A 54,099-nucleotide genomic window follows, 5' to 3' on the forward strand; every position below is an offset into this window, starting at 1 on the left:
GTACAGGACTGGTAAAACATGGCCACTTACTTCATGAAACACTGCCACACCTGTTCAGAGGTCGTGTCTGGTATTACAGATCTGCTCCAGTCATGTTCACCAATGGACAGGAAGAAAGGCCAAAGGCATCAGTGTAAGGATAAGGCTTAAGCGGCTGATTGGTGATGGCCTGACCCTAGAGACCCTCACTGATAATGACTGTGCGCCCCCTATCTCTTTTCATAGGAACCCCAGCCATACACTGTACTTTGGTTACTTGGCACTCTCATTGACTTGAGGGCAGTAAAGGTGTGTACTCACCTGGACTGGGAGTAAAGCAGCCCTAGTTCTTGGGATCTGTGTCCCATAAACAGTGGTCAGTGGTCCGGGGGCTCCTTGTGACTGGTGAGCACATAGACCCCGTACTAGCGACAGGTCACCGCACTTGTAACGCACTGCAGCGTGGACTCAGTAATGGAGGACGCAATCGTCTCCACCTCCTTCTCACCCAATATTACTTATGGACTTACCAAACAGGGGACACATTCTCCAGGTGAACGAGTCTCAAAGATGAAGGAAATGAAGAGGCAGTGATGGCGTCAGGCCAGGCTGGGTGTGCTGCCATATGGTGCAGCTTCATATTCATTGACTCGTTATCCAATTCAGGGTCCTATATTAGGGCACACCATAATAGGAGAACATGGAGCAGCGGTCACAATGGAGATGGCTGGGAAGACCGCTGGGCTCTCCGTGAGTCGCATTCAGATTGTGCAAACCTCTCCAGAATGAGCAATGTGCGGACAAGGTGATAACGGGTTTTCGTGGGATAACCCCTTTGTTAACCCTCCAACTTTCTTAGGGTATAGTCACTTGATGGAATTTGGAGAAGTTTTATTTTTCCTCTCCAAAAACCAACCCTGTGGAACACACAACGAAAACTGAAGTCTGGCCTTGTGTCTGCAGCCCCATTAGTCTCATATACAGCGGGGCTGCTCACGTGCGACATGACGCTTGCACTGGGGTGACTAGTAGAGATGAGCGAACACTGTTTGGATCAGCCGTTCCAAACAGCACGCTCCCATAAAAATGAATGGAAGCAGCTGGCACGTACACTTTACCGGCGGCCGGTCGCTTAACCCCCAACGTGCTGGCTACGTCCATTCATTTCTATGGGAGCGTGCTGTTTGGAACGGCTGTTCGCTCATCTTTAGTGACTAGTGATCCAGCCGCAGGAACCGGCGTCAGCATGCTGAAAAACAAAGTGTCCATCGCTGGCGCAACAGGAGGAATTTGGAGTGGAATCTGCCTCAAAATCAGCTGCAAAATTCTCTGTGTGAGCATCGGCTTAGGCTGAAGACTCACGTTGTGGAAACGCCTTGTTCGTTGCATTTTTGCAGAGGAACCGCTGTAGACTTTGTGTAAAGCTGTGATGCGTTGCTGCCGCAGTTTTTCCCGCGGCCTTAGCCTATGAATAGAGAACTGACTATGAGATCAGACTAAGTCTAGGGAACTACTGGGCCGCTGCACAAGATGGTCGTTCTCCATGAAGGACCCCATAGGCCGGCGCTCACTTGTGACAATAGCCGCATTACACTGCGCCTAGTGATGTAATACTACGGCCACCATTACTGCGTTGCGGTAAGCTTTCCCTTGTACGGACCCCTCCCCCAATAAACAGACAGATTTTTCTTTTTTTGTACATTTGTTTTTATTCCCTTCTAAAATGGCCACCGTTTCCAACAGTCACAAACCGTTATTAGTCACAGACGGGTCGCGATCTTATTGGCCGCGCCTGTGACCGACCCTCGCTCGCCGTCCTTAGAACATGCCGTATAGAATCTTCAATAAATATAGAACTACGTAGCCCAAGTTATGTACAAATATCTTAGGCAAAAAAATATTATGTTTACAAATCTATATACAATAAAAACGAACAAAAAAAAAAAAATGTAAACAGTCATATCACAACGTCAACAATAAGAACACCGGGGGAGGGGCGGGAGGGGACAGAAAAGTCTCATCGAGTTTGGGGCGAGGCTAAAATTAAGTGTGCTTTAAAATAATAAGTGGGGGGGCGATCCGGGAAAAGCAGTGGTCATATGAGAAAAGTACCCGTGTATCAAACAGACTCACGCCCATTAGGTGGGGGAAGGGGTTGGGCCTGAAAGTGCTCCATTTTATTAACCATTACCCTGGTAACAAAACCAGCAATGCATCCCTTTTGACCCTTGTAGGCTGCGGTATAGAGGGGGTTGTACAGTATTACAAAAACAGCTGCTTTCGTCCAAAAACAGCGCCACGCCTCTTCACAGGTTGTGTGCGGTATTGCAGCTCAGCCCCATTTACTTCAATGGAGCCAAGAGATAATACCGGACACAACCCAGGCACAGGGCGACGCTGTTTCAGGAGGTCAGCGGCCATTGGGGCCATAGTCTAAGTTAAACTCCTTGATTGGTCTTCAGACATGTCATACAGAGCTATAGGTCTGGCAAATCATCCATAACCCGGCACCATATTGCGTCTCTACATGTAACATGGCTGAAAACCGTATCGGATGAATGTAAAACCGTACGTGACTGTGCCGTACCGATCTGCTGCGTGTACGGGTTCCCTTAGTCGTCTGACCAACAAGCGTACAATGTAGTCAATGAAATCTGAGGTTGGTCTGAAAGTGCTTTGTAGGGGTCCGTGAGAAATGGAACGGGCCGCACGTGGATGGATCGCACCCGTGTGCCGCCCATGTTCTCCAGGGACCCGGGCTGCAATGCGGACAAGAGGAGGAGCCGTCCAGACTCACGGCGCCCCACACGGACCTGTAAAAAGCGTGGTTGTGAATATGGGACCATAGGAAAAAAAAATGGGTCAGTCCGCTGTACATAAAAGAGAGATCAAGGGGGACAACTGCAGTGTGCATGGAGCCCAAGGGGGACAACTGCAGTGTGCATGGAGCCCAAGGGGGACAACTGCAGTGTGCATGGAGCCCAAGGGGGACAACTGCAGTGTGCATGGAGCCCAAGGGGGACAACTGCAGTGTGCATGGAGCCCAAGGAGGACAACTGCAGTGTGCATGGAGCCCAAGGAGGAGGACAACACATCATGCTTTCCTTATATCACGTCTTATACTCCACTCACACCCAGAGCTGCAGCTTACTCGCTGACACTTGGAACAAGCAAACGTCCTAGACTACGGTACGGTGTCTGATGTAGAAACTACATTTCCCACAATGAACCACGGCAGCGATGCAAATGCCGCTTTGGATGTGACCGGAGCATAATCTGCAATGTGACTCAAGATCAAAGAATTAAAGCAAAATCGGTCACCATTATACGTCAGCCTCAGTGATGAGCAATGACGAGAGAATCCAAGTGATGGCGCTCCGTGATAGCAGCGTTCTGACCCGCAAGATGGCTGCCTGCGCTCTTTACGTGGGGTTAAGTGGGCACAAGTCCGTGTAACATCTATGTACATATCAGGGCATCCACAGGAATAGAGGCACAGGACAGGGGGTTCGGGGGTACACACATAAAGCATCACAGCCCTGTTGGTGACCTGATAGAGATTTCACGGTTTAAAAACGAAGTGCGGAGGAAACCGGGGAAAAAAAACGAAGAAAATAGACATTCTGATTGACACAAGCCGAGCTGCAACCCTGTAATATAGATCTGAGGTGGGGGAGGGGTGAGAATCTGGGGCTCTGGATTGGAGAACCCAAAACCTGGTGCATCCTTAGCAGGTACGAGACGCCAACAACCGTCCGCCGTCTTGGCCCGCTGCGTCGTCAAGCCTCGGAGGGCCAATGTGTGAGCAGAGTACATAGGAGTGGTTGTGTCGAGTCTCCAGGAAGGTTCACAGCAGTGCAGCAAACCGAGACACGAGAAGGAAGAAGTCGCAGAAGCCGTGTCCCAGGGGTTACGAAGCATCCAAAATGGCGGCGGCAGAGAGAGTATATTTGCGCAAATCCAGCTCAAGTAAATATAGTTGAACCCCTTTCCTGTCCCCGGGGGGAGCAGCGCCGCGTCCCTCCAAAAGGCAGTGAACAGGTTAAAGTGAAGCAAAGTTTTGTTCTTTTTTCGGAAACCGTGAAGACTGAAGGTTAAGAGTCCGTCCTCGCGGTCCAGGGCTCATACACTGAGGGGGAGCATTCCGGGGGGAGAGGCGGGCCGTGAGCCGAGTATCCCCGGGGGGTCGTAGCCGTTCATTGCCCTGCGGACAGAAAGCGAGAGACATTAATGCACAGATACAGGCGGGGGGTGACAAGATGGCGGAGAAGCAAATCCATTCCGTTACTGTCCCTAAACCACCATTCACACCTGTCCTGACGGCGGCGGCAGAAGATGTGTCTAGTGATGGTCAATGGGGAGAAGATCTGTCATCTTAAAGGGGTTGTCCAGGACCCCGAGAGAATGGATATGTCATCAGTATCAGATCAGTTGGGGTCCAACACCCAGACCTCAGCCCGATCAGCTGATCAGATGCCAGAGGCCATGTACTAGGCTACAGTGTACAGAGTCAGATACCGTATACAGTGTACACTGTATACAGTGTTCAGAGTCAGATACCGTATACAGTGTATAGAATCAGATAGTGTACACAGTGTAGAGTCAGATACCGTATACAGTGTACAGAGTCAGATAGTGTACACAGTGTACAGAGTCCGATACCATATACAGTGTGCAGAGTCAGATACTGTATACAGTGTATAGAGTCAGATAGTGTACACAGTGTACAGAGTCAGATACCGTATACAGTGTACAGAGTCAGATAGTGTACACAGTGTACAGAGTCCGATACCGTATACAGTGTGCAGAGTCAGATACCGTATACAGTGTACAGAGTCAGATACCGTATACAGTGTACAGAGTCAGATAGTGTACACAGTGTACAGAGTCCGATACCATATACAGTGTGCAGAGTCAGATACTGTATACAGTGTATAGAGTCAGATAGTGTACACAGTGTACAGAGTCAGATACCGTATACAGTGTACAGAGTCAGATACTGTATACAGTGTATAGAGTCAGATAGTGTACACAGTGTACAGAGTCAGATACCGTATACAGTGTACAGAGTCAGATAGTGTACACAGTGTACAGAGTCCGATACCATATACAGTGTGCAGAGTCAGATACCGTATACAGTGTACAGAGTCAGATAGTGTACACAGTGTACAGAGTCCGATACCATATACAGTGTGCAGAGTCAGATACTGTATACAGTGTATAGAGTCAGATAGTGTACACAGTGTACAGAGTCAGATACCGTATACAGTGTACAGAGTCAGATAGTGTACACAGTGTACAGAGTCCGATACCATATACAGTGTGCAGAGTCAGATACCGTATACAGTGTACAGAGTCAGATAGTGTACACAGTGTACAGAGTCTGATACCATATACAGTGTGCAGAGTCAGATACTGTATACAGTGTATAGAGTCAGATAGTGTACACAGTGTACAGAGTCAGATACAGTATACAGTGTATAGAGTCAGACATTGTATACAGTGTACAGAGTCAGATACCGTATACAGTGTACAGAGTCAGATAGTGTACACAGTGTACAGAGTCCGATACCATATACAGTGTGCAGAGTCAGATACCGTATACAGTGTACAGAGTCAGATAGTGTACACAGTGTACAGAGTCCGATACCATATACAGTGTGCAGAGTCAGATACTGTATACAGTGTATAGAGTCAGATAGTGTACACAGTGTACAGAGTCAGATACCGTATACAGTGTACAGAGTCAGATAGTGTACACAGTGTACAGAGTCCGATACCATATACAGTGTGCAGAGTCAGATACCGTATACAGTGTACAGAGTCAGATAGTGTACACAGTGTACAGAGTCTGATACCATATACAGTGTGCAGAGTCAGATACTGTATACAGTGTATAGAGTCAGATAGTGTACACAGTGTACAGAGTCAGATAGTGTACACAGTGTACAGAGTCCGATACCGTATACAGTGTGCAGAGTCCGATACCATATACAGTGTGCAGAGTCAGATACTGTATAGGGTCATTCCGTGTCAAGTGAACCAATGATTTTTCCCTCTATATTTTTAATTCTTTTGAGATTTTGTCATTTGGTAATAGTGTGTCAGAGAATGCAAAATGTGAAGAAAAAAAAAATTCTAGAAATTTTTTTGGATTTTTAATTGATTTTCAAAGTTCAGAAAAAGTGCGAATTTTGGTGTTTCCTGCCTTTACATTTCTCCTCATAACTTAGGCTAGAAAAAAGATAGAGAAACAAAATAAACGCCATTCTACTCAGAACTATACAGGCTTTCACCAAATATGTCACAAGAGTATCTTTGTTAATATTTTACCCATGTGAATGCAAACGCAAAATTTTAAAACGCGTTTCCGAAAAAAATGTTTTATTTAAAAATTTCAAAAAAATGCACATGGGCCTGCTATGCCCTTAGCCACATCTGTACCAAAATTCAAGTTGGGATCGCGATGGGATAATATTTTAAAATATAACCATTACAGTGTCATTCCGAAAATCTTGAATTCAGATCTGTTCAGCCTGTGGACAGTGAAGTCCATGAAGTGGTAGAAGGCGGCACAAGTTTGGCAATGGATGACATAACTGGTTATGTGACCTGTGAATATGATCGGTGCTGGTGGCTGGCTACTGTACTCTCCAAAGATTGTGAAAATGAAGACAATAAAATTGACTTTTTTGCATCCTTCTGGTCCAGCACCATCCTTTGTGTATCCAAGAAAACCAGACATTTTACAAGTCAACAAAAATCAGATATTAACTCAGGTGGAGCCGAATACCATGACAGGCCGTACATACCGTATTTTTCGGACTATAAGACGCACCTAGGTTTTAGAGGAGGAAAATAGGGAAAAAAAATTTTGAAGCAAAAACTGGTAAAATATTTAATATATGGGAGTTGTAGTTTTGCAACAGCTGCAAGGCCACATTGACAGGTGACCCTGCAGCTGTACGGGGATGCATAGAGTGGGTTTTTTGCGGGGCCAGCTGTAATTTGTAGTTATACCATTTTGGGGGATATCTATTGCTTAGATCATCTTGTATTGAAAAAAAAACAGGAGGTGATTTAGAACTTTTATTTATTTCATATTTTTAAAGGTTTTTTTTTTTTTTTTTTTACTATTTTATTCCCCCCCGGGGGCTTGAACCTGCGGTCACTTGATCGCAAGTCCCATAGACGGCAATACAACTGTATTGCCGTCTATGGGACATTCTGTCTATTAGTATTACGGCTGGTCATAGAGACCAGCCGCAATTCTAATATATAGCAGTGACAGGCCGGGGAGCCTCATTAGTCTCCCGGCTGTCACCCGAACAGGTCGGCTCCTGCGATATCGCCACGCAGGAGCCGGCCTGCAACTTCAGAGGTACGGGGCCGGTGGGGACCGGCCCCGGGGGAGAAGGGGCCGCTGATACTGACCCGGCATCCGCTGTACTAGAGAGGCGATAGCCGGGGAGGGATAGACGCCGGGGCCTGAGACATCGCTACGATCCTCTGCCCTGGATGAAGCCAGCGGCGGGGGCACGGAGGAGCGGAATAGCATCACTCCTCCCGCTGCTGGCTTCATGCGGGGCAGAGGAGCGTAGCGATGTCTCAGGCCCCGGCACCTGTAATGGCGTCTATCACTTGCCGGCTTCCGCCTCTCTATTACAGCGGATGCCAGGCGCCACATTCAGACTATAAGACGCACCCTTCTTTTCCCCAAAAATTTTGGGGGAAAAAAGTGCGTCTTATAGTCCGAAAAATACGGTACTCTTTGACACAAAAGGAAATGGCCATTGCTAGTAAGCGCTTATGGACAAGATTACATTTTACTCACTAGAAAGGACAAATTGATGATAAAAGGCCAGTAGTTTAAAAATGTCCTATTAATTGTTTGATTGGTTCATATTTTATAGAATGAGGATTTATCTACTGGACTATTTTTCTTAATAAATTACATGTTTAGTGATATAATAAAAAACAATTGTTACATGTAGAAATAGGTGTTATAAATATTGGTTCTTGTACTCTTGTTAACATATAATTAGGATGAGACTATTTAGAAAATCGCACTTGAGGATATGAGCAGCTCTTTTCTTTCGGTTTGTTCAATGCATTCAGGTTGAAAATGCTGGACAAGTTGTGTTATGATGATAAGATGTATTTGTTCTGGCACTTACAGTATTTGTTTTTTGTGTCTCTTTATTGTTGCATATAAGTGTTGAATTCAGAAAGTTGTAATTTGAAAAGAAAAAAGGAAGAAGCCCACACAAACCTAAAATCAGATGATTCAAGGCTTAAAAAAAAATTTAAAAAAATTGATCCCAATTTGGTCCCAAGTTGAAAACCTGTACAAATATAACCAAGAACACAAGTAACACAAATGCATTTTTTCACAATTTTAGAACATACATTTTTTTCACAATTGCGCATCAAAATTTTGAATTTGATTTCTCCAAAACAAAATATAAAGAAACCTCGTCTTGTGACATATCAAATGAAAGCCGGTACCGCTCTGAGAAAAATGATGCCTCTCCCACCTATTTATCTTAATTCTAGCCCAAGATATGTTAAAAAATGTAAAGCCATACCAGGCCAAAATTCACACTTTTTCAAAACTTTAGAAGTCTATAAAAAATTAACTGATGACGAAAAAAATTCAAAACTTTTTATTTGTAATTAACTTAAGTTGTACTTCATAAAAAATAAAAATAGAAAAAATCTAAAGACGTCAGGTAAAAAAAAAATTCCTATTTGGATCACTTGATATGGAATGACCCTATACAGTGTAGAGTCAGATAGTGTATACAGTGCACAGAGTCAGATACTGTATACAGTGTATAGAGTCAGACATTGTTTACAGTATACAGAGTCAGATACCATATACAGTGTACAGAGTCAGATAATGTATACAGTGTACAGAGTCAGACATTGTATACAGTGAACAGTCAGATACCGTATACAGTGTAGAGTCAGATACTGTATACAGTGTACAGAGTCAGACATTGTATACAGTGAACAGTCAGATACCGTATACAGTGTACAGAGTCAGATACTGTATACAGTGTATAGAGTCAGACATTGTTTACAGTATACAGAGTCAGATACCATATACAGTGTACAGAGTCAGATAGTGTATACAGTGTACAGAGTCAGACATTGTATACAGTGAACAGTCAGATACCGTATACAGTGTAGAGTCAGATACTGTATACAGTGTACAGAGTCAGACATTGTATACAGTGAACAGTCAGATACCGTATACAGTGTATAGAGTCAGATACAGTATACAGTGTACAGAGTCAGATAGTGTATACAGTGTATAGAGTCAGACATTGTATACAGTGTACAGAGTCAGATACTGTATACAGTGTAGAGTCAGATACTGTATACAGTGTACAGAGTCAGATACCGTATACAGTGTACAGAGTAAGATACAATATACAGTGTACAGAGTCAGATAGTGTATACAGTGTATAGAGTCAGACATTGTATACAGTGTACAGAGTCAGATACTGTATACAGTGTACAGAGTCAGATACAGTATACAGAGTCAGATACAGTATACAGTGTACAGAGTCAGATACCGTATACAGTGTACAGAGTAAGATACAATATACAGTGTACAGAGTCAGATAGTGTATACAGTGTATAGAGTCAGACATTGTATACAGTGTACAGAGTCAGATACAGTATACAGTGTATAGAGTCAGACATTATTTACAGTATAGAGTCAGATACCATATACAGTGTACAGAGTCAGATAGTGTATACAGTGTACAGAGTCAGATACTGTATACAGTGTATAGAGTCAGACATTGTTTACAGTATACAGAGTCAGATACCATATACAGTGTACAGAGTCAGATAGTGTATACAGTGTACAGAGTCAGACATTGTATACAGTGAACAGTCAGATACCGTATACAGTGTAGAGTCAGATACTGTATACAGTGTACAGAGTCAGACATTGTATACAGTGAACAGTCAGATACCGTATACAGTGTACAGAGTCAGATACCGTATACAGGGTATAGAGTCAGACATTGTATACAGTGAACAGAGTCAGATACTGTATACAGTGTATAGAGTCAGATACCGTGTACAGAGTCAGATACCATATACAGTGTACAGAGTCAGATACTGTATACAGTGTACAGAGTCAGATACAGTATACAGTGTACAGAGTCAGATACAGTATACAGTGTACAGAGTCAGATACAGTATACAGTGTACAGAGTAAGATACAATATACAGTGTACAGAGTCAGATAGTGTATACAGTGTATAGAGTCAGACATTGTATACAGTGTACAGAGTCAGATACTGTATACAGTGTAGAGTCAGATACTGTATACAGTGTACAGAGTCAGAGTCAGATACAGTATACAGTGTACAGAGTCAGATACCGTATACAGTGTACAGAGTAAGATACAATATACAGTGTACAGAGTCAGATAGTGTATACAGTGTATAGAGTCAGACATTGTATACATTGTACAGAGTCAGATACTGTATACAGTGCAGAGTCAGATACCGTGTACAGAGTCAGATCCCATGTACAGAGTCAGATACTGTATACAGTGCACAGAGTCAGATACTGTATACAGCGCTCTGAACACTGTCATATGGCACTTGGACCTGCAGCCCTGCTCAGAGACCTGGCACCCCACCGATCAGCTGATTGACGTTGTGCCACTTCCAGGACATGGGCCAATAACATCACATTCATCGTTTACCAGGCCTGTTTGCCTTTCAGTTCCAGAGCGGAGGTTTCAGTGAACTGCAGCACCGCTACAACTAGAACAGATGATCCGCGCAGGGTCTGGGTGTTGGACCCCTACAGATCAGTAGTTGACAGCCTATTCTATGGAGCCGAACAACCCCTTTGAGTGTCTGCTCAGGGTCAGTCAGCCTCCATAAAGCACTTACAATGTAATCGCTGTAGGTCACTGTTATGGGACAAACTAACACTGGATCCACGAGGCAAATGAGGTGGGAAATACGTCCCAGTAATCCTGGACTGAGGAGGCGCCGTCATGGTGGATGACAATCATCTGGTAGAACAGATTTGCTTCCACCAATACAATGTAGAATGACGGGACGGCAGCAAACACCCAATATAACCCAGCCGGAGCATCGCTGCCATGTTCTGCACCTTCATCATAACAGAGCAGACTGTACACAACATACAAGGCGGACGGGGACACACAGAGGCGCGACATAAATGGCTCCAACTACTCAGCCATTTATAGCTGGCGCAGGATTGGGGGAGGGGAGGGCTGTGCTCTGTTAGGACAAGGTTACAGAAGTGTCTGCGAGAATTTAGGGATTATTTGTATCAGCCTCTTGGAAATTGCAAAGAACTTGCAGGAGATATCAAAACTGTCACCATAGAGTAAGAAGACATAGCCATGAGGAGGCGCTGTTGCACTGTTACCTATGGGAAGACACCTTGTTGTAGTCAGTGGTGAGAAGTGGTACTGCAAGCAAAAGGAGTCACCAAGAACTAAACGGAGGTTCTCCAGTGGTCTATATATATATATAGGTGCACACATGCGGACACACGCCAGGCCGCACATGCCTGGCCACACACACACACGCCTGGCCACACACGCACATGCCTGGCCGCACACGCCTGGCCACACACGCACATGCCAGGCCGCACACACCAAGCCTTTAAGACTCCTGACTTTAGCCCTGTCCTGTAGTTATGTAATGCGTCTACCTAACACACTGATGACATCTTAAAGGAGATAAAGCAGCGAGCCCGACCCCCCCGCCCACTCTCTTGGCATTGCAGACACCTCGGCCACGGTCACGTTGTAAGTACAAAGCTCAATTCTCAGGCTGATAATCCCATTACTGTCAAGTCGTAGAGAAACGCGGCGGCCATGATGGGATTTCTAGGCAAGAAAGTGAGCTGGATAGGAAAGAAGAATCTGCGATGTCTGTAGGGGGCCCCGCCATCACATCCAATGTCAGGTGACTAGCCTGAGCCCTCCGGACCTTCCCCCACCATCACATCCAATGTCAGGTGACTAGCCTGAGCCCTCCGGACCTTCCCCCACCATCACATCCAATGTCAGGTGACTAGCCTGAGCCCCCCGGACCTTCCCCCGCCATCACATCCAATGACAGGTGACTAGCCTGAGCCCCCGGACCTTCCCCCGCCATCACATCCAATGTCAGGTGACTAGCCTGAGCCCCCGGACCTTCCCCCACCATCACATCCAATGACAGGTGACTAGCCTGAGCCCCCGGACCTTCCCCCGCCATCACATCCAATGACAGGTGACTAGCCTGAGCCCCCCTGACCTTCCCCCGCCATCACATCCAATGTCAGGTGACTAGCCTGAGCCCCCCTGACCTTCCCCCGCCATCACATCCAATGACAGGTGACTAGCCTGAGCCCCCCTGACCTTCCCCCGCCATCACATCCAATGACAGGTGACTAGCCTGAGCCCTCCGGACCTTCCCCCGCCATCACATCCAATGTCAGGTGACTAGCCTGAGCCCCCCTGACCTTCCCCCGCCATCACATCCAATGACAGGTGACTAGCCTGAGCCCCCCTGACCTTCCCCCGCCATCACATCCAATGTCAGGTGACTAGCCTGAGCCCCCCTGACCTTCCCCCGCCATCACATCCAATGACAGGTGACTAGCCTGAGCCCCCCTGACCTTCCCCCGCCATCACATCCAATGACAGGTGACTAGCCTGAGCCCTCCGGACCTTCCCCCGCCATCACATCCAATGTCAGGTGACTAGCCTGAGCCCCCCTGACCTTCCCCCGCCATCACATCCAATGACAGGTGACTAGCCTGAGCCCCCCTGACCTTCCCCCGCCATCACATCCAATGACAGGTGACTAGCCTGAGCCCCCCTGACCTTCCCCCGCCATCACATCCAATGACAAGTGACTAGCCAGAGCCCCCCCCGGACCTTCCCCCGCCATCACATCCAATGACAGGTGACTAGCCTGAGCCCCCCGGACCTTCCCCCGCCATCACATCCAATGACAAGTGACTAGCCTGAGCCCCCCGGACCTTCCCCCGCCATCACATCCAATGACAGGTGACTAGCCTGAGCCCCCCGGACCTTCCCCCGCCATCACATCCAATGACAAGTGACTAGCCTGAGCCCTCCGGACCTTCCCCCGCCATCACATCCAATGACAAGTGACTAGCCTGAGCCCCCGGACCTTCCCCCGCCATCACATCCAATGACAAGTGACTAGCCTGAGCCCCCCTGACCTTCCCCCGCCATCACATCCAATGACAAGTGACTAGCCTGAGCCCCCTGACCTTCCCCCGCCATCACATCCAATGATAAGTGACTAGCCTGAGCCCCCTCCGGACCTTCCCCCGCCATCACATCCAATGAAAGGTGACTAGCCTGAGCCCTCCGGACCTTCCCCCGCCATCACATCCAATGACAGGTGACTAGCCTGAGCCCCCCTGACCTTCCCCCGCCATCACATCCAATGACAGGTGACTAGCCTGAGCCCCCCTGTCCTTCCCCCGTCATCACATCCAATGACAAGTGACTAGCCTGAGCCCCCCGGACCTTCCCCCGCCATCACATCCAATGACAAGTGACTAGCCTGAGCCCCCCGGACCTTCCCCCGCCATCACATCCAATGACAAGTGACTAGCCTGAGCCCTCCGGACCTTCCCCCGCCATCACATCCAATGACAGGTGACTAGCCTGAGCCCCCCTGTCCTTCCCCCGTCATCACATCCAATGACAAGTGACTAGCCTGAGCCCTCCGGACCTTCCCCCGCCATCACATCCAATGACAAGTGACTAGCCTGAGCCCCCGGACCTTCCCCCGCCATCACATCCAATGACAAGTGACTAGCCTGAGCCCCCCTGACCTTCCCCCGCCATCACATCCAATGACAAGTGACTAGCCTGAGCCCCCTGACCTTCCCCCGCCATCACATCCAATGATAAGTGACTAGCCTGAGCCCCCTCCGGACCTTCCCCCGCCATCACATCCAATGAAAGGTGACTAGCCTGAGCCCTCCGGACCTTCCCCCGCCATCACATCCAATGACAGGTGACTAGCCTGAGCCCCCCTGACCTTCCCCCGCCATCACATCCAATGACAGGTGACTAGCCTGAGCCCCCCGGACCTTCCCCCGCCATCACATCCAATGACAAGTGACTAGCCTGAGCCCCCCGGACCTTCCCCCGCCATCACATCCAATGACAAGTGACTAGCCTGAGCCCTCCGGACCTTCCCCCGCCATCACATCCAATGACAGGTGACTAGCCTGAGCCCCCCTGTCCTTCCCCCGTCATCACATCCAATGACAAGTGACTAGCCTGAGCCCTCCGGACCTTCCCCCGCCATCACATCCAATGACAGGTGACTAGCCTGAGCCCCCCTGTCCTTCCCCCGTCATCACATCCAATGACAAGTGACTAGCCTGAGCCCCCCGGACCTTCCCCCGCCATCACATCCAATGACAAGTGACTAGCCTGAGCCCTCCGGACCTTCCCCCGCCATCACATCCAATGACAAGTGACTAGCCTGAGCCCCCCGGACCTCCCCCCGCCATCACATCCAATGATAAGTGACTAGCCTGAGCCCCCTCTGGACCTTCCCCCGCCATCACATCCAATGAAAGGTGACTAGCCTGAGCCCCCTCCGGACCTTCCCCCGCCATCACATCCAATGACAAGTGACTAGCCTGAGCCCCCCGGACCTTCCCCCGCCATCACATCCAATGACAAGTGACTAGCCTGAGCCCCCTGACCTTCCCCCGTCATCACATCCAATGATAAGTGACTAGCCTGAGCCCCCTCCGGACCTTCCCCCGCCATCACATCCAATGAAAGGTGACTAGCCTGAGCCCCCTCCGGACCTTCCCCCGCCATCACATCCAATGACAAGTGACTAGCCTGAGCCCCCCGGACCTTCCCCCGCCATCACATCCAATGACAAGTGACTAGCCTGAGCCCTCCGGACCTTCCCCCGCCATCACATCCAATGACAGGTGACTAGCCTGAGCCCCCCTGACCTTCCCCCGCCATCACATCCAATGACAGGTGACTAGCCTGAGCCCCCCTGACCTTCCCCCGCCATCACATCCAATGACAGGTGACTAGCCTGAGCCCCCCTGACCTTCCCCCGTCATCACATCCAATGACAGGTGACTAGCCTGAGCCCCCCTGACCTTCCCCCGCCATCACATCCAATGTCAGGTGACTAGCCTGAGCCCTCCGTACCTTCCCCCGCCATCACATCCAATGACAAGTGACTAGCCTGAGCCCTCCAGACCTTCCCCCGCCATCACATCCAATGACAAGTGACTAGCCTGAGCCCCCCGGACCTTCCCCCGCCATCACATCCAATGACAGGTGACTAGCCTGAGCCCCCCTGACCTTCCCCCGCCATCACATCCAATGACAGGTGACTAGCCTGAGCCCCCCTGACCTTCCCCCGCCATCACATCCAATGTCAGGTGACTAGCCTGAGCCCTCCGTACCTTCCCCCGCCATCACATCCAATGTCAGGTGACTAGCCTGAGCCCCCCGGACCTTCCCCCGCCATCACATCCAATGATAAGTGACTAGCCTGAGCCCCCCGGACCTTCCCCCGCCATCACATCCAATGTCAGGTGACTAGCCTGAGCCCTCCGTACCTTCCCCCGCCATCACATCCAATGACAAGTGACTAGCCTGAGCCCCCCGGACCTTCCCCCGCCATCACATCCAATGACAGGGGAGGATCATCACATCATGTGAATAGGGCTGATCTGCAACACCAAGGACCACCTCTATACAATGTATGGCGCTGTGGTTGGTAAGCCGTGAAGAGGCCACAGGTCTTGAAGTAGCTGATCTGTGAGGGTGCTGGGTGTCGGACGCCCACCCATCAGATGTTGATTACCTAAGGATAGGCCGGAAGTAACAGAGCTGTACCCCAGTGTAAGGAATATACAGACATACCCTTTCCTAAAACGCTATGTACGTCCCACTTATTATTCTTGGGTGAGATCGGTACGGTACAGAGCTCGGGAACGGCCGCTCCAGCGATCCCATCGCTTGTCGTCTGTAATAATCCGCTATGTAGATAAAGTCACGAGTCAGAGTCAGGTCAATGACTGAGCATGTGCACAAACGGCCCAAAGACCAGCGGGACCGGAGCGCCCGTCACCAGGGGTTACGCTGTTATTCCGCCCTCAGACATGCAATCAGTGGGTTATATCCGCCCATAGGAAAGCATGCACGGTATATACAGTATATAGGTTATATGTACAGACCTGCGTGACAAGGCCTCGGGGCAATTGGCAAAGTCACAAGAGACGCTACATACACCCCGGGGGCGCGGCGGACGTCAGGACAAGCCGGAGCCTCGGCAGGAATGAGAAGGAACTGACTGACCCCGGGGACACACAACAACAAAAACAGAGAGACCCCCTACTCCAGGATGTGAGACCTTCCTCTGCCACTAGGGGCGCACTAAACACAACACTATTTTATCCATACACTTCACAGGGGGGCTGGAGAATTAGGGCCCCTCCTCTACTGACTAATAGGTTTATAGGCACTCGGTAATGAGATATTATCTACATGTAATATAGAACTATCCTGTATCATCGTGTCATGAGTTACAACTTATTATACTCCACTCACATCCAGAGCAGCAGCCAGGTCACACTGAGGCCCCCTCTAGAGCTTGCAATGGCCATTGTAGAACAATGCCTTGTGACCGCAGCTCTGGATGTGACTAAGGACATACCGTCACCAGAGCTCATGTATATAGGTAATCTCTCCATCATAGGACACGGCCCCGAGTACCCAGCAGCACCCGAGCATCAGTCAGAGCCGCCCCCCCCATGCAGTTAGTCGGGAGAAGGTAGGGGTTAATACAGAGCGCCACCCAGAGGTCAACACCAGCATGCAGCCTTATCACTACGTTCAATTACCCAGAAACAAGGTGGGGAATATGACCTTCTCCTGCCTAGTGGGGGGAAAAGAAAAACAGATTATTCATCCTCATGCGCAAAGTCACTGGATGGGCACTTACCTGAGGGCCGCGGGTCTGCGGAGGAAAACGCATCGCACCAAGGTGGGCCAAATACAAATGGCAGAGCGGGACTGCAAGTACATGGGACGGCTACAGGATAACTCTGCCTGTCAGAGCGGGGCTGGCCATAGACATTAGTCCGCAGTCCCATGACAGCTTCCTCCTCTATATACATGCACGCTGCTCTCGGCCAAGCGTGCATGTGTTCTGAATGGGGAGAAGGGAATACGTGGCTGCCAGAATTGGGTATTGAACTCCTCTAGGGACATAAAGATTGGGCTAAAACCAACAGGCCCGATCCTTCTCCCCCTCATAAGCATCAGCTGTTTGGGCGAGATTCAGCTAAAGTTTAGAGTCAGGTTTACTTAAAGGGGTTGTCCAGGACTCCACGTGTTATAGCTGATGAGTGACCTTGACCTATCCACAGGATAGGTCATCAATATGTGATTGGTGGGCGTCCACCACCCAGACCCCACAAGGATCAGCGGATCTGGCCTCAGGAAGCAGCTCTGACGTTCCCCACCCCGTACTCTCTAGCAGTACTGCCAGGGGCCCCGACCTTTACTCCCACGGTTAAGAGGGTCACTCTCTGCATTATATTGGAAATATCCCTTTTTTGCTGCTGGAGTTCCCCTTTAAGAAGGTAACAGAACCATAGCAAATACTGTAGTCCACTCTGCAGGATGCTATCCAAGCAAATATTAACTCTATATATGTTTGCTGCCCCCCTATTGTATCACGAGCTCCACCACAGGGTCCCTGCCATTTGGGGACCATCAGGAGACCCCACTGTGTAAACTCACCCTTTATCGAAGTATGTTGTGTGCGCTGGATGGGAGAACTTTGTTCCGCTGTTTAATATGCTGCTACTGCTGCTGCTATTGCTGTTCAGGCTGCCAGGGACGTAGGATTTTCGTGAAGCTTGATCCTTGGCAAAGTTCCTGCAGGCTGCAAGCTTGGACTCTAAGGCCTAGAGAGAGGAATAACAGACAGCTATAGATACGGAGCACGTGCAGAGAACTCTCCATAGACCTCAATGAGTCAGCTGCAGACTAGCACTCCTAGAGCTATGAGACTGCTGTAAAGCAAATCACTAAATGCTGTTAGAGCAGAGGACAAGATGGCCGCCCTGTAATCATGTGCAGAAAGGACATTCCCTTTAATAAGAATTAAATGTAAAACACAGAATACTTACACCCACTTTTCTTAAGAGGTCCCCTACGATGTTCAGGGCAGAGATCCTGGCGGACGGAGTTAGCGGGGTGGTACCAAATCCATTTGGTATACCTATGAGGAGTCCACAGAAAAACAGGACGATGGTGTTACTGGAGGAGGATATAGAAACACACAACGCAGCGCTATCTCCTGCCGCCTATACGTGGTATATCCACAGCTAGCCATGTGAGCTCTGGAGAATGCAGGAGACCACGCAGCATGGCGGCCATAGTGTTCAGGTCCCCACCGTGTGACATCTATGGGGTACCCCGGCCCATGACTATGAATGGACTAGGATATGATCCTGTATACTGGTGCGCCCTACCTTTCGGAGAGGTAAAACTGTTGTCTGAAATTTTGCCCACGGGGGTGGCCGGTAAGGAGAGGGAGGCCTGCACGGCGGAGTCCGTCTTCTCGCAGTCTAGGGTCGGGGAGCTGGGCGCGGATTTCCTTGTTCCGTCGGTCTGTCTTTCACGGACTGCCAGTTCCTGCCGTAAATCTAATAAAGAAAATGAAGAAATTTTACACGGGGTCACTAAGGAGAGGACACAGTGCGGGCGGCTGCAAGCTGGAGAGATCGGACAATCACAGAGCAAATGTTCCTACTCAACCAAAATAATCCCCTTGTATGAGGTCCTGCCAGGCCGTGCGCCGCCCGCCGCGGCCTGCCCTTCACCCGAGGTCACATGACTTACTATAACCAGGTGACCGCTACTGCCTGACTTCATGACTGGACAGGAAAGGGTGTAGGAGGCCATTATAGCTCTATAACTGATGAATACACTACCCTGCAAACCCCCGGCCCTGCTACTCATCTGTACTGATAGATGCTCTGGACAGACCCCACCCCATTACTATGCAGATACCTGAAGTGACTGAGCATGTGCGACCACCAGCAGCTCATCAGGTGGACGTGCACACATCTATACCTTCTGAACACCAGGTGGCGCCATACTATGCAATTCTTCACTGGAGCAGTTATAACATCGTCTACATCAGGGGTAGGGAACGTACGGCTCTCCAGCTGTCGCAAGACTACATCTCCCAGCATGCTCTGCTGTTCTTGGAAGTGAATGGAGCATGCTGGGAGTTGTAGTTTCACAGCAGCTGGAGAGCCGAAGGTTCCCTACCCCTGATCTATATGGACAAACACTGATCCCTTAAAGGGATTTTCTGGGACTTCTTAAATGCTCACCGACCCTGGCGAGGGTTCCTGTGTTTCGGACACCCACCTACCTTCAGGCGATGCCTTATTTTAAGGATAGGTCATCCATTATTCAGCCTATACAAACCCTTTATGTGTGGTATTGTCATGCAGATGGTGAGGCCCAGTTTTCGTTGTAATCACCCATTTACAGGAGGAGTTACAGAGGAACAGCCCGCTATAGAGGTCAAATGAAATCTAATTTTTGACTGAATCCTAGTATTTCTAAACCCGACCTGTTGGAGGGCTGACGGTTCCGGTGTAACAATCGCCATACTGTGTGTGTGTGTGTGGGGGGGCACATACTTATGTAAATAAAGATAGAACCGGTTCCATAAGTCATTTACGTCCGGTGTTGTCCCGATATAATACGCTCCTTTGAACAGCTATATTTAGTAAGGAGTTTGGCAGCTGGCTGACACCTTAGGGTGTGTACAGGGAAATGATCACATAAGGAGCATTGTGTCCGGGCTGAAAGGACAAAGAGGAGCCAAAAATAAAACCGTACCTCGTGCCTCGTCCTTTAATCTCTGCACGGACACCAACAATGACTCCTTTTCGTCCAGCTCGCTCTCCAAGAACGCGTTCCTCTCGATGGCTTGGTTGAGCCGCTGCTCGAAGTCTTCCAGTGACACAATGGTGGCCCTGCGGACAGGAGGGGGGGAGGGGGTGTCATGGTTGTCGTCAGTGCTGAGTCTCTTTGACGTCGCTCCCTCTTCCTGTCTCCTGACATTTCGGAGAGGATTACACTTTGTTTTGCTGCAGTGTTTAGTCTATGGCGACTTAAGCCGACAACCTAAACTTTTACCCCGGTGACCTTCACGGAGGGGCAATTACGGCAGCACTCACTATCGTGTCATTGCTTTACTGCAGCGCTGTGATCAAGCGTGTGAAACGCGTCTACAGGAACGGTCCTTAATGAGATCATGAGCCCATGGGGAGTCAGTTAAAGTGTTACTCCTAATACACCTGAGCTTTGTTCCCTTGTCCTCTTTACGAGGGTCATTAACTGCATACAGGACTCGTTCCAGCCCCTGAATCACGGCTTTGGCTCATCACACCTACACTAGTCGCTCCGCTTTCATGACCCAATTTGGGCAGCACCCTGCAGCCGAGCATACAGGAAGAACTCCGGCCCCTGGGAGACAACAAGTCTGTGTCTATAAGTAGCCAAGGCTAATGACACCCCTACATAGCCGGCTACAGGATTGGTGACAGTCAGGGCTGCAGTGAGGGCGCCGCCATCTTCTGACTACTCACCGTTTGGCTCTCTCCAGGTCGTCGTTGGCCTGCTCCAGCTCCCTCACATACTTGTGCAGCTGGTCCTTGATGCTCCGGGCGCGGCTCAGCTCGTCCTCCAGTAGAGACACCTGCTTGTAGCTTTGTGCGTACTGATGCTCCAGCTTCTCCTGTGAAGTGGCAGAACGTCAGGATTATTAGATTAAAGCACAGGGTCGCCAGTGGCGGCGATACTACAACTCCCAGCATGCCCCTCTCCTAGTGGAATACTACAACTCCCAGCATGCCCCTCTCCTAGTGGAATACTACAACTCCCAGCATGCCTCTCTTCTCTCCTAGTGGAATACTACAACTCCCAGCATGCCCCTCTTCTCTCCTAGTGGAATACTACAACTCCCAGCATGCCCCTCTTCTCTCCTAGTGGAATACTACAACTCCCAGCATGCCCCTCTTCTCTCCTAGTGGAATACTACAACTCCCAGCATGCCCCTCTTCTCTCCTAGTGGAATACTACAACTCCCAGCATGCCCCTCTCCTAGTGGAATACTACAACTCCCAGCATGCCCCTCTCCTAGTGGAATACTACAACTCCCAGCATGCCCCTCTCCTAGTGGAATACTACAACTCCCAGCATGCCCCTCTTCTCTCCTAGTGGAATACTACAACTCCCAGCATGCCCCTCTTCTCTCCTAGTGGAATACTACAACTCCCAGCATGCCCCTCTTCTCTCCTAGTGGAATACTACAACTCCCAGCATGCCCCTCTTCTCTCCTAGTGGAATACTACAACTCCCAGCATGCCCCTCTTCTCTCCTAGTGGAATACTACAACTCCCAGCATGCCCCTCTCCTAGTGGAATACTACAACTCCCAGCATGCCCCTCTCCTAGTGGAATACTACAACTCCCAGCATGCCCCTCTTCTCTCCTAGTACTTGACTATACACCTATAGGTCACGTTCCCCATCTGGTGGATATTGTATAACTCTCGCCCCATGACTTATAGATGCAAGATCCCCTCCCCCACCCCTTGTATGTGTATGGGGTAGCAATGACTACTCATAGGTCAAAAAACAGTAAGGTCGCCCTCGCACCTTTAAGGATTCCACCTCGTATTTAAGTCTTTGGTTATCCGCTAACAAGTCTCTGTTCCTCTGCTCCGCCTGCACCAACTGTGTCTCCAGCTCGGCCTCCAACTCTCGGCTTCCTTCTTGAAACTCCACCAACTCGTCGCGGGCTTCCTGGTAACTAAGGGTTAAAAAGAGATCGGATCAGACACGGGGACTTTAGTAACAGATGAACCCACAAGGGGTCCAATAGAATAAGATATTTCAAGTACTGTGCCCCCCCTGTCTACAGGTTGTGTGTGGTATTGCAGCTCAGCCTTATTCACATTAAAGGTAATGCAATAACCAGACACAACCTAAGTGTGGCGCTGGATATATCTTCCAATCCTGGACAAGCCCTTTAAGGGTTTGTATGGTATGAAGCGCCTTGTTTGGCCCCATTTAAAGGGGGTCTCCAGGGAGTTTTTGAATCCACTGTGACAAGCCAAGGGGGTACTTCTTACCCTGGGTGGTCCCCATCCTGATGGCACTTGCCAGAATACCCGGAGCCTTAAGGGGGTTTACCAGGACTGACCCATCACTATGTAATTGTCCTGAATCCCGGCACCGCCATCGATCAGCTGTTTGAAGGGCTCTGCAGCCTTTTTACTGAGCTGCTGTCGCCCCATTTGTTGGTCACATGGTACAGCAGAACACCCCAATCCAGTGAATGGGACTGAATTGCAATACTGAGTGCAGCCCCTATGGAATGTATGGCGCTGTGCTCCCCCAGACCTCATGGCTTCTTCCACCAGCTGGTCTGTGGGGGTCCCAGGAAATCCCCCTGATCCAATCTCTTCCATTCGGCTTTGTACCGTCAGAGGTAGAGTGGGCCTGTCCACATACAAAGACTAACACGTGGCTACTGATCATTAAAGGGATTTGCCAGGACTTTAATAGCTATGACCTACATCCAAGATCGGGGATCGGTATCAGATTGAGGGGGTCTGACTTTCACCACTCCCCCGATCAGCTGATGGTGCGACCCTTTCTATAACATGTACAGCAGCGCCATACATTGTGCAGTGTCTGTGACCGATACTGCAGCTCTCTCCAGGTCATGGCCACTACACAACGTACGGCACTCCGCCTGTCCTGAGACAGCCTGGTGGGTGTGCGGTGTCGGATCCCCACCTATCATTAAGACAGGTCATCAAGATGTGACTGTTGGGGTCCAACAGATCATCTACTAGAAGAGACTGCAGCATTCAGGTAAGTACAGCGCCACCCACTTCATACAGGCTGTGCTTGGTATTGCAGCACTTGTATGAGATTCAGCAACTGACGAATGAGATGAGACAAGGCCGCAGTGTATGTGAGCGCCACAGCCTCATCAAACTGCTAATCCATGGGGGTCCCAGGTGTTGACCCCCCTTCCCCTATGTAGGATCGGGCGTCACACACCTCTGCTTATAGGTTTTGGACAATTCTCTCCAGTAGACGATTTCTTCCTTCGGGCTCATGAACTCCGGGACTTCTTCATTGTCCATGTTTAGGGAAATCTAAGGAGGAAGAAGAAGAAGAAGCTCTTTTTAGTGTAAGAACAGTAATGGCAGTGCCCAATCCCGCAGGGGGTCCCCGAGGTGAGCAGGCGGCCTTTTCATGTGGAAATAAAGATTCGGCTTTTGCCTCTTAATGAGGTGGAGGTTTAGCGAGAGCCTTTAAGCCGCCACCGAGCGCACGAATACCGGGCAGAGCCAATTAGGAGCCTCCTGCCCGCAGGCGTACACATGAGACGTGCTAAGAGAGATGATCAAGTGATGGCGGCCTCGTGATCCCGACCCCGGAGACAGGGACACAACAAGGCACCAATTGTAAACCTACAGAACGGTGCAGACAATGTGACAGCGCTGGAGAACAAGATGGCGGCCAGACACCAGGGCGAGGGCGTCAGGTTATGGTAATCCATAGGGGTCTCCAGGTGGTACAAAACTACAACCCCCAATATGCTAGAAGTAGAAGATATACTGCAGCAGCTGTAAAGTCAGAGCATGCTGGGAATTCTCATTCTGCAACAAGCCACAGGCTGTCATGGCATGCTGGGAGTTGTAGTTCTGCAATAGCTGCAGAGCCCTGGTCAGTTGGGACATGCTGGGAGTTGTAGTTCTGCAATCGCTGCAGAGCCCCGGTCAGTAAGGGCATGCTGGGAGTTGTAGTTCTGGAATAGCTGCAGAGCCCCGGTCAGTCAGAGTATGCTGGGAGTTGTAGTTCTGGAATAGCTGCAGAGCCCCGGTCAGTAAGGGCATGCTGGGAGTTGTAGTTCTGCAATAGCTGCAGAGCCCTGGTCAGTTAGGACATGCTGGGAGTTGTAGTTCTGGAATAGCTGCAGAGCCCCGGTCAGTCAGAGTATGCTGGGAGTTGTAGTTCTGCAATAGCTGCAGAGCCCCGGTCAGTAAGGGCATGCTGGGAGTTGTAGTTCTGCAATAGCTGCAGAGCCCCGGTCAGTAAGGGCATGCTGGGAGTTGTAGTTCCGCAATAGCTGCAGAGCCCCGGTCAGTAAGGGCATGCTGGGAGCTGTAGTTCTGCAATAGCTGCAGAGCCCCGGTCAGTCAGAGTATGCTGGGAGTTGTAGTTCTGCAATAGCTGCAGAGCCCCGGTCAGTAAGGGCATGCTGGGAGTTGTAGTTCTGCAATAGCTGCAGAGCCCCGGTCAGTAAGGGCATGCTGGGAGTTGTAGTTCTGCAATAGCTGCAGAGCCCCGGTCAGTAAGGGCATGCTGGGAGCTGTAGTTCTGCAATAGCTGTAGAGCCCTGGTCAGTCAGAGCATGCTGGGAGTTGTAGTTCTGCAATAGCTGCAGAGCCCCGGTCAGTAAGGGCATGCTGGGAGTTGTAGTTCTGCAATAGCTGCAGAGCCCCGGTCAGTTAGGACATGCTGGGAGTTGTAGTTCTGCAACAGCTGTAGAGCCCTGGTCAGTCAGAGCATGCTGGGAGTTGTAGTTCTGCAATAGCTGCAGAGCCCTGGTCAGTTGGGACATGCTGGGAGTTGTAGTTCTGCAATCGCTGCAGAGCCCTGGTCAGTTAGGGCATGCTGGGAGTTGTAGTTCTGCAATAGCTGCAGAGCCCCGGTCAGTAAGGACATGCTGGGAGTTGTAGTTCTGCAATCGCTGCAGAGCCCCGGTCAGTCAGAGTATGCTGGGAGTTGTAGTTCTGGAATAGCTGCAGAGCCCCGGTCAGTAAGGGCATGCTGGGAGTTGTAGTTCTGCAATAGCTGCAGAGCCCTGGTCAGTTAGGACATGCTGGGAGTTGTAGTTCTGCAACAGCTGTAGAGCCCTGGTCAGTCAGAGCATGCTGGGAGTTGTAGTTCTGCAATAGCTGCAGAGCCCCGGTCAGTAAGGGCATGCTGGGAGTTGTAGTTCTGCAATAGCTGCAGAGCCCCGGTCAGTAAGGGCATGCTGGGAGCTGTAGTTCTGCAATAGCTGCAGAGCCCCGGTCAGTTAGGACATGCTGGGAGCTGTAGTTCTGCAATAGCTGCAGAGCCCCGGTCAGTAAGGGCATGCTGGGAGTTGTAGTTCTGCAATAGCTGCAGAGCCCCGGTCAGTAAGGGCATGCTGGGAGTTGTAGTTCTGCAACAGCTGTAGAGCCCTGGTCAGTCAGAGCATGCTGGGAGTTGTAGTTCTGCAATAGCTGCAGAGCCCCGGTCAGTAAGGACATGCTGGGAGTTGTAGTTCTGCAATAGCTGCAGAGCCCCGGTCAGTAAGGGCATGCTGGGAGTTGTAGTTCTGCAATAGCTGCAGAGCCCCGGTCAGTAAGGACATGCTGGGAGTTGTAGTTCTGCAATAGCTGCAGAGCCCTGGTCAGTTGGGACATGCTGGGAGTTGTAGTTCTGCAACAGCTGTAGAGCCCTGGTCAGTCAGAGCATGCTGGGAGTTGTAGTTCTGCAATAGCTGCAGAGCCCCGGTCAGTAAGGGCATGCTGGGAGTTGTAGTTCTGCAATAGCTGCAGAGCCCTGGTCAGTTGGGACATGCTGGGAGTTGTAGTTCTGCAACAGCTGTAGAGCCCTGGTCAGTTAGGACATGCTGGGAGCTGTAGTTCTGCAATAGCTGCAGAGCCCCGGTCAGTAAGGGCATGCTGGGAGTTGTAGTTCTGCAATAGCTGCAGAGCCCTGGTCAGTTGGGACATGCTGGGAGTTGTAGTTCTGCAACAGCTGTAGAGCCCTGGTCAGTTAGGACATGCTGGGAGCTGTAGTTCTGCAATAGCTGCAGAGCCCCGGTCAGTAAGGGCATGCTGGGAGTTGTAGTTCTGCAATAGCTGCAGAGCCCTGGTCAGTTGGGACATGCTGGGAGTTGTAGTTCTGCAACAGCTGTAGAGCCCTGGTCAGTTAGGACATGCTGGGAGCTGTAGTTCTGCAATAGCTGCAGAGCCCCGGTCAGTAAGGGCATGCTGGGAGTTGTAGTTCTGCAATAGCTGCAGAGCCCTGGTCAGTTGGGACATGCTGGGAGTTGTAGTTCTGCAACAGCTGAGCAACCACAAGATGGAGACCGCCAGGTTCAGCGCCTGTAACTAAAACCAACGCATCTACTAATGGACTCCGAAGGGTCATAGGCGGCACTTAAAGGGATCATCCACGTTACTATTTGCGTCATGTGACTTGTCTTGGCTGGACGACCCTTCCTACAATCTACTACTTGCCTTTCACAACTCTGGGAAATCTGGGTGACTGCCAATATGCAAACTGCTAACAAGGTATCAGTATTCCATGAGTCTGTAGAAGCTTCTTACTACTCATCACCCAGCTTTCCCGGGAGCAGATGAATCCTTCTTTGCAGCCAAACAGAAGAGGACGAGTCAAGGACTTGCACCGCCTGAGGATTTTCGGCTCCTTAAAGCCGCTTAGCACGTCTTCCCATGTTCCCCACTTTCTGAAGTGTTCCTGTAAATCCCCGGCATCTCGTGTGCGGAGATTACAAGTCACGGCGGCGACTCCCCGATGGTCATTACGTCAGGCTGACACAACAATGGAGGATTATCCTTACTGTCATTTCCTGAGCTTGGTATGATGGCCGCTTCCTTTCTCCGAGTGACCTCAGCCCCCAGGAATGTGCCGAAATACTGAAGACTGATCCCTACTGATGTCATGGAAGGACCTGGAAGCCGTTGACAAGACGGATGTGAATATCATAGACAGGTGGAGACATAGTGGCCTCAACAAGCAGCGCCGCAGTGTAAAGCATGGAGGACAGACAGCGCCGCTGATCACACCGGAGGGGATAATCGGATATTGGCCGGAGACACAACCCTGCATTATTGGCACAATTCCCACATTTACGAGGCGAGCAATGATAGCAGAACAATACATAAGGAGGCGGCGGCGCGACGGACTACAACCCCCAGCATGTCCACCGCAAGCTACAATAGCTGTAATGTTTGCCTGTGCCGTCCTCAGTACCGGCTGCGATCGAGGAGGACAATAACGTGCGGGCACCGGCCTAATAATTATTAATAAGGGGGGAGGGGGCGGCTACAGGAATTCCAAGGGGCAAGAACCAAGTTCATCACTCCCCAAGACAAAGCCCTTACTGTCCTGCACAGCGCAGAGATAAATACCATCCCCCCCCCAATATGACCTTTACAGTCATGTGAATGGCTAAGCCCACCTGCCTAATACCGTGTAGCGCCCCCCTCTGACACTTCATTACATGACGGCACCAAGACATAACCAGCAGATCCTCAAACTGATGACCCGGTCTTTAGCACAGGGAATCCATTGAAGACCCCTGGAGCAGACTTGGGATCACCTTGTGCCTTTTCCGGGTCACAGGTTTCTTACCATATCCTTGAGATACCTGAAGATGTCTGGTGACAGCGGGGAGTCCAGCGCATGCACATTGTGCGCCGTGAATACGCCCCACCATGCACGCTCCGTACTACAGGTGACTGACCACCATGCACATGTGCCCGGGCCCTCGGCGGGCACCAATCGTCTTCAAGGATTCTAAAGGATACAGCGGTGAGCGACGGTCCGATACAGACATTGGGGACCCCACGTCCAACCACGGGCAGTTTAGAGACCCCCACCAGTCTCAGAGGTTCCCTTTAAGTCCTGCAAGTTGCTCGATCAATCTCGGCATCTTGAATTGTGATCTGGGATTTTGGGGGCCAAGTCACCACCTTCAACTCTTGTCATCTTCCTCATTTTGCAGAGTGATGGGGGCATTACCCTGCTGAAAGATGCCACTGCCAATAGGGGGCGCTGCTGCCTACCTGGTGTATTATAATGCACACGATACCAGGAGAGGGCAGGACGGAGATCACCGAGGCCCCACAGATATCCGCAGGGTAACCCGGCAAAGACACTTGATAGCGTCTGATAAACAGGCGGGTGACGCGGGCAGGAATGTCTTTGATGTGCGCAGGTGACGGTGTTAGCAGGACAAGGAGTGTCAGTATACACCGAGAACAATCTGCGCCCATTCACACCGCATGAAAAGGCTCCTCCTGGAATAAAGATCTGCATGAGACAGGCTCAGACATGTTATGTGGGGACTACAAGTCCAAGCATGCCAGTCCAGACACTCCATGGCCCGCCAGTCTGGAGACCACAAGGGTGTCAGCAATGTAATATAGTCACATGGTGAATTAGTCGCTGACCGCTCCACATCTAGAGCTTCAGATTAGTCAGTACGTAGGGGGCACAGGAGCAGGGCTGGGTGTACAGCGAGATGCCTACTGGTGCCAGGCTATGCCCAAGAGCTGACTCTCACAATGGAGAAGGTGATCGTTGTGTTTAATATGGTCTTGGCGATGCCATACAATGCAGTGCCACATCCTATACCAGGGCGTCGGTGGGCACGGCCTCGCTCTTGGGACCACTTCATGGTACCCGCACTTTGCCCAACGTGACCTGGATGATGCATTTGACTTTTATTGTAATTCTGATTGGAAAACCCAAAAACTTGCGTGCAGACCCCAATTTGTAGACGGGCTGTCCGAACAGCACCAGAGACCCGGGGACTGGCATCTGCCCAACGCAGAAGAACTGGGAAGACGTCTGTAAGAAAAACTCCGGACATGTGATACAACTTCCCTATTCACCGTGCGGGGAGAGGAAGATATTCGGCCCTCAGTCTACAAGACATCGCTGGAGGCCAAACGTCCGAAAACCCACAACCAGGGGAGCGCACAAAGGGGGCAGTGTACGGGGTGGGGGCTGCGTCTCCAGCACTGTGAGGGTTAATCAGACTTTTGTGATCCCCCCCCCCCCCCATAGCCTGGAGATCGCTTGTAACCAGATCCCGCGCTAATCTTCCCATGAAACACAGACGCTTCATAATGTTTTGTCTCCTGATGTGAACCTTCCGTCATGTAATGTGAGTATATAGCGTGACTTATCCGTATACGAGGACCCGCACGTAACACGGTATACAGAGAATAGTACACGTCTATAAGGGCAGGAGCGGGACACACGGCCGCCATCGTAACGTCTGCAAATACAAGGGAGCTGATCCCAAAGAGGAGGGAAAGGAAGGGGTGCAGAGGTCGCACCCAGGACTAGGGGGGTATATAAGATATATGTTAGGGGGTCTGCTGATACCCCATTACCACACATACATAGAGGAAAGACAATGCTCGGGTTCAGCATATCGGGCGTCAATAAACGAGATAAACCCGTCACTCCCCTCACCACAGTAAGAACACGCACACAAGGCCGATCCAAGCATGCAGGTAAGGCCGGGACGGAGAGACGCTGAGAAGGTCCAGCCAATCCCTATAGAATATGTAGAAGTAACCCTATAGATGCTGCATCGTGTCACCCATCAGCTATAGATCACTGTGTAACTCATAGGTACAGCCGAAAAAGAGCAAATTGTAAGAGAGGAGAAGGAATATGAGGGAGCCGGATTATAGAGCGCCTCCTAGATTATAGAGCGCCTCCTAGATTATACAGCGCCTCCTAGATTATAGAGCGCCTCCTAGATTATAGAGCGCCTCCTAGATTATAGAGCGCCTCCTAGATTATAGAGCGCTTCCTAGATTATAGAGCGCTTCCTAGATTATAGAGCGCCTCCTAGATTATAGAGCGCCTTCTAGATTATAGAGCGCTTCCTAGATTATACAGCGCCTCCTAGATTATAGAGCGCCTCCTAGATTATACAGCGCCTCCTAGATTATACAGCGCCTCCTAGATTATAGAGCGCCTCCTAGATTATAGAGCGCCTCCTAGATTATAGAGCGCTTCCTAGATTATAGAGCGCTTCCTAGATTATAGAACGCTTCCTAGATTATAGAGCGCTTCCTAGATTATAGAGCGCCTTCTAGATTATAGAGCGCTTCCTAGATTATACAGCGCCTCCTAGATTATAGAGCGCCTCCTAGATTATAGAGCGCCTCCTAGATTATAGAACGCTTCCTAGATTATAGAGCGATTCCTAGATTATAGAACGCTTCCTAGATTATAGAGCGCTTCCTAGATTATAGAGCGCTTCCTAGATTATAGAGCGCCTCCTAGATTATAGAGCGCCTCCTAGATTATACAATGCTTCCTAGATTATAGAGCGCCTTCTAGATTATAGAGCGCCTCCTAGATTATAGAGCGCCTCCTAGATTATAGAGCGCCTCCTAGATTATAGAGCGCCTTCTAGATTATAGAGCGCCTCCTAGATTATAGAGCGCCTCCTAGATTATAGAGCGCCTCCTAGATTATAGAGCGCCTCCTAGATTATAGAGCGCTTCCTAGATTATAGAGCGCCTCCTAGATTATAGAGCGCCTCCAAGATTATACAGCGCCTCCTAGATTATACAGCGCCTCCTAGATTATACAGCGCCTCCTAGATTATACAGCGCCTTCTAGATTATAGAACGCTTCCTAGATTATAGAGCGCCTCCTAGATTATAGAGCGCCTCCTAGATTATAGAGCGCCTCCTAGATTATAGAGCGCCTCCTAGATTATAGAGCGCCTCCTAGATTATAGAACGCTTCCTAGATTATAGAGCGCTTCCTAGATTATAGAACGCTTCCTAGATTATAGAACGCTTCCTAGATTATAGAGCGCTTCCTAGATTATAGAGCGCCTCCTAGATTATAGAGCGCCTTCTAGATTATAGAGCGCCTCCTAGATTATAGAGCGCCTCCTAGATTATAGAGCGCCTCCTAGATTATACAGCGCCTCCTAGATTATACAGCGCCTCCTAGATTATACAGCGCCTCCTAGATTATACAGCGCCTTCTAGATTATAGAACGCTTCCTAGATTATAGAGCGCCTCCTAGATTATAGAGCGCCTCCTAGATTATAGAGCGCCTCCTAGATTATAGAGCGCCTCCTAGATTATAGAGCGCCTCCTAGATTATAGAACGCTTCCTAGATTATAGAGCGCTTCCTAGATTATAGAACGCTTCCTAGATTATAGAACGCTTCCTAGATTATAGAGCGCTTCCTAGATTATAGAGCGCCTCCTAGATTATAGAGCGCCTTCTAGATTATAGAGCGCCTCCTAGATTATAGAGCGCCTCCTAGATTATAGAGCGCCTCCTAGATTATAGAGCGCCTCCTAGATTATACAGCGCCTCCTAGATTATACAGCGCCTCCTAGATTATACAGCGCCTTCTAGATTATAGAACGCTTCCTAGATTATAGAGCGCCTCCTAGATTATAGAGCGCCTCCTAGATTATAGAGCGCCTCCTAGATTATAGAGCGCCTCCTAGATTATAGAACGCTTCCTAGATTATAGAGCGCTTCCTAGATTATAGAGCGCTTCCTAGATTATAGAGCGCTTCCTAGATTATAGAGCGCTTCCTAGATTATAGAGCGCCTCCTAGATTATAGAGCGCCTCCTAGATTATAGAGCGCCTTCTAGATTATAGAGCGCCTCCTAGATTATACAATGCTTCCTAGATTATAGAGCGCCTTCTAGATTATAGAGCGCCTCCTAGATTATAGAGCGCCTCCTAGATTATAGAGCGCCTCCTAGATTATAGAGCGCCTCCTAGATTATAGAGCGCCTTCTAGATTATAGAGCGCCTCCTAGATTATAGAGCGCCTCCTAGATTATAGAGCGCCTCCTAGATTATAGAGCGCCTCCTAGATTATAGAGCGCCTCCTAGATTATAGAGCGCCTCCTAGATTATAGAGCGCCTCCTAGATTATAGAACGCTTCCTAGATTATAGAGCGCTTCCTAGATTATAGAGCGCTTCCTAGATTATAGAGCACTTCCTAGATTATAGAGCGCCTCCTAGATTATACAGCGCCTCCTAGATTATAGAGCGCCTCCTAGATTATACAATGCTTCCTAGATTATAGAGCGCCTTCTAGATTATACAATGCTTCCTAGATTATACAGCGCCTCCTAGATTATAGAGCGCCTCCTAGATTATAGAGCGCCTTCTAGATTATAGAGCGCCTCCTAGATTATACAATGCCTTCTAGATTATAGAGCGCTTCCTAGATTATACAATGCCTTCTAGATTATAGTGCGCTTCCTAGATCATAGAGCGCTTCCTAGATCATAGAGCGTCTCCTAGATTATACAATGCCTTCTGGATTATAGTGCGCTTCCTAGATTATAGAGCGCCTCCTAGATTATAGAGCGCCTCCTAGATTATAGAGCGCCTCCTAGATCATAGAGCGCCTCCTAGATCATAGAGCGCCTCCTAGATCATAGAGCGCCTCCTAGATCATAGAGCGCCTCCTAGATTATACAATGCCTTCTGGATTATAGTGCGCTTCCTAGATTATAGAGCGCCTCCTAGATTATACAATGCCTTCTGGATTATAGTGCGCTTCCTAGATTATAGAGCGCCTCCTAGATTATAGAGCGCCTCCTAGATTATAGAGCGCCTCCTAGATTATACAATGCTTCCTAGATTATAGAGCGCCTCCTAGATTATAGAGCGCTTCCTAGATCATACAGCGCTTCCTAGATTATACAATGCCTTCTAGATTATAGAGCGCTTCCTAGATTATACAATGCCTTCTAGATTATAGTGCGCTTCCTAGATCATAGAGCGCTTCCTAGATCATAGAGCGCCTCCTAGATTATAGAGCGCCTCCTAGATTATAGAGCGCCTCCTAGATTATAGAGCGCCTCCTAGATTATAGAGCGCCTCCTAGATTATAGAGCGCCTCCTAGATTATAGAGCGCCTCCTAGATTATAGAGCGCCTCCTAGATTATAGAGCGCCTCCTAGATTATAGAGCGCCTCCTAGATTATACAATGCCTTCTGGATTATAGTGCGCTTCCTAGATTATAGAGCGCCTCCTAGATTATAGAGCGCCTCCTAGATTATAGAGCGCCTCCTAGATTATAGAGCGCCTCCTAGATTATAGAGCGCCTCCTAGATTATAGAGCGCTTCCTAGATCATAGAGCGCCTCCTAGATTATAGAGCGCCTCCTAGATTATAGAGCGCCTCCTAGATTATACAATGCCTTCTGGATTATAGTGCGCTTCCTAGATTATAGAGCGCCTCCTAGATCATAGAGCGCCTCCTAGATCATAGAGCGCCTCCTAGATCATAGAGCGCCTCCTAGATCATAGAGCGCCTCCTAGATCATAGAGCGCTTCCTAGATTATAGAGCGCTTCCTAGATTATAGAGCGCTTCCTAGATTATAGAGCGCCTTCTAGATTATAGAGCGCCTCCTAGATTATACAATGCTTCCTAGATTATAGAGCGCCTTCTAGATTATAGAGCGCTTCCTAGATCATACAGCGCTTCCTAGATTATACAATGCCTTCTAGATTATAGTGCGCTTCCTAGATTATAGAGCGCTTCCTAGATCATACAGCGCTTCCTAGATTATACAATGCCTCCTAGATTATAGAGCGCCTCCTAGATTATAGAGCGCCTCCTAGATTATAGAGCGCCTCCTAGATTATAGAGCGCCTCCTAGATTATAGAGCACTTCCTAGATTATAGAGCACTTCCTAGATTATAGAGCGCCTCCTAGATTATAGAGCGCCTCCTAGATTATAGAGCACTTCCTAGATTATAGAGCGCCTCCTAGATTATAGAGCGCTTCCTACACTACAAATGTGAACTATTCTGAGGCTGCGTGTCCTGCACGTTACATAATAGAGGAGATTTGCTCGAGGGATGACATGAAGGCTGAAGGTTGGAGTTTCTCAGGAGTCACCTCGGACCAGAGATTATCCATCCACAACCTACTCTACGTACACAAGGAACGTCACCGAGTGCCCCCACGTGTCCTAACACATTACATCTCCCATGTGACGCTTCAGGACTCTGTATAACCCTGGTCAGATAAGATAAGAGATCCGACACTGAATCTACCCCGACATAAGTAACAAACACTGCCAGCAGGGGGTGACAGCTCAATGATGATACGCTCAGAATATGGACTCCCCCCCCCCCAGTCCACCAATATTACAGAACTGAGCATTACAGGGGTTTCCACCACTGGGGGGGGGGGGGGGTCTGCCCTCTGGGACCCCCAACAATCGCCCTGTGTGACCAATACAGTAGTACATACCCCCTGGGACTAACGGTGAGGACAGAGGTTCACTACACGGCCCATCCTCAGCGATCAGACACTTATACAATGTCCTCAGAATAGGGAATAAGAGTTTTAAAGGGATTTTCAGGCCCCAGAATGAGTTTTCATACCAATGATCTATCCACGGGATCGTATGTGATCTGAGAGGGTCCGATGCCTGGATCCCACACAGATCAGAAGCGACTAGTGGACGGGGCGAGCGTACAGGGCGGCATCTATTCAAGCTGTTTCCTTCAATAGGACCGATCCTGCACGTGACACCTGTTGGGGGCTGCAGCTTCTGACACCCCGAGGTCACTGCAACAGCTGATCTGTGTGTGGTCTGGGTGTCAGATTCCTGCAGATCACATACTGATCAGCTATCCTGTGGCTATGTCATCTGGGTCCGGGACACCCCCTTTAAGCAATTGCTTCTCATTCTATAGGCAGAGGAGGATGGTCCAGTAATAAAGGAGTCCTGTCCATAGGCGGTGGGGCCGGGGCAGATGTACAGAGGACATAGATGTGGGCCGGTCACTAGACAACACGTGTCTCCGCTCACACACATCCACATACGCCGCCTCACTAGGAACACATGTCCCCGCCACATCCCCAGGGAGTCCCCATGATAAATCTCACACGCTACACGGCTCGGATACATCAAGACACACATGGCCCAGGGATCACAGAGATGACCCAACCAAGAGCGACTGGTCATGCCTGGTCTGGGTGACGGGTGTATCTAGAGCAGGCACGACCAATCAATCCCCGCACAGGTGAGAACTGGCCAGTGAGATAGTGTATGGGGCATGAACCGGAGGCGGCCCAGCACAGCATATACGTAGGGGGTCCGTCATCTAGGACCCCCACAGATCCTGAGAACGAAGGGGATGCAGCACTGGGGCCCCTAAACCTTCTGTACAGGGCGTTACATGAGGGCCCTATTAAAAACATAGATGGGGACACAGCAGGACTGTACACTCATCTATGGGAGTCGCAGAGGTGAGACCCCCACCAATTATAACGTGAGGGCATATAATGGGGGGGGGTCGGCCCTCTATTAGAGCGGACTCTACTACTATTATAAGGATACAGAAGACATCTGTGAGCGCAGAGCGGTGCGAGATCAAAACGTCACATAACACCATAAACAGTCACAAAGGGTTAACAATCCATTCACGTTTCGATGACGATCTGCCCCATCAGGGATAACTCCCATCGTCCAGAATACACCCCGCACTATAGGGAACAAATCACCCACCGTACCATCGAGCGATCACTTCTAACATAAGATCTTGTAGGGTGAACACAACAAGAAGAGATTCCGGAGATTCACGAGAATCCGCAGATGGCGAGAAAACACCAGGAGGAGCCCGAAGTCCAAGACTGGCAAAATCCACAAACCAACGACCCCGGATGAGATCACAAGCGGATCCCGGGAATACAAAGCAATTCCTGGAAGTCAGGGGGGACCCGGCGGGGGGATTAAGGGACCCCGAGCGTCAGCTCCTTGTATCCAGGCAATAATCCGATCAACAGGAGCGCGGCACATACCATACTATCCCGGCGGCAGCGGCGGCGTCTGCACACACAGCCCAGCTCTGGGGATCAGACGTGTCAGCTTACAGCTATGGCCACAGACACAACACAGGCACTGAGTGATCCCGGCCACAGCCAATCACAGCCCGGGAAAGACTACACCCAACACCGGTCAGCCGGCCAATCACAGAGCAGCAGGGGTGGGAAACGGCTGACAGCTTTCGGATATACACCCCCCCCCTCTCCTGCACAGACATAACAGGTGACAATGAGAGCTCAGGTGCCCGACTCAGTCCTTGCAGCAACTCAATCTGCTCCACCAGCTCAGAGAAGACTCATCAGATGTCCTCACATGACGGCAGGGGGCGCGGACAACACCGGATGGAAAAGTGGAGGGTCCCTTTAAATATCTGTACAAGATATGGGATTAAAGGGGGTCCCTTACTATGGCCGCGGGGTTCCTGCAGCAGACAGCTGGCTCCATATAACATGGAACTCTAACCTATACCATCTATACCTATACCATAGGTGACTGCAGAACTAGAACATACATGACAAAGTCTCACAGATCAGACACAACAAATGTGAGACCCCCCCAGTACAGGCAGCCCCCCAGCCGGGGATCAATGGAGCCCAGGACCGGACGTCACAGCAGGGGTCACCGGCAGAATCTGCTCCGTCACCGCTGATATCCAATCACTATGACATCAGCAGAGCAGGCAGTGTATACGGCGCAGTATATTCATCTGTCACTATTGCCCCCCACCCTGAATGTCCAATACTGGCGCTGCCAATGTACCCCGAACTGCAATGTCCACTCGCCCCAAAGTCACAGCAATCAGAACTTCACCCCAAATCTCTGGTGTCTGCATCCTCCCTTGTTCTCTCCTTTAGGGAGCCTTCACACGGAGTAAACACGCATGTATTTTTGCAAAATACACATGTAAAAATAAGACTCCCACTGACTTCAATGACATTTTACAGGCGTATTTTTACATGTGTATTTTGCAAAAATACATGCGTGTTTACTCCGTGTGAAGGCTCCCTTACCTTGTTAACCCAAATCTTAGCCCTTCACCTGTACTATACGCCTTCACCCCTAAATCTCAGCACAAATCTCTGCCCCCCCCCTCCAGATCACCCTATATCTCAGCCCCCCCCCTCTCCCCTATATCTCAGCCCCCCCCCTCTCCCCTATATCTCAGCCCCCCCCTCTCCCCTATATCTCAGCCCCCCCCCTCTCCCCTATATCTCAGCCCCCCCCCTCTCCCCTATATCTCAGCCCCCCCCTCTCCCCTATATCTCAGCCCCCCCCTCTCCCCTATATCTCAGCCCCCCCCTCTCCCCTATATCTCAGCCCCCCCCTCTCCCCTATATCTCAGCCCCCCCCTCTCCCCTATATCTCAGCCCCCCCCCTCTCCCCTATATCTCAACCCCCCCCTCTCCCCTATATCTCAGCCCCCCCTCTCCCCTATATCTCAGCCCCCCCCTCTCCCCTATATCTCAGCCCCCCCTCTCCCCTATATCTCAGCCCCCCCTCTCCCCTATATCTCAGCCCCCCCCTCTCCCCTATATCTCAGCCCCCCCCTCTCCCCTATATCTCAGCCCCCCCCTCTCCCCTATATCTCAGCCCCCCCTCTCCCCTATATCTCAGCCCCCCCCTCTCCCCTATATCTCAGCCCCCCCCTCTCCCCTATATCTCAGCCCCCCCCTCTCCCCTATATCTCAGCCCCCCCCTCTCCCCTATATCTCAGCCCCCCCCTCTCCCCTATATCTCAGCCCCCCCCTCTCCCCTATATCTCAGCCCCCCCCTCTCCCCTATATCTCAGCCCCCCCCCTCTCCCCTATATCTCAGCCCCCCCCCCTCTCCCCTATATCTCAGCCCCCCCCCTCTCCCCTATATCTCAGCCCCCCCCTCTCCCCTATATCTCAGCCCCCCCCTCTCCCCTATATCTCAGCCCCCCCCTCTCCCCTATATCTCAGCCCCCCCCCTCTCCCCTATATCTCAGCCCCCCCCCTCTCCCCTATATCTCAGCCCCCCCCTCTCCCCTATATCTCAGCCCCCCCCTCTCCCCTATATCTCAGCCCCCCCTCTCCCCTATATCTCAGCCCCCCCCTCTCCCCTATATCTCAGCCCCCCCCTCTCCCCTATATCTCAGCCCCCCCCTCTCCCCTATATCTCAGCCCCCCCCTCTCCCCTATAGCTCAGCCCCCCCCTCTCCCCTATAGCTCAGCCCCCCCTCTCCCCTATAGCTCAGCCCCCCCTCTCCCCTATAGCTCAGCCCCCCCCTCTCCCCTATAGCTCAGCCCCCCCTCTCCCCTATAGCTCAGCCCCCCCCCCCTCCCCTATATCTCAGCCCCCCCCTCCCCTATATCTCAGCCCCCCCCCCCTATATCTCAGCCCCCCCCCCTCCCCTATATCTCAGCCCCCCCCCTCCCCTATATCTCAGCCCCCCCCCTCCCCTATATCTCAGCCCCCCCCCTCCCCTATATCTCAGCCCCCCCCCTCCCCTATATCTCAGCCCCCCCCCTCCCCTATATCTCAGCCCCCCCCTCTCCCCTATATCTCAGCCCCCCCTCTCCCCTATATCTCAGCCCCCCCCTCTCCCCTATATCTCAACCCCCCCTCTCCCCTATATCTCAGCCCCCCCCTCTCCCCTATATCTCAGCCCCCCCCTCTCCCCTATATCTCAGCCCCCCCCTCTCCCCTATAGCTCAGCCCCCCCCTCTCCCCTATAGCTCAGCCCCCCTCTCCCCTATAGCTCAGCCCCCCTCTCCCCTATAGCTCAGCCCCCCTCTCCCCTATATCTCAGCCCCCCCCCTCTCCCCTATAGCTCAGCCCCCCCCTCTCCCCTATATCTCAGCCCCCCCCTCTCCCCTATAGCTCAGCCCCCCTCTCCCCTATATCTCAGCCCCCCCTCTCCCCTATATCTCAGCCCCCCCCCTCTCCCCTATAGCTCAGCCCCCCCCTCTCCCCTATAGCTCAGCCCCCCTCTCCCCTATAGCTCAGCCCCTCCCCATACCTCTACATCTCGGGCTCCGCCCTGTGTCACCCCCGTCATTCCCTCCGCCGCTGCCCGGCAGCCTCCCCTCACACACACCGGCCTCCAACCCCTCTTACCCCGTCTCTCAGGCCCCGGCTCTCCCGCTGTCCCGGCCCGGTCACTCAGCAGCGGTTTCCGGCAGACACGCAGCGTCATACGTCAGCAGCAGCCCTGGGCGTGTCCTGTTGCCAGCAGAGAGCAGCGCCCCGCCCATCATCACGTGACGTGTTCTCGGCTGACGCCCCTTCAATCATTTCTAGAGGCAAAGCCTGAGGTAACTGCAACAGTCTGATAGTGTAATACTACAACCCCCAATAGTCTAATACTGCAGCCCCCAATAGTGTAATACTGCAGCCCCCAATAGTCTAATACTGCAGCCCCCAATAGTGTAATACTGCAACCCCCAATAGTGTAATACTACAACCCCCAATAGTCTAATACTGCAGCCCCCAATAGTGTAATACTGCAACCCCCAATAGTGTAATACTGCAACCCCCAATAGTGTAATACTACAACCCCCAATAGTCTAATACTACAGCCCCCAATAGTGTAATACTACAACCCCCAATAGTGTAATACTACAGCCCCCAATAGTGTAATACTACAACCCCCAATAGTGTAATACTACAACCCCCAATAGTGTAATACTACAACCCCCAATAGTGTAATACTACAGCCCCCAATAGTGTAATACTACAACCCCCAATAGTGTAATACTACAACCCCCAATAGTGTAATACTACAACCCCCAATAGTGTAATACTACAGCCCCCAATAGTGTAATACTACAACCCCCAATAGTGTAATACTACAGCCCCCAATAGTGTAATACTACAGCCCCCAATAGTCTAATACTACAGCCCCCAATAGTGTAATACTACAGCCCCCAATAGTGTAATACTACAGCCCCCAATAGTGTAATACTACAGCCCCCAATAGTCTAATACTGCAGCCCCCAATAGTGTAATACTACAGCCCCCAATAGTGTAATACTACAGCCCCCAATAGTGTAATACTGCAGCCCCCAATAGTCTAATACTACAACCCCCAATAGTCTAATACTACAGCCCCCCATAGTGTAATACTACAGCCCCCAATAGTGTAATACTACAACCCCCAATAGTGTAATACTACAACCCCCAATAGTGTAATACTACAGCCCCCCATAGTGTAATACTACAGCCCCCCATAGTCTAATACTACAGCCCCCAATAGTGTAATACTACAACCCCCAATAGTGTAATACTACAACCCCCAATAGTGTAATACTACAACCCCCAATAGTGTAATACTACAACCCCCAATAGTGTAATACTACAGCCCCCAATAGTGTAATACTACAGCCCCCAATAGTGTAATACTACAGCCCCCAATAGTGTAATACTGCAGCCCCCAATAGTGTAATACTACAACCCCCAATAGTGTAATACTACAACCCCCAATAGTGTAATACTGCAACCCCCAATAGTGTAATACTGCAACCCCCAATAGTGTAATACTACAACCCCCAATAGTGTAATACTACAGCCCCCAATAGTGTAATACTACAACCCCCAATAGTGTAATACTACAACCCCCAATAGTGTAATACTACAACCCCCAATAGTGTAATACTACAGCCCCCAATAGTGTAATACTACAACCCCCAATAGTGTAATACTGCAACCCCCAATAGTGTAATACTGCAACCCCCAATAGTGTAATACTACAGCCCCCAATAGTGTAATACTACAGCCCCCAATAGTGTAATACTACAGCCCCCCATAGTCTAATACTACAGCCCCCAATAGTGTAATACTACAGCCCCCAATAGTGTAATACTACAGCCCCCAATAGTGTAATACTACAACCCCCAATAGTGTAATACTGCAACCCCCAATAGTGTAATACTACAGCCCCCAATAGTGTAATACTACAGCCCCCAATAGTGTAATACTACAACCCCCAATAGTGTAATACTGCAACCCCCAATAGTGTAATACTACAGCCCCCAATAGTGTAATACTACAGCCCCCAATAGTGTAATACTACAACCCCCAATAGTGTAATACTACAACCCCCAATAGTGTAATACTACAGCCCCCAATAGTCTAATACTACAGCCCCCAATAGTGTAATACTACAACCCCCAATAGTGTAATACTACAACCCCCAATAGTGTAATACTACAACCCCCAATAGTGTAATACTACAGCCCCCAATAGTGTAATACTACAACCCCCAATAGTGTAATACTACAACCCCCAATAGTGTAATACTACAGCCCCCAATAGTGTAATACTACAGCCCCCAATAGTGTAATACTACAACCCCCAATAGTGTAATACTACAACCCCCAATAGTGTAATACTACAACCCCCAATAGTGTAATACTACAGCCCCCAATAGTGTAATACTGCAACCCCCAATAGTGTAATACTGCAACCCCCAATAGTGTAATACTACAACCCCCAATAGTGTAATACTACAGCCCCCAATAGTGTAATACTACAACCCCCAATAGTGTAATACTACAACCCCCAATAGTGTAATACTACAACCCCCAATAGTGTAATACTACAGCCCCCAATAGTGTAATACTACAACCCCCAATAGTGTAATACTGCAACCCCCAATAGTGTAATACTGCAACCCCCAATAGTGTAATACTACAGCCCCCAATAGTGTAATACTACAGCCCCCCATAGTCTAATACTACAGCCCCCAATAGTGTAATACTACAGCCCCCAATAGTGTAATACTACAGCCCCCAATAGTGTAATACTACAACCCCCCATAGTCTAATACTACAGCCCCCAATAGTGTAATACTACAACCCCCAATAGTGTAAGACTACAGCCCCCAATAGTGTAATACTACAGCCCCCAATAGTGTAATACTACAGCCCCCAATAGTGTAATACTACAGCCCCCCATAGTCTAATACTACAGCCCCCAATAGTGTAATACTACAGCCCCCAATAGTGTAATACTACAGCCCCCAATAGTGTAATACTACAACCCCCAATAGTGTAATACTACAGCCCCCAATAGTGTAATACTACAACCCCCAATAGTGTAAGACTACAGCCCCCAATAGTGTAATACTACAACCCCCAATAGTGTAATACTACAGCCCCCAATAGTATAGTACTGCAACCCCCAACAGTCTAATACTACAACCCCCAATAGTGTAATACTACAACCCCCAATAGTGTAATACTACAGCCCCCAATAGTGTAATACTACAACCCCCAATAGTGTAATACTACAACCCCCAATAGTGTAATACTACAACCCCCAATAGTGTAATACTACAACCCCCAATAGTGTAATACTACAACCCCCAATAGTGTAATACTACAGCCCCCAATAGTGTAATACTGCAACCCCCAATAGTGTAATACTACAACCCCCAATAGTGTAATACTACAGCCCCCAATAGTGTAATACTACAACCCCCAATAGTGTAATACTACAACCCCCAATAGTGTAATACTACAACCCCCAATAGTGTAATACTACAGCCCCCAATAGTGTAATACTACAACCCCCAATAGTGTAATACTACAACCCCCAATAGTGTAATACTACAACCCCCAATAGTGTAATACTACAACCCCCAATAGTGTAATACTACAGCCCCCAATAGTCTAATACTACAGCCCCCATAGTCTAATACTACAGCCCCCAATAGTGTAATACTACAGCCCCCAATAGTGTAATACTACAGCCCCCAATAGTGTAATACTACAGCCCCCAATAGTGTAATACTACAGCCCCCAATAGTGTAATACTACAGCCCCCAATAGTGTAATACTACAGCCCCCAATAGTGTAATACTACAGCCCCCAATAGTGTAATACTACAACCCCCAATAGTGTAATACTACAACCCCCAATAGTGTAATACTACAACCCCCAATAGTGTAATACTACAACCCCCAATAGTCTAATACTACAACCCCCAATAGTGTAATACTACAACCCCCAATAGTGTAATACTACAGCCCCCAATAGTCTAATACTACAGCCCCCAACAGTCTAATACTACAGCCCCCAACAGTCTAATACTACAGCCCCCAATAGTGTAATACTACAGCCCCCAATAGTGTAATACTACAACCCCCAATAGTGTAATACTACAACCCCCAAAAGTGTAATACTACAACCCCCAATAGTGTAATACTACAACCCCCAATAGTGTAATACTGCAACCCCCAATAGTGTAATACTACAACCCCCAACAGTCTAATACTACAGCCCCCAATAGTGTAATACTACAACCCCCAATAGTGTAAGACTACAGCCCCCAATAGTGTAATACTACAACCCCCAATAGTGTAATACTACAGCCCCCAATAGTATAGTACTGCAACCCCCAACAGTCTAATACTACAACCCCCAATAGTGTAATACTACAACCCCCAATAGTGTAATACTACAGCCCCCAATAGTGTAATACTACAACCCCCAATAGTGTAATACTACAACCCCCAATAGTGTAATACTACAACCCCCAATAGTGTAATACTACAACCCCCAATAGTGTAATACTACAACCCCCAATAGTGTAATACTAAAACCCCCAATAGTGTAATACTACAACCCCCAATAGTGTAATACTACAACCCCCAATAGTGTAATACTACAACCCCCAATAGTGTAATACTACAACCCCCAATAGTGTAATACTACAACCCCCAATAGTGTAATACTGCAACCCCCAATAGTGTAATACTACAACCCCCAATAGTGTAATACTACAGCCCCAAATAGTGTAATACTACAACCCCCAATAGTGTAATACTACAACCCCCAATAGTGTAATACTACAACCCCCAATAGTGTAATACTACAGCCCCCAATAGTGTAATACTACAACCCCCAATAGTGTAATACTACAACCCCCAATAGTGTAATACTACAGCCCCCAATAGTGTAATACTACAGCCCCCAATAGTGTAATACTGCAACCCCCAATAGTGTAATACTACAGCCCCCCATAGTGTAATACTACAACCCCCAATAGTGTAATACTACAACCCCCAATAGTGTAATACTACAACCCCCAATAGTGTAATACTACAGCCCCCAATAGTGTAATACTGCAACCCCCAATAGTGTAATACTGCAACCCCCAATAGTGTAATACTACAACCCCCAATAGTGTAATACTGCAACCCCCATAGTGTAATACTGCAACCCCCAATAGTGTAATACTACAACCCCCAATAGTGTAATACTACAACCCCCAATAGTGTAATACTACAGCCCCCAATAGTCTAATACTACAACCCCCAATAGTGTAATACTGCAACCCCCAATAGTGTAATACTACAGCCCCCCATAGTGTAATACTACAACCCCCAATAGTGTAATACTACAACCGCCAATAGTCTAATACTACAACCCCCAATAGTGTAATACTACAGCCCCCAATAGTGTAATACTACAGCCCCCCATAGTGTAATACTACAGCCCCCAATAGTGTAATACTACAACCCCCAACAGTCTAATACTACAGCCCCCAATAGTGTAATACTACAACCCCCAACAGTCTAATACTACAACCCCCAATAGTGTAATACTACAACCCCCAATAGTGTAATACTACAACCCCCAATAGTGTAATACTACAACCCCCAATAGTGTAATACTACAACCCCCAATAGTGTAATACTACAACCGCCAATAGTGTAATACTACAACCCCCAATAGTGTAATACTACAACCCCCAATAGTGTAATACTACAGCCCCCAATAGTCTAATACTACAACAGTCTGATAGTCTAATACTACAACCCCCAATAGTGTAATACTACAACCCCCAATAGTGTAATACTACAACCCCCAATAGTGTAATACTACAACCCCCAATAGTGTAATACTACAACCCCCAATAGTGTAATACTGCAACCCCCAATAGTGTAATACTACAACCCCCAATAGTGTAATACTACAACCCCCAATAGTGTAATACTACAGCCCCCAATAGTGTAATACTACAGCCCCCAATAGTGTAATACTACAACCCCCAATAGTGTAATACTACAACCCCCAATAGTGTAATACTGCAACCCCCAATAGTGTAATACTGCTACCCCCAATAGTGTAATACTGCAACCCCCAATAGTGTAATACTGCAACCCCCAATAGTGTAATACTACAACCCCCAATAGTGTAATACTACAACCCCCAATAGTGTAATACTGCAACCCCCAATAGTGTAATACTACAACCCACAACAGTCTAATACTACAGCCCCCAATAGTGTAATACTACAACCCCCAATAGTGTAATACTACAACCCCCAATAGTGTAATACTACAACCCCCAATAGTGTAATACTACAACCCCCAATAGTGTAATACTACAGCCCCCAATAGTGTAATACTACAACCCCCAATAGTGTAATACTACAACCCCCAATAGTGTAATACTGCAACCCCCAATAGTGTAATACTGCAACCCCCAATAGTGTAATACTACAACCCCCAATAGTGTAATACTACAACCGCCAATAGTGTAATACTACAACCCCCAATAGTGTAATACTACAACCCCCAATAGTGTAATACTACAACCGCCAATAGTGTAATACTACAACCCCCAATAGTGTAATACTACAACCCCCAATAGTGTAATACTACAGCCCCCAACAGTCTAATACTACAGCCCCCAATAGTGTAATACTACAACCCCCAATAGTGTAATACTACAACCCCCAATAGTGTAATACTACAACCCCCAATAGTGTAATACTACAGCCCCCAATAGTGTAATACTACAACCCCCAATAGTGTAATACTGCAACCCCAATAGTGTAATACTACAACCCCCAATAGTGTAATACTACAGCCCCCAATAGTGTAATACTACAACCCCCAATAGTCTAATACTACAACCCCCAACAGTGTAATACTACAACCCCCAACAGTGTAATACTACAACCCCCAATAGTGTAATACTACAACCCCCAATAGTGTAATACTACAACCCCCAATAGTGTAATACTACAACCCCCAATAGTGTAATACTACAACCCCCAATAGTGTAATACTACAACCCCCAATAGTGTAATACTACAACCCCCAACAGTCTAATACTACAACCCCCAATAGTGTAATACTACAACCCCCAATAGTGTAATACTACAGCCCCCAATAGTGTAATACTACAACCCCCAATAGCGTAATACTGCAACCCCCAATAGCGTAATACTACAACCCCCAATAGTGTAATACTACAACCCCCAATAGTGTAATACTACAACCCCCAATAGTGTAATACTACAGCCCCCAATAGTGTAATACTACAACAGTCTGATAGTCTAATACTACAACCCCCAATAGTGTAATACTACAACCCCCAATAGTGTAATACTGCAACCCCCAATAGTGTAATACTACAACCCCCAATAGTGTAATACTACAACCGCCAATAGTGTAATACTACAACCCCCAATAGTGTAATACTACAACCCCCAATAGTGTAATACTACAGCCCCCAACAGTCTAATACTACAGCCCCCAATAGTGTAATACTACAACCCCCAACAGTCTAATACTACAGCCCCCAATAGTGTAAATACTACAACCCCCAATAGTGTAATACTACAACCCCCAATAGTGTAATACTACAACCCCCAATAGTGTAATACAACAACCCCCAATAGTGTAATACTACAACCCCCAATAGTGTAATACTACAACCCCCAATAGTGTAATACTACAACCCCAATAGTGTAATACTGCAACCCCCAATAGTGTAATACTACAACCCCCAACAGTCTAATACTACAGCCCCCAATAGTGTAATACTACAACCCCCAATAGTGTAATACTACAGCCCCAATAGTGTAATACTACAACCCCCAATAGTGTAATACTACAACCACCAATAGTGTAATACTACAACCCCCAATAGTGTAATACTACAGCCCCCAATAGTGTAATACTACAGCCCGCAATAGTGTAATACTACAGCCCCCAACAGTGTAATACTACAACCCCCAATAGTGTAATACTGAAACCCCCAATAGTGTAATACTACAACCCCCAATAGTGTAATACTACAACCCCCAATAGTGTAATACTACAACCCCCAATAGTGTAATACTGCAACCCCCAATAGTGTAATACTGCAACCCCAATAGTGTAATACTACAACCCCCAATAGTGTAATACTGCAACCCCCAATAGTGTAATACTACAACCCCCAATAGTGTAATACTACAGCCCCCAATAGTGTAATACTACAACCCCCAATAGTCTAATACTACAACCCCCAATAGTGTAATACTACAACCCCCAATAGTGTAATACTACAACCCCCAATAGTGTAATACTACAACCCCCAACAGTCTAATACTACAACCCCCAATAGTGTAATACTACAACCCCCAATAGTGTAATACTACAACCCCCAACAGTCTAATACTACAACCCCCAATAGTGTAATACTACAACCCCCAATAGTGTAATACTGCAACCCCCAATAGTGTAATACTACAACCCCCAATAGTGTAATACTACAACCCCCAATAGTGTAATACTACAACCCCCAACAGTGTAATACTACAACCCCCAATAGTGTAATACTACAACCCCCAATAGTGTAATACTACAACCCCCAATAGTGTAATACTACAACCCCCAATAGTGTAATACTACAACCCCCAACAGTCTAATACTACAACCCCCATAGTGTAATACTACAACCCCCATAGTGTAATACTACAACCCCCAATAGTGTAATACTACAGCCCCCAATAGTGTAATACTCCAACCCCCAATAGTGTAATACTACAACCCCCAATAGTGTAATACTACAACCCCCAATAGTGTAATACTACAGCCCCAATAGTGTAATACTACAACCCCCAACAGTGTAATACTACAACCCCCAACAGTGTAATACTACAACCCCCAACAGTCTAATACTACAACCCCCAATAGTGTAATACTGCAACCCCCAATAGTGTAATTACTACAGCCCCCAATAGTGTAATACTACAACCCCCAATAGTGTAATACTACAACCCCCAATAGTGTAATACTACAACCCCCAATAGTGTAATACTACAACCCCCAATAGTGTAATACTACAACCCCCCATAGTGTAATACTACAACCCCCAATAGTGTAATACTACAGCCCCAATAGTGTAATACTACAACCCCCCAATAGTGTAATACTACAACCCCCAATAGTGTAATACTACAACCCCCAATAGTGTAATACCTACAACCCCCAAGTGTAATACTACAACCCCCAATAGTCTAATACTACAGCCCCCAATAGTGTAATACTGCAGCCCCCAATAGTGTAATACTGCAGCCCCCAATAGTGTAATACTACAGCCCCCAATAGTGTAATACTACAGCCCCCAATAGTGTAATACTGCAACCCCCAATAGTGTAATACTACAACCCCCAATAGTGTAATACTACAACCCCCAATAGTGTAATACTGCAACCCCAATAGTGTAATACTGCAACCCCCAATAGTGTAATACTACAACACCCAATAGTGTAATACTACAGCCCCAAATAGTGTAATACTACAACCCCCAATAGTGTAATACTACAACCCCCAATAGTGTAATACTACAACCCCCAATAGTGTAATACTACAGCCCCCAATAGTGTAATACTACAACCCCCAATAGTGTAATACTGCAACCCCAATAGTGTAATACTGCAACCCCCAATAGTGTAATACTACAGCCCCCAATAGTGTAATACTACAGCCCCCAATAGTGTAATACTACAGCCCCCCATAGTCTAATACTACAGCCCCCAATAGTGTAATACTACAGCCCCCAATAGTGTAATACTACAGCCCCCAATAGTGTAATACTACAACCCCCAATAGTGTAATACTGCAACCCCCAATAGTGTAATACTACAGCCCCCAATAGTGTAATACTACAGCCCCCAATAGTGTAATACTACAACCCCCAATAGTGTAATACTACAACCCCAATAGTGTAATACTACAGCCCCCAATAGTCTAATACTACAGCCCCCAATAGTGTAATACTACAACCCCCAATAGTGTAATACTACAACCCCCAATAGTGTAATACTACAACCCCCAATAGTGTAATACTACAGCCCCCAATAGTGTAATACTGCAACCCCCAATAGTGTAATACTGCAACCCCCAATAGTGTAATACTACAACCCCCAATAGTGTAATACTACAGCCCCCAATAGTGTAATACTACAACCCCCAATAGTGTAATACTACAACCCCCAATAGTGTAATACTACAACCCCCAATAGTGTAATACTACAGCCCCCAATAGTGTAATACTACAACCCCCAATAGTGTAATACTGCAACCCCCAATAGTGTAATACTACAGCCCCCAATAGTGTAATACTACAGCCCCCAATAGTGTAATACTACAGCCCCCCATAGTCTAATACTACAGCCCCCAATAGTGTAATACTACAGCCCCAATAGTGTAATACTACAGCCCCCAATAGTGTAATACTACAGCCCCCCATAGTCTAATACTACAGCCCCCAATAGTGTAATACTACAGCCCCCAATAGTGTAATACTACAGCCCCAATAGTGTAATACTACAACCCCCAATAGTGTAATACTACAGCCCCCAATAGTGTAATACTACAGCCCCCAATAGTGTAATACTACAGCCCCCAATAGTGTAATACTACAGCCCCCAATAGTGTAATACTACAGCCCCCCATAGTCTAATACTACAGCCCCAATAGTGTAATACTACAGCCCCCAATAGTGTAATACTACAGCCCCCAATAGTGTAATACTACAGCCCCCCATAGTGTAATACTACAACCCCCAACAGTGTAATACTACAGCCCCCAATAGTGTAATACTACAGCCCCCAATAGTGTAATACTACAGCCCCCAATAGTGTAATACTACAGCCCCCAATAGTGTAATACTACAGCCCCCCATAGTCTAATACTACAGCCCCCAATAGTGTAATACTACAGCCCCCAATAGTGTAATACTACAGCCCCCAATAGTGTAATACTACAACCCCCAATAGTGTAATACTACAGCCCCCAATAGTGTAATACTACAACCCCCAATAGTGTAAGAACTACAGCCCCCAATAGTGTAATACTACAACCCCCAATAGTGTAATACTACAGCCCCCAATAGTATAGTACTGCAACCCCCAACAGTCTAATACTACAACCCCAATAGTGTAATACTACAACCCCCAATAGTGTAATACTACAGCCCCCAATAGTGTAATACTACAACCCCCAATAGTGTAATACTACAACCCCCAATAGTGTAATACTACAACCCCCAATAGTGTAATACTACAACCCCCAATAGTGTAATACTACAACCCCCAATAGTGTAATACTACAGCCCCCAATAGTGTAATACTGCAACCCCCAATAGTGTAATACTACAACCCCCAATAGTGTAATACTACAGCCCCCAATAGTGTAATACTACAACCCCCAATAGTGTAATACTACAACCCCCAATAGTGTAATACTACAACCCCCAATAGTGTAATACTACAGCCCCCAATAGTGTAATACTACAACCCCAATAGTGTAATACTACAACCCCCCAATAGTGTAATACTACAACCCCAATAGTGTAATACTACAACCCCCAATAGTGTAATACTACAGCCCCAATAGTCTAATACTACAGCCCCCCATAGTCTAATACTACAGCCCCCAATAGTGTAATACTACAGCCCCCAATAGTGTAATACTACAGCCCCCAATAGTGTAATACTACAGCCCCCAATAGTGTAATACTACAGCCCCCAATAGTGTAATACTACAGCCCCCAATAGTGTAATACTACAGCCCCCAATAGTGTAATACTACAGCCCCCAATAGTGTAATACTACAGCCCCCAATAGTGTAATACTACAACCCCCAATAGTGTAATACTACAGCCCCCATAGTGTAATACTACAACCCCCAATAGTGTAATACTACAACCCCCAATAGTGTAATACTACAACCCCCAATAGTGTAATACTACAACCCCCAATAGTCTAATACTACAACCCCAATAGTGTAATACTACAACCCCCAATAGTGTAATACTGCAACCCCCAATAGTGTAATACTACAACCCCCAACAGTCTAATACTACAGCCCCCAATAGTGTAATACTACAACCCCCAATAGTGTAAGACTACAGCCCCCAATAGTGTAATACTACAACCCCCAATAGTGTAATACTACAGCCCCCAATAGTATAGTACTGCAACCCCCAACAGTCTAATACTACAACCCCCAATAGTGTAATACTACAACCCCCAATAGTGTAATACTACAGCCCCAATAGTGTAATACTACAACCCCCAATAGTGTAATACTACAACCCCCAATAGTGTAATACTACAACCCCCAATAGTGTAATACTACAACCCCCAATAGTGTAATACTAAAACCCCCCATAGTGTAATACTACAACCTCCAATAGTGTAATACTACAACCCCCAATAGTGTAATACTGCAGCCCCCAATAGTCTAATACTGCAGCCCCCAATAGTGTAATACTGCAACCCCCAATAGTGTAATACTACAACCCCCAATAGTCTAATACGCAGCCCCAATAGTGTAATACTGCAACCCCCAATAGTGTAATACTGCAACCCCCCAATAGTGTAATACTACAACCCCCAATAGTCTAATACTACAGCCCCCAATAGTGTAATACTACAACCCCCCATAGTGTAATACTACAGCCCCCAATAGTGTAATACTACAACCCCCAATAGTGTAATACTACAACCCCCAATAGTGTAATACTACAACCCCCAATAGTGTAATACTACAGCCCCCAATAGTGTAATACTACAACCCCCAATAGTGTAATACTACAACCCCCAATAGTGTAATACTACAACCCCCAATAGTGTAATACTACAGCCCCCAATAGTGTAATACTACAACCCCCAATAGTGTAATACTACAGCCCCCAATAGTGTAATACTACAGCCCCCAATAGTCTAATACTACAGCCCCCAATAGTGTAATACTACAGCCCCCAATAGTGTAATACTACAGCCCCCAATAGTGTAATACTACAGCCCCCAATAGTCTAATACTGCAGCCCCCAATAGTGTAATACTACAGCCCCCCAATAGTGTAATACTACAGCCCCCAATAGTGTAATACTGCAGCCCCCAATAGTCTAATACTACAACCCCCCAATAGTCTAATACTACAGCCCCCCATAGTGTAATACTACAGCCCCCAATAGTGTAATACTACAACCCCCAATAGTGTAATACTACAACCCCCAATAGTGTAATACTACAGCCCCCCATAGTGTAATACTACAGCCCCCCATAGTCTAATACTACAGCCCCCAATAGTGTAATACTACAACCCCCAATAGTGTAATACTACAACCCCCAATAGTGTAATACTACAACCCCCAATAGTGTAATACTACAACCCCCAATAGTGTAATACTACAGCCCCCAATAGTGTAATACTACAGCCCCCAATAGTGTAATACTACAGCCCCCAATAGTGTAATACTGCAGCCCCCAATAGTGTAATACTACAACCCCAATAGTGTAATACTACAGCCCCCAATAGTGTAATACTGCAACCCCCATAGTGTAATACTACAACCCCCAATAGTGTAATACTACAACCCCCCAATAGTGTATACTACAGCCCCCAATAGTGTAATACTACAACCCCCAATAGTGTAATACTGCAACCCCCAATAGTGTAATACTGCAACCCCCAATAGTGTAATACTACAACCCCCAATAGTGTAATACTACAGCCCCCAATAGTGTAATACTACAACCCCCAATAGTGTAATACTACAACCCCCAATAGTGTAATACTACAACCCCCAATAGTGTAATACTACAGCCCCCAATAGTGTAATACTACAACCCCCAATAGTGTAATACTGCAACCCCCAATAGTGTAATACTGCAACCCCCAATAGTGTAATACTACAGCCCCCAATAGTGTAATACTACAGCCCCCAATAGTGTAATACTACAGCCCCCCATAGTCTAATACTACAGCCCCCAATAGTGTAATACTAGCAGCCCCCATTAGTTGTAATACTACAGCCCCCAATAGTGTAATACTACAACCCCCAATAGTGTAATACTGCAACCCCCAATAGTGTAATACTACAGCCCCCAATAGTGTAATACTACAGCCCCAATAGTGTAATACTACAACCCCAATAGTGTAATACTACAACCCCCAATAGTGTAATACTACAGCCCCCAATAGTCTAATACTACAGCCCCCAATAGTGTAATACTACAACCCCCAATAGTGTAATACTACAACCCCCAATAGTGTAATACTACAACCCCCAATAGTGTAATACTACAGCCCCCAATAGTGTAATACTACAACCCCCAATAGTGTAATACTACAACCCCCAATAGTGTAATACTACAGCCCCCAATAGTGTAATACTACAGCCCCCAATAGTGTAATACTACAACCCCCAATAGTGTAATACTACAACCCCCAATAGTGTAATACTACAACCCCAATAGTGTAATACTACAGCCCCCAATAGTGTAATACTGCAACCCCCAATAGTGTAATACTGCAACCCCCAATAGTGTAATACTACAACCCCCAATAGTGTAATACTACAGCCCCCAATAGTGTAATACTACAACCCCCAATAGTGTAATACTACAACCCCCAATAGTGTAATACTACAACCCCCAATAGTGTAATACTACAGCCCCCAATAGTGTAATACTACAGCCCCCAATAGTGTAATACTGCAACCCCCAATAGTGTAATACTGCAACCCCCAATAGTGTAATACTACAGCCCCCAATAGTGAATACTACAGCCCCCCTAGTCCTAATACTACAGCCCCCAATAGTGTAATACTACCAGCCCCCAATAGTGTAATACTACAGCCCCCAATAGTGTAATACTACAACCCCCCATAGTCTAATACTACAGCCCCCAATAGTGTAATACTACAACCCCAATAGGTAAGACTACAGCCCCCAATAGTGTAATACTACAGCCCCCAATAGTGTAATACTACAGCCCCCAATAGTGTAATACTACAGCCCCCATAGTCTATACTACAGCCCCCAATAGTGTAATACTACAGCCCCCAATAGTGTAATACTACAGCCCCCAATAGTGTAATACTACAACCCCCAATAGTGTAATACTACAGCCCCCAATAGTGTAATACTACAACCCCCAATAGTGTAAGACTACAGCCCCCAATAGTGTAATACTACAACCCCCAATAGTGTAATACTACAGCCCCCAATAGTATAGTACTGCAACCCCCCACAGTCTAATACTACAACCA

The 54,099-nt window shown here is 48.1% G+C and overlaps 1 protein-coding gene across 3 annotated transcripts; it reads right to left on the reverse strand.

Moving 5' to 3' along the window:
- Window positions 1-1,680: 1,680 nt before the first annotated feature.
- NDEL1 (nudE neurodevelopment protein 1 like 1) lies at window positions 1,681-38,994 on the reverse strand. Of its 3 annotated transcripts, none has more exons than XM_075279316.1 (10): window positions 35,764-35,895; window positions 23,184-23,281; window positions 21,768-21,921; window positions 20,698-20,846; window positions 19,946-20,082; window positions 18,559-18,732; window positions 18,214-18,305; window positions 17,822-17,988; window positions 16,918-16,952; window positions 4,094-4,183 (listed from the first exon to the last, which is right to left on the reverse strand). In XM_075279316.1, exons 1-10 carry the CDS (start codon window positions 35,764-35,766, stop codon window positions 4,176-4,178), a joined length of 1,017 nt encoding a protein of 338 aa, XP_075135417.1. In that variant the 5' UTR covers window positions 35,767-35,895; the 3' UTR covers window positions 4,094-4,175. The 3 variants fall into 3 exon arrangements, with proteins under 3 accessions (XP_075135416.1, XP_075135417.1, XP_075135415.1); XM_075279314.1 differs by lacking the exons at window positions 4,094-4,183; window positions 35,764-35,895 and adding exons at window positions 15,917-16,053; window positions 38,870-38,994; XM_075279315.1 differs by lacking the exon at window positions 16,918-16,952 and having other exon boundaries at window positions 1,681-4,183; window positions 35,764-35,892.
- Window positions 38,995-54,099: the final 15,105 nt, after the last annotated feature.

This window comes from Leptodactylus fuscus, chromosome 6, assembly GCF_031893055.1.
Source record: "Leptodactylus fuscus isolate aLepFus1 chromosome 6, aLepFus1.hap2, whole genome shotgun sequence".
Taxonomy (NCBI): domain Eukaryota; kingdom Metazoa; phylum Chordata; class Amphibia; order Anura; family Leptodactylidae; genus Leptodactylus; species Leptodactylus fuscus.

What these genes read in the sequence shown, in the direction of transcription:
- NDEL1 (XM_075279314.1), bottom strand. Translation starts at nt 23,269, where the DNA reads ATGGACAATGAAGAAGTCCCGGAGTTCATGAGCCCGAAGGAAGAAATC. An exon ending in ATTAAAGGACGAGGCACGAG is followed by an intron (nt 18,733 to 19,945) that starts GTACGGTTTTAT and finishes TTTCTTTATTAG; the next exon opens with ATTTACGGCAGGAACTGGCA. An exon ending in CAGTTTTACCTCTCCGAAAG is followed by an intron (nt 18,306 to 18,558) that starts GTAGGGCGCACC and finishes GACTCCTCATAG; the next exon opens with GTATACCAAATGGATTTGGT.